Source organism: Gasterosteus aculeatus, chromosome 4 (genome assembly GCF_964276395.1).
Source record: "Gasterosteus aculeatus chromosome 4, fGasAcu3.hap1.1, whole genome shotgun sequence".
Lineage (NCBI taxonomy): Eukaryota > Metazoa > Chordata > Actinopteri > Perciformes > Gasterosteidae > Gasterosteus > Gasterosteus aculeatus.
The window spans coordinates 26,857,673-26,929,761 of record NC_135691.1 but is presented as its reverse complement, the minus strand read 5'-3'; the positions used below and the strand labels follow the sequence as shown (position 1 = coordinate 26,929,761).

The window sequence follows — 72,089 nt, the reverse complement described above, 5'->3', positions numbered from 1 at the left end:
TTGCTGTCATCTGTCTCACACACGCGCACACACACGGACACACACACACACACACACACACGCACAGACAGACAGACATAGACTCACCAAGAGAAGAGAAAAAGACTCCGAAATAAAGCAAAATCAAATCTACAAAGAAGCACGAGGCGGCGAACCAGCAGTCGGCCTCACTGGCACTGCGCATATCAAGTTGTTTACCCACCTGCCAAGTATGTCGGGTGTGTGCGTGAGGAAGGTTTTTATGTGAGCGCCGGTGTTTTTCACTACGTGCTCTCGCGCATCCTTGTATCCACGTGTAGGCGTGGAGTGAATGCGAGGCCGTGTGTAGTTTTCTCTGAGGAGATAAGAGCATTGCCTGAAGGCAGAAGGGCATCTTCTGTTATCTGCACCGCTACGCGGCAACAGGAACAATGGCAGACAGGCAAACGGGACAGCAGGCAGCCGGGCGTGCACCGCGTGCAGTGTCTGCCGCCGGTGTTGTGACCTAGGAAGCGGCGGTGGAGTCGTTTCTCCTTTCCCATTGCAAGGAAGAGGAACAAACGGTTTCACACCACGCTGTGCGGTGAAAATAAATCTTGAACTCTGACATTTGGACAAAGTGGCGCCAAACCGACGGGAACCATGACACAGAGCAGGTGTAGAGTTCAGGGGAAACGGACCCAGGCTGAAAGGGAGGAATTTGGAGCGAAAGCCTCTCTTTCTACGACCATCTTAAAACATGTATTTATAACATTTATTTGTATGTAAAGATTTTACAAAAATTAAAAAAACAGATGTCTCATGGATCACAACAAAGAAAAGCGCTTCACCACAGCATGAGGCGATGCAATATGTGTATTTGAAACTAAATATTGATAAAGAGTATGCAGGCAGCATGTGCCAGAAAACCTTTTGGGACACTGAGCAATGGCCCTCACTAACCTTTAGGTGACCCAATTGGAGCTTCGCTTTTGGACTTCACGAGGCGGCCATCAGCGTAAGGGTTGCTCTGGGAGGCGAACGAGACCTCTGGGCTGGTCACGTCTCCTTCCCCCAGCCTGCCCAGCTCCTCTTCTTCTTCTTCTTCGTCCTCCTCCTCATCCCCATCACCGTCCTCGCCCTCTGCCACCTCCTCCCGTGTGTCCTCTTCGGTCTGTTCCAGCTCTGTCGCGTCATCCTGCCTCTGTCTCTCCTGCTGCTTGCTGTGATTCTCGATGACCTGTTCAGTTGACCGAAGACAAGGTGTGGCACTGGTGAAGTTCAGGTTATGATGATGATGATGATGACGATGAGGGGGACAACTCCATCAACATGCCATAACAGGTAACAAAAGTGTGCAATAATCTGTCATTAGTAAACAAAGAGAGCAGTTTGAGAATAACGGGATTAATTAAAAGGGAGCTGCGGGATTTAGTCCTATAAGTGGAGGGAGACTAGACTTCAGCATTGTCAGCAATAGTTTTTTTTAATGGGATAAAATAAGGTTTCAGGTTAACCCAAGTTTAAGAGATTTTACTTGTGTGTACTTGTGTGAGTGTATTGACATTTGCTTATAGCCTAGGTGACAGCATTCAACATTTCAAACTTCTTGAAAAGACATTTGTCTGTGTTGCTTTGGTATTTCAATGCTTCAAACTGAATAAATGACATTTTCACAAGAAAAATTTGTTTTGCTAATGTTTGGGCTGAAATGCAGGAAATTCAGTCCTACAATTTGAAGCATTTTTTCTTTTCATGGCAACAATTCTGTAAAATATATTTAATATGAAATAGAAAGTAGTCTATCAAGTAGTTCAATGGGCAGCTGTCCAATGGGAACTTTCTAATGGATGAAGATGAATTTTGTTGCTATAGTGGATGGTAATCTATCCTTAGAACAAGGATTTGGGTTAAAAAAAACATGCATTTTGTTAAAAACACACTTCACCTTATTGGCTGTCTCCATGACAACCTCAATGTTGAGGTTCTTAGCAGCCATGGCCAGCAACTCGTCATCATCGTCCCCAACGTCCCAGGCGTCACTTGTGATGCTCTCGAACTCCTGGAAGGTGGTGGCCTTCTTGGGCTTGCCTGGCGTGGCTGGAGGAAGCCTGTTGCCCGCTTTGATCAGGCTGGAGGACAGAGACAAGAGAACAGAGTGGCGTAGTGAGGAAAGACCCTTAAAAAAAAGACAGACGCTCAATGATGAATTAATTTATCGGTCTAGAAAATATCAACATTTTACACACTGAGGTTAGCTTAATAGCCTGGAACGAATTCCCACCAACACTGATCAAACACAATGGAGTGAGACACACGTCTACACAAACACCATAAAATGTAAGCATTACAGTGAAATCAGACCTAAAGGGGCTGAATCTTGGCAATGTTCAAAAGAACAGAGTTGCTGTCTTTGTGATGCAAGGGCATCATTTCATTGAGTCGGAACAAGGAGTGGAACAGAAAAAGAGATTTCAATTAGGCTCAACCTTTGCTTATCATGCAATGATGAAAGAGGAAGGTGGAAGAAGGGTAGGTGCTCTTATATCTAACAAAGACGGGGATTACAATAATAAAGGGAGAGACTTGTGCATATTAGTGTACTTTCATCACAACTTATGCACAGATAAAAAAACAAGAAAATTTGACCCACCCCCCTATGGAAAAGTGCATGATTAGAAATCAGTCAAAGGATTTTTTTTTTTATGAAAGTGTTTTTCTATTATTGGGTGTCTGTGAATAAAATCTGTGTACTGATTGATTGATTGATTACAAGTACTGTAGTCCAGGATTATACTTTAATTATTTGAATCAAAATCAATGGCATACAATTTGAATTATGAGATTACATTATCACTTTTTATGCAACATGATCACAAAGTTACATGACCACAAACTGACTGAAAGCATTTTTTGACCTTAAAGTTGTCAAACTAGACTGTCAAGTCGGTGGACTTCCTTGGACACTGCAGAACATTACAAGTCATACAGTGCAAACAGAAGGTTTTCGGAATCATACTACAAGACGCGAGGTATGCAGTTTCAAACAGTTAAGCGCATTGTAATTCTAGCCGCATCCTGGTGCATGGTCTCACAGCTGGTGCATTTGTCAAATGAGCAGAGAAAACACCCCGACACTCCTCTGCATGAGACTATAAGCATGACACGTTCACAGCATCGACAGACCATCCAGAACAGAAGTTTTCTGTTTCCTCTGAGTGAATGGGTAGCTACTCTTTAAGATGTCTCTCCTGTTTTCTTGTCTCCTGCCAAATACTCATCCTCTACTGGTAACGGTAGGATGGAATTAACTTTTAAAAACTAAAACAAGAAGATTAAGTCATAGCTTGTTCAGATGATTCTCTGAATTGTAACAACGGACAGACGGTTCAATAAAGGTGTTGTGTAATCTTCCATAAAATAGCTGCTGCTGATCATGCAGGAAGTCTTTCTCTTGAGTGAAGAAACAACAACAACCATTTAATCTAATAATGATCAGATACACCGTTTTGTTTCGTTTAGTAAAAACTGGTCTTTCATGTTATTCATACCCCGCTTCATGCAGAATAATCACACTATTTCATCTTTTGAAAGCTATTGTTGATCAAACGCGTGGAAACTTCAGCTGAAGTATCATGTAGTTTAGCCACTGAGGAAAGCGCGGAGCATCAGCAAAGGAACCTTAAACACCGGCAGAAAGCAAAAGTCCACGAACAGCAAACGACTCAAATAACATCATAGTGCTTATAACTTACTTAGCATGGAGGAGCGGGTCGAAAGGCGGATGTTGTGCGCCGTACACATGCTGAATGCTGAGGAAGTGAAGAACAGAGAATGTAAATGAATGAGCTAATCCATAACCTGCTGTCAAGCTAGCCACGTTAGCTATTTCCCCAAACAATGCCAGTTAAAGTTACAATTCCGCGGGTATTGGGACGAAAACAACGACTTGGGATAAAACCGTGGCTTCTTTCGTATTATGAAATGCGATTATATACCAAGTTAGAACTCTGTGAAAGCGGTGAGGGTAAATTGGTTAACAGTTGGCCGCTGTTAGCAACTCAGCTAACTGAAAGCAGAAAGGCGTAACCTGCGATTGGAGATACTAATTTACCACGAACCATAGTACGTTACCGGGGATTTAAGTCGAAAACGTTGGGCGATATCAGAGGACCATTTGTGAATATTCAAGTTCCGTTAGAAGCTCAACAGTGCAGCGTCAGTTCAGTAAGGCTAGCTACGCTAAGATAGCCAACAAGAGGGAACACGTCACTCACCTGCCAGGAACCTTCGCGTTTCTTTTCCAGAATTGTTTCTTATTTCCTTCATTCGACATGTTCCCTATATGGTCGAACCAGTCCTAAACACAAATACGCGACCACTGTCGTTAGCTTTAAAACGTGAAATCTGTGTTTATTTACACCATGTAGCCTCCTCCAAAACTCAGAGAGCTGCCATGTTGATACTTCCTAATCGGCAAGCAAAAGCTCATGGGATTGGCTGGACCGACACTTCCTCGATGTGAGCCAATCACAAGTGAGATCTGCTGTTAGGTGGCACGACAAGCTACCGACGTCACGCTCAGGATTTGCTTTGTTGAAGGAAACTACAAGCGATGTGTCACTCAAAAAAGGGACCATCAGCATCAGGACCAGAAGCAGGGAGAAAAAAAATACTCAACATTTAAAATGGCTATTTCTACATCGGTTTCTTATGTAAGGCATGTATATGTGTACTTCAGTGAGCTTGTTTATTATTCACCAGTCTAGAAAATCTATTTAAAGTAATGTCAGCACCACGCACTGCTCAAAGTGCCTCTGCCTCTCTTTGTCGGGAAGGGTTGTTACAAGGTCACATTTATTAGGTTAAAGTGAGCCTCATTATGAATGAGGACAATTAATGTTAACGTTTTTACCCACACTATGATTCATCTTGGGACAAGTGTATGAAGGGGGCACATTTGGCCGAAACATTAAAATGCACAGTCAATTAAATATTGGAAGTTAAATAGGCACCTAGACAGCACCTCTTTGTATTCCCTTTGTATTCTCTCTATTAGTCCCCACGCTTAACATATTGTGGAGATCATACCCACATGAACACGGTTAAGTCATCATTTTGGTAAATGCTGGTGTTAAGGTGTCTAAAGGTTGCGGGAGTTTACAGAAATTATTAGATTCTCTGTCTGCGACAGGCTGGAGGCCCCTCTCTGCTTTGAGTCATGAACCACAGGGCTCGCGTGTTGAGGGAACACACTTATGCAGTGTTTGGTCCAAGGTGTTGAGGAAGACAGCAGGCTCTCCCTCCTTTATTATTTTGCAGTCCTGCAAGGCAAGTTTAGCTGCGTAGCACATTTCAACAACACATTCAAAGTGGTTCACATAAAACCTTTAAACCAACCAGTTGGAAAAGAAAACGGAAAACAACTAGAAAAGGCATTTCCTGCTGAAAATGCGTTGGAATGCAAAAAGCTGAAAGCTGCACTGAATATTTGAAAATAGCTGAAAATACAGAAAGTTGAAGGGAATTTGAATACATTTGCTGAAATGACAGATATTTGAAAAGCTGAAATGAATTTGAAATTGCTGAAAATACAGAAATGGGAGAAGCGGAAAGGAATTTCAATAGATTTGCTGAAAAAGCAGAAATGAAAACAGCTGAAATAAATTTGAAATGTTGCAAAAAAATACAGAAATGAATATTAAAAAATTGCTGTTGATAGAGGCATAAGAATAGCTGAAATTATTTTAAAGAACTGCTGAAAATACAGGAAGTGGGGAAGCTGAATTTCAATAGATTTTCTAAAAACAGAAGTTGCAGGAGCTTAAATTTGTTTAAAATTGTTTGTAGTAATATTAGTAATAGTATTAGTTATAATTGTGGTATTAGTAGTACTAGCAGTATAAGCAGTAATAGTAGGTTTAGTATCAATAGCAGTAGAAACAGCTGGAATACTATTAGCCATAGTAGTATTTGTAATAACATTAGTAGTAGTTGTAGTATTAATAGCAGTAGAAATACTAGTAGTATGGTAGTAGAAGTATCAGTTGTAGTACTAGAAGTACGAGTAATATTCGTAGTGGGAGACAGAATGTTTGTTATTCACACGTAAAAGTTTTTAATTAATAGGCCTCATCACAAACATTACAGTAAAAATTCCCTCCATGGGGCTTTTATTTTGAAATTATTGGATTGGGTGGGGTGGGGGGTGTAGATAGAGGGAGGGAGGGTGAGAGGGTGAGGAAGGGAATGGTGGTGAGGAAGAGAGAGAGGGAGAGGGGAGGAGAATTAGACAGACTGACTGACTGAGAGTGATTAACAGTGAGAAGAGGTCAGGGTGGAGGGGGGAGGGGGGCGAGTGTCTTTATCATATTGGTCTGTTGACAGAAACCATAGCTGCGTCATGTGACTCCACTAATCAGCTCATAGGAGCAGCTGTGAGCCACAGACAGATCCTGCAGCGTGTGAGTGCTCGTAACCACGACAACGGCGCACCTGTGCGGCTGCAAAAGGGGAGACATGGCAGCAAGTTACACAGAATCCACACCTCAGACAAATGGGAACCAGCGCAAAACTATAACAGCTATCTAAAAAATACGGCGTTTGTATGAGACCCAAGACTCTACCGAACGCGTGGATGTGTTTTTATGTCTGTCCGGTAATAAATACGGCTCCTATGGCCGTTCACAAAACGTGTACCTTGTGGATTTTTGTGAGAAATATGTCGGCAGATTTGTATTGGAGCCTATGGGGCTTTTGGCAGAGGTTGTGTCACTCAAACACTCCTTGCGCCAAAACTAAAGAACTCTGGGATTCCATGAACACATTAATCCAATCAGCACAACCATACCCTCATTAATCTGAAGAAATGAAGCCTCTAGAGTGTATACTTTGGCTGCAAGGACAGAAGTTCCATCTTTTTTTAACCAGATTCCTGCGATGCCCCACACTCTAGCCGTCGAGCTCTCCACTCTAGCAGACGCAATACACACTCATGTAAAAGTCAGAAACGGAGCGAAGAACTAGTGAAACATAATCAGTGATTATGAAAAAAGTACAATAGATATCAAGAAGCAGTTTTTTTCATAAAATAGTTAAGACTTGTGTCAACATTTGAAAGTTTAAATGGTGTCTGTAGCTGAAAGATTTGCGAAGCTGAAAAATCTGAAAGTTGAAGAAGTTTAGGAGGATTTGAATACAAACTCCATTTGAAAACCATGTTAAAATATTAATGATTATTGATTTATATAAATTCAAGCATAAGAGGTAGAAAGCTGAAAAGTCATAGCCCTCAAGCCAGAAAGGAGCTGAACATTTTAATATTTGAACGGTTTTAATAGCTGAAAGTGTGAAGGAGTTGAAAGGTGCCGCGGAAGAAATAGAAGAAGTTGAAATAAAGATTCGAAGAACAATACTTGGAATGCATCGTTAATGCATTCCAACAACTAGAAAAAGCATTTCCTGCTGAAAATGCGTTGGAATGCAAAAAGCTGAAAGCTGCACTGAATATTTAAAAATAGCTGAAAATACAGAAAGTTGAAGGGAATTTGAATACATTTGCTGAAAATATTAGAAAAGCTGAAATTAATTTGAACTAGAAAAAGCATTTCCTGCTGAAAATGCGTTGGAATGCAAAAAGCTGAAAGCTGCACTGAATATTTAAAAATAGCTGAAAATACAGAAAGTTGAAGGGAATTTGAATACATTTGCTGAATATTTAAAAATAGCTGAAAATACAGAAAGTTGAAGGGAATTTGAGTACATTTGCTGAATATTTGAAAATAGCTGAAAATACAGAAAGTTGAAGGGAATTTGAATACATTTGCTGAAATAAAAGATATTAGAAAAGCTGAAATTAATTTGAAATAGCTGAAAATACAGAAATGGGAGAAGTTGAAAGGAATTTCAATAGATTTGCTGAAAAAGCAGAAATGAAAACAGCTGAAATAAATGTGAAATATTGCAAAACAGAAGTTGCAGGAGCTTAAATGAATTTTAAAAAGTACAGAAATAACAAAAGCTGAGATGAATAAAAAGAGGTTTAAAATTGTTTGTAGTAATGTTAGTTGTAATTTGGGTATTAGTACTAGCAGTAGAAGTCGGTTTAGTATCAATAGCAGTAGAAACAGCTGGAATACTGATACTATTAGCCACAGTAGTATTTTTAATAACATTAGTAGTAGTTGTATTAATAGCAGTAGAAATACTAGTAGTATGGTAGTAGAAGTATCAGTTGTAGTTCTACTAGAAGTACTAGTAATATTCGTAGTGGTTATAGTAGTATTTGAAAGAGCAATGCGTATTTCAACGAAACCGCTTCATGGTTAAGGTACAGATAATCATTGAGGCTTTTAGTTTGTAATGATGGAATTGGGTGAGGGGGGGTTGGGAGACAGAATGTTTGTTATTCAAACTAAGAAGTTTTTAATTAATAGGCCTCATCACTAACATTACAGTAAAAATTCCCTCCATGGGGCTTTTATTTTGAAATTATTGGATTGGGTGGGGTGGGGGGGTGTAGATAGAGGGAGGGAGGGTGAGAGGGTGAGGAAGGGAGGGGTGGTGAGAAAGAGATAGAAGGAGAGAGAGAGAGGAGAAATAGACAGACATACTGACTGACTGAGTGATAAACAGTGAGAAGAGGTCAGGGTGGAGGGGGGAGGGGGGCGAGTGTCTTTATCATATTGGTCTGTTGACAGAAAGCATAGCTGCGTCATGTGACTCCACTAATCAGGTCATAGGAGCAGCTTTGAGCCACAGACAGAGATCCTGCAGCGTGTGAGCGAGTAACCACGACAACGGCGCACCTATTGGATTGGGTGGGTTGGGGGGGTGTAGATAGAGGGAGGGAGGGTGAGAGGGTGAGGAAGGGAGGGGTGGTGAGGAAGAGATAGAGGGAGAGAGAGAGGAGGAGAAATAGACAGACATACTGACTGACTGAGTGATTAACAGTGAGAAGAGGTCAGGGTGGAGGGGGGAGGGGGGGCGAGTGTCTTTATCATATTGGTCTGTTGACAGAAAGCATAGCTGCGTCATGTGACTCCACTAATCACGTCATTGGAGCAGCTGTGAGTCACACACAGAGATACTGCAGCGTGTTTACGAGTAACCACGGCAACGGCGCACCTATTGGATTGGGTGGGGTGGGGGGGTGTAGATAGAGGGAGGGAGGGTGAGAGGGTGAGGAATGGAGGGGTGGTGAGGAAGAGATAGAGAGGGAGAGGGGAGGAGAATTAGACAGACTGACTGACTGAGAGTGATTAACAGTGAGAAGAGGTCAGGGTGGAGGGGGGAGGGGGGCGAGTGTCTTTATCATATTGGCCTGTTGACAGAAAGCATAGCTGCGTCATGTGACTCCACTAATCAGGTCATATAAGCAGCTGTGAGCCACAGACAGATCCTGCAGCATGTGAGTGCTCGTAACCACGACAACGGCGCACCTGTGATCATTAACGAGCGGCTGCAAAAGGCAGAGACATGGCAGCGAGTTACACAGAATCCACACCTCAAACAAATGAGAACCAGCGCAAAACTATAACAGCTATCTAAAAAATACGGCGTTTGTATGAGACCCAAGACTCTACCGAACGCGTGGATGTGTTTTTATGTCTGTCCGGTAATAAATACGGCTCCTATGGCCGTTTACAAAACGTGTACCTTGTGGATTTTTGTGAGAAATATGTCAGCAGATTTGTATTGGAGCCTATGGGGCTTTTGGCAGAGGTTGTGTCACTCAAACACTCCTTGCGCCAAAACTAAAGAACTCTGGGATTCCATGAACACATTAATCCAATCAGCACAACCATGCCCTCATTAATCTGAAGAAATGAAGCCTCTAGAGTGTATACTTTGGCTGCAAGGACAGAAGTTCCATATTTTTTTTACCAGATTCCTGCGATGCCCCACACTCTAGCCGTCGAGGTCCCCCTCTAGCAGACGCAATACACACTCATGTAAAAGTCAGAAACGGAGCGAAGAACTAGTGAAACATAATCAGTGATTATGAAAAAAGTACAATAGATATCAAGAAGCAGTTTTTTTCATAAAATAGTTAAGACTTGTGTCAACATTTGAAAGTTGAAATGGTGTCTGTAGCTGAAAGATTTGCGAAGCTGAAAAATCTGAAAGTTGAAGAAGTTTAGGAGGATTTGAAAGCAAACTCCATTTGAAAACCATGTTAAAATATTAATGATTATTGATTTATATAAATTCAAGCATAAGATGTAGAAAGCTGAAAAGTCATAGCCCTCAAGCCAGAAAGGAGCTGAACATTTTAATATTTGAAGGATTTTAATAGCTGAAAATGTGAAGGAGTTGAAAGGTGCCGCGGAAGAAATAGAAGAAGAAGATGAAGATGAAGAATAAAGATTCGAAGAACAATACTTGGAATGCATCTAATGCATTCCAACAAATAGCTGAAAATACAGAAATGGGAGAAGCTGAAAGGAATTTCAATAGATTTGCTGAAAAAGCAGAAATGAAAACAGCTGAAATAAATGTGAAATATTGCCAAACAGAATACAGAAATTAATATTAAAACATTGCTGTTAATAGAGGCATAAGAAAAGCAAATTGATTTAAAGAACTGCTGAAAATACAGGAAGTGGGGAAGCTGAAGTTCAATGGATTTTCTAAAAACAAAACTTGCAGGAGCTTAAATTTGTTTGAAATTGTTTGTAGTAATATTAGTAGTAGTATTAGTTATAGTTGTAATTGTGGTATTAGTAGTACTGGCAGTATAAGCAGTAATAGTAGGTTTAGTATCAACAGCAGTAGAAACAGCTGTAATACTATTAGCCATAGTAGTATTTGTAATAACATTAGTAGTAGTATTAATAGCAATAGAAATCCTAGTAGTATGGTAGTAGAAGTATCAGTTTTAGTGTAGAAGTACTAGTAATATTCGTAGTGCTTCTAGTAGTATTTGAAAGAGCAATACGTATTTCAACGAAACCGCTTCATGGTTAAGGTACAGATAATCATTGAGGCTTTTAGTTTGTAATGATGGAATTGGGTGAGGGGGGGTTGGGAGACAGAATGTTTGTTATTCAAACTAAGAAGTTTTTAATTGATAGGCCTCATCACAAACATTACAGTAAAAATTCCCTCCATGGGGCTTTTATTTTGAAATTATTGGATTGGGTGGGGTGGGGGGGTGTAGATAGAGGGAGGGAGGGTGAGAGGGTGAGGAAGGGAGGGGTGGTGAGGAAGAGATAGAGGGAGAGAGAGAGGAGGAGAAATGGACAGACATACTGACTGACTGAGTGATTAACAGTGAGAAGAGGTCAGGGTGGAGGGGGGAGGGGGGGCCAGTGTCTTTATCATATTGGTCTGTTGACAGAAAGCATAGCTGCGTCATGTGACTCCACTAATCACGTCATATAAGCAGCTGTGAGTCACAGACAGATCCTGCAGCATGTGAGTGCTCGTAACCACGACAACGCCGCACCTGTGCGGCTGCAAAGGGGCAGACACAGGACAGCAAGTTACACAGAATCCACACCTCAAACAAATGAGAACCAGCGCAAAACTATAACAGCTATCTAAAAAATACGGCGTTTGTATGAGACCCAAGACTCTACCGAACGCGTGGATGTGCTTTTATGTCTGTCCGGTAATAAATACGGCTCCTATGGCCGTTGACAAAACGTGTACCTTGTGGATTTTTGTGAGAAATATGTCGGCAGATTTGTATTGGAGCCTATGGGGCTTTTGCCAGAGGTTGTGTCACTCAAACACTCCTTGCGCCCAAACTAAAAAACTCTGGGATTCCATGAACACATTAATCCAATCAGCACAACCATACCCTCATTAATCTGAAGAAATGAAGCCTCTAGAGTGTATACTTTGGCTGCAAGGACAGAAGTTCCATATTTTTTTAACCAGATTCCTGGGCTGCTTCACCCTCTAGCCCCCGAGGTCCCCCTCTAGCAGACGCAATACACACTCATGTAAAAGTCAGAAACGGAGCGAAGAACTAGTGAAACATAATCAGTGATTATGAAAAAAGTACAATAGATATCAAGAAGCAGTTTTTTTCATAAAATAGTTGAGACTTGTGTGAACATTTGAGAGTTGAAATGGTGTCTGTAGCTGAAAGATTTGCAAAGCTGAAAAATCTGAAAGTTGAAGAAGTTTAGGAGGATTTGAAAGCAAACTCCATTTGAAAACCATGTTAAAATATTAATGATTATTGATTTATATAAATTCAAGCATAAGAGGTAGAAAGCTGAAAAGTCATAGCCCTCAAGCCAGAAAGGAGCTGAACATTTTAATATTTGAACGGTTTTAATAGCTGAAAGTGTGAAGGAGTTGAAAGGTGCCGCGGAAGAAATAGAAGAAGAAGATGAAGTTGAAGAATAAAGATTCGAAGAACAATACTTGGAATGCATCTCAATGCATTCCAACTAATTAAGAACATTGAATGATACATTAACAACAGATATATAAATCATAAACAATCTTAAAAAAGACTAGAAAATGCATTTCCTGCTGAAAATGCGTTGGAATGCAAAAAGCTGAAAGCTGAAATGAATATTTAAAAATAGCTGAAAATACAGAAAGTTGAAGGGAATTTGAATACATCTGAACTTACAGATATTAGAAAAGCTGAAATTAATTTGAAATTGCTGAAAATACAGAAATGGGAGAAGCTGAAAGGAATTTCAATAGATTTGCTGAAAAAGCAGAAATGAAAACAGCTGAAATAAATTTGAAATATTGCAAAAAAATACAGAAATGAATATTAAAAAATTGCTGTTGATAGAGGCATAAGAATAGCTGAAATTATTTTAAAGAACTGCTGAAAATACAGGAAGTGGGGAAGCTGAATTTCAATAGATTTTCTAAAAACAGAAGTTGCAGGAGCTTAAATTTGTTTAAAATTGTTTGTAGTAATATTAGTAGTAGTATTAGTTAAAATTGTGGTATTAGTAGTACTAGCAGTATAAGCAGTAATAGTAGGTTTAGTATCAATAGCAGTAGAAACAGCTGGAATACTATTAGCCATAGTAGTATTTGTAATAACATTAGTAGTAGTTGTAGTATTAATAGCAGTAGAAATACTAGTAGTATGGTAGTAGAAGTATCAGTTGTAGTACTAGAAGTACGAGTAATATTCGTAGTGGGAGACAGAATGTTTGTTATTCACACTTAAAAGTTTTTAATTAATAGGCCTCATCACAGACATTACAGTAAAAATTCCCTCCATGGGGCTTTTATTTTGAAATTATTGGATTGGGTGGGGTGGGGGGGAGTAGATAGAGGGAGGGAGGGTGAGAGGGTGAGGAAGGGAGGGGTGGTGAGGAAGAGATAGAGGGAGAGAGAGAGAGAGGAGAAATAGACAGACATACTGACTGAGAGTGATTAACAGTGAGCAGAGGTCAGGGTGGAGGGGGGAGGGGGGGCCAGTGTCTTTATCATATTGGTCTGTTGACAGAAAGCATAGCTGCGTCATGTGACTCCACTAATCAGGTCACAAGGAGCAGCTGAGTCACAGACAGATCCTGCAGCGTGTGAGTGCTCGTAACCACGACAACGGCGCACCTGTGATCATTAACGAGCGGCTGCAAAAGACAGAGACATGGCAGCAAGTTACACAGAATCCACACCTCAAACAAATGGGAACCAGCGCAAAACTATAACAGCTATCTAAAAAATACGGCGTTTGTATGAGACCCAAGACTCTACCGAACGCGTGGATGTGTTTTTATGTCTGTCCGGTAATAAATACGGCTCCTATGGCCGTTGACAAAACGTGTACCTTGTGGATTTTTGTGAGAAATATGTCGGCAGATTTGTATTGGAGCCTATGGGGCTTTTGCCAGAGGTTGTGTCACTCAAACACTCCTTGCGCCAAAACTAAAAAACTCTGGGATTCCATGAACACATTAATCCAATCAGCACAACCATACCCTCATTAATCTGAAGAAATTAAGCCTCTAGAGTGTATACTTTGGCTGCAAGGACAGAAGTTCCATACTTTTTTAACCAGATTTCTGCGCTGCCCCACACTCTAGCCTCGAGCTCTCCACTCTAGCAGACGCAATACACACTCATGTAAAAGTCAGAAACGGAGCGAAGAACTAGTGAAACATAATCAGTGATTATGAAAAAAGTACAATAGATATCAAGAAGCAGTTTTTTTCATAAAATAGTTGAGACTTGTGTGAACATTTGAGAGTTGAAAGGGTGTCTGTAGCTGAAAGATTTGCAAAGCTGAAAAATCTGAAAGTTGAAGAAGTTTAGGAGGATTTGAAAGCAAACTCCATTTGAAAACCATGTTAAAATATTAATGATTATTGATTTATATAAATTCAAGCATAAGAGGTAGAAAGCTGAAAAGTCATAGCCCTCAAGCCAGAAAGGAGCTGAACATTTTAATATTTGAACGGTTTAAATAGCTGAAAGTGTGAAGGAGTTGAAAGGTGCCGCGGAAGAAATAGAAGAAGCTGAAGAATAAAGATTCGAAGAACAATACTTGGAATGCATCGTTAATGCATTCCAACAATTATAATACGGAAATCCATCGTTCTGATTGGTTGAGAGTGAGTCACGAGGGTTACATTATTGAGCGATAATGTACAGTTGCTGTCCACATTGACCCGAGCGTTCCGTATCACTGCGCACTCAAAGTAACAGGTTAGATTTTGCGCGACCGTCGGTGGCCATCGCCGAAACAAGACCCGGAAATCACACAAATGTTCGGTTTCAGGCAATACGAGCTTCCGCAACCGGACCATTAAGGTGGACTTCATCAGCGATGTGAATGAATGAGGTCCGTATGGTGCGGGAGCCGATGCTGTTTGCATGTACGGGGACTATTTTTTCTCTAGACTACCGAGATGCGATATAACGTTTGGTGGCTAATACTATTTTGTGCTGAAAGGCAGCTATTTACTTACTATTTATAATTTCGCTGGTAACCGTATTGTAAAAAGCAATAAGGTACTTGAGGCAGTACTTTATCTTCAATAGTTAACTGTTCGAGGGTTGCCGGGCCTCCGCTGTGCGTCGGGCCTAACAACGCCTCCGAACCGTTACATTATTGGACGATAAAGTACAGCCTCTCGTACCTTATTGCTTTATTGTTGGAATGCATTAAGCATTCCAAGTATTGTTCTTCGAATCTTTATTTCAACTTATTCTTCCGTGGCACCTTTCAACTCCTTCACACTTTCAGCTATTAAAACCGTTCAAATGTTAAAATATTCAGCTGAATAACTCAACGGTGCTTCTCCATGTTTGGTCATGACTCTGTATTCATGCTTGCTGTTAGTGTGTTGGTGTTCATGTAAAAGTTATTGAAGTTGGCATACCTAAAAGATTCTTTAAATTACAAACATTTGTGTAATGTGGTTGTGACGGGGCCCAAGTTTCACTACAAAGCAAACAAACACTGCTGATCAATGAATCGACTTTTAAACAACTGTGTTGTGTTTTATGAAACATATACTTATTGGTTGGAGTTGGAGTTTACCTAGTTCAAGACACCATACTCAAATCCAATTATAATTACCTGAGGCAGGTTATGTAATGTATTATCTTATCCCTGGGGTATTATTGTTGCAAGACAGCAACGTAGCATGTGGGTAAAAAAAGTCCAGTTTCCTTTCTCACGCAAGAGTGACTCATCTTTCTCCCATACGATCTTTGTTATGAATCCCCTTTTTCCTCCCGGCAGCAGCGCGAGGCCAACGCCGGCTCAGCGCGCTCCAGACGCCGCGCGCAGGGTGACGTGTGGGCCGTGATGACGATCAACCGACGGCAGCGCAACTAACGGGAAGCCCGAGTGACGTTATGGATCAACAAGCCCGATTACTGTCTTCGCAGCTCGTTCACAAGCGCAGGCAGGTGGAAGTCGCTCTAACCTGCGGTGTCTTGGCGTGGAGGGAAATCGAGAGGAGCGCAAGACGCAGCTGTGGTTTCCTCAACAACGGCCCTAAAACAGGTACGTCCAACACGAAATAATTGACTGTTGGTTTCAGATTTTTTAAAAAGGAGAAAAAATGTAGTTACCGAACGGCTAAACTGTTGAAGATTTTGAATAATAAATATTGAAACAAAATATGAAAATGACAAAACACAAAAGGTCATAAACAGCCAAGGAAATTACCAATGCTGTTTAGTCTTTTAATACGAGCCTTTATTTCCCTACAATAAATTATCTCACTACCATGTCACCCATGCAAAAAAAGGTCACTGAGCTCCTCATCAGCATCATGCACATGTTGAGGGGGCAACCAGTCGGGTCATGTTGTGACTGTAGATGGGGTCCGTATCCCGACAAGAGCAGGTCACACACGTGGGTTGTCAGATGGAGATAATTATGAGGGGGGGTCTTGTTGATTTCCAGCAAACACTACAAGAGAGCTTTTTTTAAAGTCATGTTATTACGATGTAAACAATGAACATGACCTTTGTTCACAGCTGTAAAGCTTGCACCATGTGGAGGACTTTTCTTTTGTCGAGACATTTGAGTCATTTAGCCGGCAAGGTAAAAAAAGAAATGAAAAAATGAAACAAACATTTGTAGTTAGTTTGTACCAAATCTAACAACCAGAGCACTCAAACTCTATTTTGTGAGCGTAAAGTCTGGCGCTGCTCCACGGATGACAAATTGAATTTGTAGATGGCTTTCTGTCTTTTGCATCAGACAACTTTCACTTAATCCTGTCGTTCTCATAACCTCCTGAGGCTAATGTTTGTTCATCTAGATGAGTTCCCCCGGTCTGCAATTACTGTTCCACATCGAGTGGAGTTATTACAGCTGGCACTGCGCACTCCAGTGTAAACCTGGTCATTGACCTTCCTCAAAGTGGTATCAAGCGCCCTATAATAACCTGCCATAAAGACCTCCATTTATTGAGTCAATGTTCAACACGACTTCACCAAAATCTCCCCCAGTGATCACTGCGACACAACAGCTTATTCTGGAGTTGGCCGGGATGTTGTTTTCAGGAACGCAGCCCTTTATCAGCGGCCGCGACAGCCGAAATAACTCGAAAGAATAGTTATTAAAGAGAAGGTTAGATAATTGTTGTCACATACACTATAAATTTACATTATAGGTGGTTTGAAACAGAGAAAAAAAAGCAGAAAAGAACGAAAAAAGCAACGATATTTGGTAAAAGATTAGTTAGTACAGATTTAACATTTTCTGTCAAGTAACATTTTAAAAGTCAAGATAAAACTGTGAATCAACTGCAGCACTGAGAAGACAGAACAAGTTAATCCCATTTGATGGCAGAAATTCCTGCAGCGTGACTCAAATTTGACAGGTCTTCTTCGGCTCATATTTTTCTTCCCAAAAATGACAATTTCCCACCGAACACCCAACTGACACACAAGTGCCATGAATGCCAAGAGGGACTGATACGAGCGGTAAACACCACTCTGGTCCTAATGCTTTGGTTTAGACAACATTAGCGGATATTACCTCTTAACACTTCAGTGGATTTGGTCGAATCATGAGCTTCAGTCAAGTCTGATGTGCTGAGTAGAGCTCACACAAAGATACACACAGAACCGAATCCATTCACTGAGATAGCCACCGAACTCGGAGTAAATCCTACATAAACATAATCCCAGAGTCACTATTATTATAAAATGCATGCTCCCATTTTGGAGAAAAATCCTCTTTAAATTATGCCAAATGCTTGGAGAGCATCTCCCCTTTCCGACAAATCACCATTCGAGTAATACTTCCTCGGGCCCTCTAAGCCTGGATATCGCTCATGGCCAGGGGGGGTAGATATTTCCTTTTCCATATTGCAGAGCTGGATAGTGAACTAAGGTGTCAGGGATTCACGTGCAGCAATACAGGACGTTTGGAAATCAGGGCTAAATAGGGTATCCGCTTCACAGAATTTCCTCTAACATAACAAATCCTAAATATGTAACCCTGTCCCACATATAACAAGTAAAGAAGAAAAACAAAGCTGCGGGATTTTGTGCATCATTAACCCATAGAACTACAATAAGTCTCAAAAGTTATGAAAGAAGGAGAAATAAGGCTCGAACCATGCTACAAGCACTGTGTCTTGGTCTGTGTGAGTCTGCACTTGCTATTTTGTATAAGTGGATGCACATGAATGTGTGTACATAATATTGGGCCAATACATCCAGTTGATGTGGAACTATTTGACTGGATAAGTGAGCTGCCAGAAGATCAACACCATCGTCAGCCGTCATGCTCTCAACCTCGCTCTGGCACTGCGGGTGAAGTCAGTAATCGGCTTCATCCTCTTAAGGAACACAACCCTCTGTAATACATTGTATGGCCATTTCTGGACTATTTGCATGGTGGACTAACAAGGACCATCCCAATGATCTAAACAAAGCAAATGAAAATTAATTTTGAGTCATGTATTATTGACCTCCTTTTGGCACATGTAGCGATCTAGCAGCGCTGCTGCATCCCCATTGACAGTTCTGCTGTTATATCTTCCACCTTCGCTGGTCTTCCTTCTCCATCTGTTTGCCTAAGCCCTGACTCGACAAACCCAGTGTGCCTGGGAGAAATCCACATGTCTTGTTTGACAGCTCACTGCCATGTGTACCCAGGCAGATCTGTGCTTTGTAATCTAAAGCGGGGGCGCCCAATGCACAGACCTGTCTGTATGCTGGGAGACGGCAGCAGAGGGGGGTGAGCGAGACGCCGAGAAATAAACAGAGCCAGAGAACAACAGCTGGAGGTCGGGTAAACTGTATTACGGTGTGTACTGCGTGGCTGGCCCGCCATACAGGCCCCTTCATTACATCGATTTGTGTTTATTTACCTGCTGCTTGCGTCTGTGGGAGCAAACAGGAGGACCTCTAAAGCTAATTACACAAGAGTGAATGACCTGGAAAAGGACGTGAGGGTGTGATTCAGTGACAAAGTGCTTTCGTCTCCCTGGTAGGACATCCACCTAAGGTCATAAACTCATATTTTTTGTGTATATTGCAGTGCACCTGTATCTAATATGTAGCATGGCGCCAAAATTAAGCTAAATTATTAGGTTTTATCACCCGACAAAATGGAAATCTCGGAAATGCAATGTACGAGCAAAGCAGGAACGGTAGAGCAGCTTCATGACTAGTGTGGGGACACCTGCAAATGCAACCCTTTCCTTAAGCTTGCACTCGCACATTTTCAGTGCCAAAACCTCAGTAACAATAAAGGGATTACAAACTGATCCACTGTGTAGAGGGAGGGGTGCAGGGAACAACAGGAGAATATGAATATGATGACAGCTTGTTGTTGTCTGAGGACAAAGAGAAGGTGAGGCCAGGCTCTGGGTTGGCACAGATATCATATACACAAAATCTCTTGTTCACACACACACATGGGATGTCCCGCGTCGAGATAATCGCTTGTAATATCATCGCCAATTATATCAAATACTCATTTTTGCCCGATTGGAGAATTTCAACCCACGTTTTCAGTGAGATGCCACACGGTCTTTGGATTGCAAGAGGGGCGGGTTCATGGTCCACTGAAGTACCACAGCACAGGTACTTGATCCACTATAAAAGTACTGAAATTGAACCAATTTAGTCTAAACTTGCTGCTACTAAAGTACGTTAAGGTCCCTCTTCAGTCGTCACAAGGGAAAAATACTAACCCGCCTGGGCAGAGCTGCTTCCTGCTTGAAACCCATCAAAGGCCCAGGATGCACCGGCATCCTGAAGGGGACAATTTATTTCAATGGAATCGCTGCAATCAAAGAGCTGCATTAAACTGACACCCAAAGCACCATTACCTTAACCCTGTGAGATCCTTTATTTTGTATCTTTAGGATATAATTGTTCCCAAGAACAGATTTTTAGCCGTCCAGGTAGTTTAAAGGCCACGTCCCTGATTTTCAACTCTTCGCCTTCTCCTGTCCATGTCCTTCTTAAAAATTGTTATATTTTGGCAATTTACTAGGGTTGTCCGAGGGAGTAATGAATGCCTGGTTAAACTGATAAAAAATATGCCACCTGTGATGAGCATCATTTAAAAAAATCAAGTCGAAAGGCTTTGGCGCCACTGATGCATACAGTCATTTAAAATACAAATTCACAGATTGTCTAAGAATCTGCGGGTCCTGAGCATTTAGTTCCTTAAAAAAAGTCACTAACGATGTACGAGTTGGGAATTACATTCATGATCTCGGCAAAGCAACACACGGCCATTACCAGAATTTGGGGTCTATTTCCTGAGGCTGCACATCAGTAACATGCCAGGGGTTGTTCTCACGGGTGCTCCTTGTTCTCTTCTTCTTTGAACTTGGCCCGATTTCCATGGCGGTCAACTAAAACCTCATGCGGGGAACATGAAGCCTGAGCTAAAACTTCACAAGTTGTTTGACGACACTGCTGCTGCTGCTGTTGATGTTTTCATGAAAAACAATTGTTGGATTTCTGCGCACAGCAAAAGTAATGTAATTGTCCTGCTGTTATCAGTTAATCAACTCAATACTCCAGTTAGATTCAAGCCAATATTAATGCAGTACTTATTGGGCCTAAGCAGTAAGTACTGTATTTTGTCCATGCTTCATTTAGATATCACAGCATTTTAAATCATAACCATGAATCTTGTAAATGATCTGCACCCTACTTCTTTACCAAATACTTTTTGCAAGTCAAAAAGAGTAAATAGTTATTCTTTTCATGACCCACTTAGCTAAAAATCTACAACTTTATACAAAAACATTGGATATCAATATTGTGTGGCAGCCTCAAGTGTTTACTGTATTCTCTGAGTGGGAATCGGGAGGAACACAAAGCGTCACACTCCAGGCCAGAGTCATTTAATCACTACTTCTCTGAATATTGTAGAAATTACATTAATAATGTCTGTGTTTTCATTTCAAGCGAAATATAATTGCATTGGGCTGCTTGTGACATGAATTTCTTGAGGTTTGTTTTTCTTGGAGATGTTAGGCCTCGTCCTCTTGCATCCAGGGATCTTATTTGGTAGCTGAAGAAGGATTGAAGCAGCGGCTTGGCTGCCACAACTTTTTCCCCCATAGGTATCATCTTAGCTTTGCAGAGACAAAACATTTGAAAGCTTCCTTCCAAATGCAAAACAAGTTCCAGGCGTTAGAAAATAAACCCTCGCAGGTAGTCAAGGCCCTCAGCTGACATTAACGCAGCCCTGTGGTATGAATAGGCAGCACATACCTTCTGACTGCCTATGCTCAGATTCTTTACAAGCACAAAGTATGTCATAGCAGAGAGGCTCTGCCTCGTATGGCCGAGGGCTTAGCATGTAGCTTAGCGACCGCACTGAGCTAGAGAAAGTGGGGAATAGGTTGCGTGGGTGGGTGTGCGTGTGGCTATGTCTTCTGTGTGTGTGGTGGTGGCGGCATTATTGTGTAGTTGAGTGTGTGCGTGGTTATGCCTCCAGTGTGTGTGTGTGTGTGTGTGTCTGTGTGGAAGTGCTATTGGAGCAGTGATGGAATGTTGGAATGTCACGAGTTGATTTCCAGTTCCTTCCCTAACACGGTTTACTGTGGTTTTTGGGCTTTCTGCTCGTTTGTTGGTTTAATTTGACTCATTCAAAAGACTGGCCTGACGAGTGAGGGAGAGAAATGTCGCCTGCACTGACTCGGTGATTAATGTCGGCTTTTTGTCTTGGACAGATGATTTGCCCAGGATTTCATACATTTTTCATCTTTCGGATTTCACCGTAAGCCAGGAAGCGTATCATAACAAACATGTAAATGTGTAAAACTGGAGATAAGATATTCCTATGTTTTCCCATGATTTTTTTTGCACAAATCGGGTACTAGGGGGGTCTTAGAATATGTAACAAAAAGTAAAGGCAAGATTTTGTGTTGAATTCTCTCCTCTATATCTAATACAGTGGTGTAATTTTGGCTTCCTTCCAACCACACATGCAACATATTACCAAAGATTTTGCTCATCTGCGTACGTTTGCATCATCCTCGATACGCCTAATCTATTTCCTCAAGACAACGGAGTGATTAACCAGTCTAATATGTTGCTCAACAGGAGTAAAAAAAGATGACGTTTTTTCTCACATTCTCATGCACGTTTTCAGATGGACGGTTTAGATCAGCTGCTCAAAAAATGATCTATTTGTATAATATACTCCTTAAAGTGTGACACACTGACCTGAATGCATAGACTGTATCCTAAATGTCATTGTCAATACTGAGCCGTTTTTTCACAGATGTCATGTTAGGAAAAGCACAAGTGTAAATAATTAAACGCATATGGTTGCCTTCCAGTTAGACTTTGGCTTCAGGGTTCTTGCACCAGTTATGCTGACTCACTATTACACTCAGAATCAGGAACATTTATTGGACTTTGGAAATTGTCATGGTGGGTGGTGAATACGTGGAACAAAAGAGAATAATAATAATAGAGTATGAAATAAAAGCCATTAGCTTTGTCTCCGTGAAGCACAAAACGGAGGACGACAAAAACGCTCTGTCTCTCCCCGCCAGCAGCTGGAGTTTTGTTCAGTTTGTTAGACAGTGAGCTCACATTGGAAATAAACATGCCTGGCAGAGGCGTGCGAGAACCACGTTTGCCTCGGCCCATTTTTCTCTCCGGATTTCCACTGCGCGAGTAAAACTGAGCGCACCTTTCACCAAGATGTCGAGTAATTCCACTGAAGTCAGCAGAGAAGTGTCCTGGAGTTGTTACACAGATGTTCATGAGCTCGTCTCTGGTAAAAGAGCTTCAAGAATCCCAGCAGAAAACAGAATTAACAACAAAAACAACAAAAAAGAATGAGCACCGACAGCCCAAAGCAGTCATTTGAGGCTGCAGCTCATGTTTTTGGTTGACTTTTCTTAATATGAAAAACCTGGCTTCTTTGCTTGAGAAGAAAATAGTACGTAAGAAAAGACTTTAAGGCACACTTACACATCTTTTTCCTGACCTGCAGCCACAGGTGTGAATAAATGGTACGCGCTTAAACATGTATGAATGTGTAAGCCAGTAACTTTCTATATTCGGTTATATATGTAAAGTCAACACCAAAAAATCTCATTGGCAGAACATTTAGGGGCCATATTTCAAATGACTAGAATGAAACTGCTGGTTATTTATTTATTTTACCTAAATAAAGCTGTTATAAACATGGCCATATCTCTTTCTGTCAAAGTGTGAATATCGATAGCTATAAAAGTATTCATGCCGGCATGGCGCATCATCTTTATTTGAGAAAGAAATGAAATCCCATTTCCTCAGAGTCCTGGGAGAGAAATAATATGTTGTGCCTCCCTCCGATCCATTTCACCATATCGGCTGAATACATTTGTAGGAGAGACTGGAATGCCTGTATGTGATGCAGTTGAAGAGGTCAGTTAAAGTCATTGCAAGGAATAATGCTCCTTCTGAGCACAAAAGTGCATTTCTGAAGTTGTTCCGTTAGGAGCGCAGCAATCATTTGTACTTGAACACTCAATTTCATACATTAAATCTTCTTAAAATATAGAAATGGTTCACAAGGAAAATCATACATAATTCTTTCATCTAAATTCCCCCTCTGTTGTCCAATCTGTTTCATACTCGGACCATCTTGTCCTTACTTACCAGCATGGTACCAGTAACTCCCTTTGTTTTCCTAATCTCTGCCTTTTTTAATACCCCTTAAATCATTTGATGTGACTCAGCAGCCCTTTAAGGCAACTGAACCCCTCCCATCTCTCCACTGCCGAGGCTGTACCAGATCCCGCCATACTCCACTAATTCTGTAAACCATTCAAACACTGCCAAAGTCTTTCATCCCAGATCCTTCTAAACTAGCAGACTGAATCCTGCTCCCTGTGGGGGAAAAAATGGAACAAGACGACGCAGTTTGTTCCCAAACACACACCAGCTCTCTTGGGATATGGCTGTTACTGCTTTTGTGAAAACTAAAGCTAAGCCATTCTTAGGTCATAAGTTGTGGATGAAGCTGTCTTCATTCTAAATGGGAAAACTAAACTTAATTAAACCTAATTTCCTTGTTTGTGAGCAAAAGTTTGCACATTCACACATGCAGCATTATTTGCATTCATTTGATGAATGTTAGTCCCAACAGTCTACCTTTTTGTCTACAGCTCTTAAGCTGCTAAATGTTCAATTCCTCAAGCAGTCGCTAACTTTGGTTCCTGGTAGGAAGCATATAGCAAGCTTGTATGTGAGCCTTTCCAATAAAACAGCTGCCTGGTGTCCCCCAACACCTGGTACATCTGGAAACGAGGCTGATCAGTTCGAGAGACAATTTGAAAAAAAAAAGGTTGTGGGCCATTAAAACAATAATCTGGAATGAATGAGGGGATCTACGGAGGTGGTGGTACTTAGTGGTTTTGTTTCTATAAGTAACCCTTTACCCATGGTAATGTGATCCATTGCTATCCAAAATGGATTTTTGCAGCTTTTATGCTCTTTACAAAAAGTATGAATGATGTCTGGCAATACGTCTTATAGTCACTTCCATGATTGCTTTGGTTTGTCGTATACAACCTATGAGAATGTATTGTACAGACTAACAGTGCTGATTATTGTTTTGTAATGCAGTTGAGTAAAATACTAATGTATGCATGCTTCTCCAGCCTCCAGCCATGCTGTTCAGGTGGGTGAAATAGTGGCTGTCCTAAAGACCAAAAACGCTGACGAAGACTACGCCGAGACCGGGAGGAGTCCGAAAAAGGCAAAGCAGCACTCCCCCCTGTACCCCTTTGCTTTCACAGGTACAAATCCTACACTGATATTCACACTCGAAGGGACATTACTCCACCAATGCAACCGTTGAGTCAAGGCAGTTCATTTGGCGAGTACATTAATCACCTTCTGAAAAAAAACGTTTGGATTATGTTTTGCGAAGTTTAGAATGCACTGCTTTTATTACGGAGGAGGGGGGGTGTATGAAATAAAAGCCATTAGCTGGGCCGCTGCTGGAAGAAATACAGTACGTTCTTTGTTCTGTCCAACAAAGGTTGCCCGAAGAGAGTTTTTGATCCCCGTCACTTTCATTTTACTAGAATAGCTCAATGCCACATCACAGTCACATTTTGAGCAAGTGGGCCAGAAGCTTGAGTTCAGCTCCACCAATCATAAGTGATCTGACACTGGAAATAAGCCTGTAGACAGCTCCGCAGTCTGAATGTAATGCATTAACAAGAGAGTCCCTCACAGCTCAGCCGGCTGGGTCGAAGATGGCAGCCTGCCAGTGACTTATGGGCTAATGCTTGATTTAGAGTCATTCGATTAAATCCAAACAAGATCGGATTTACATTATTTATCACAGCCAAATGTTAAAAATTACCGCGCTAATGTGAGCTTTTACTGGCATTAGAGTGCGTCGAGCCAGACACAACTGCATTCCCACGACCTTTGGGAGCTTGGCTTCAAAGACGCATTCCCGTCAGCTTTCACCTGACTATGTAACTTATTAGAGGATGATTTTTTTTAGACACACACCCCTGAATGTCACCACAAGCACGAGGTACCGTGCTTGCCTGAAAAGTTAACTTTCCTATCTGATGAAAAGAATGCTTAGTGTGATCATTTCACTGTGGAGTGCTTAGTGAGTGAATTCTGCTGTCAAAGTGCTTAGTGAGGGATTTTATTTTCTTCTTTTTTCTCTGTAACGTAAATATTTCAGGATTGTTCAGAGCATTCAGATATTATGACTCTTCTTTTTCTCTGCACAAATAAATACATAAATGCATATGAGAGTTATGTAAAACTGGTCTGTGCTGATACACAGACCAGTTTTACATCAACTCTCATATGCATTTATTTGTTCCTTATACACACTCACACATCTGATTGACTTATGGATTAAGCCAGGGTTCATTCTCAGATCCTGTCTGCAACATAAGGGTTTAGTGAGGAAAGTGAAGACCTTATTTATCACAGATTCTCTTGATTTAATGATTTCTTTTGCAGGTGCTCTTTTACCATTTGCGGCCTGACGTCCAGGTGTCGGTTTATTAAGGGTTGGATTGCTGCAAATTCCTGTGTGCCCTGACCTAGAAGGTTGACCATTACTGCTAAAAAAGCTTTGGTAAATATAAACAAGCATAATGCAGCAAACACTTTGTTCCTTCTGTTTTGTTCCTCTTCAGTTTCCTACATCAGAAGAAGGCGGCAGCACCAGTGGCGGTGCAGAGATGTCACATTCCACTCTGCTAACGAGGGGCTCTGCGACCAGTGGATCCAAGTTATCAATGAGCAGTTATCAATACTCAGTATGTACTATTTAATGATGTTCCCTAACCGAAGTGGTGATTTACCTTGAACTTACTCAGAGGTTTCCAACATTATCAGAATTGGTTCAATGACAGTGTGGCATAAAAATTCCACGCATTGCTATCTGGCTTGGTGAGCATGAGGATAAATCAAAGTGGGGATCGCAAATCATTGAGCCGCTCCGCACAGAGCCGAAGGGTTAATGTGGCAGCAGGAAGAGTCTAGTAAGTAGCACACTACTTTGTGTGAAAGTCACAGTTTTTGGGAGCTAGTTGACTAGTACTGTTTGGTCCAACCCTAAAAAATCTTTCAGCATCACTGGAGTCCACATTTTCAATTAGATGCCACTAAATTCTACACACACACACATACACACACACAGAACTCCCGTTTTGAAGTTTGTCAGGTTGAAAGACGTTTGAAAGAGTTTGATGCAAAAACGTCCAATGGGAATTATTCCTGTTGCTGTGATCCATTTCCATTGCAAAAAATTCTTATTGTATCTAGTTTTTATGTCCACTCAACACAACAAAAACCTAACCAGAGTGTTTGGTTAAGTACACAATACATCAACTGTACCCTAAATGTGATTCTACTGCCAGCTGTCATTGATAAAACGTTATCCTAGTCTTTGGCAGCAGGCTCCCCGAAGCTGGAGCTGGAGATATGACATGACTTGGAAAAGATATCTCTGGCTATTTTGTCTCTCACACAGATGACCCGGAAGGACACGCAAACATTTAAAAGAACCCATAAATTCAGTTTTTCTGAATTTCCGTGCTATGTTTATGACAATCTGTCCTTTGTCTGAAACAACATTAAGATTGGACCATAAGATGAACTGCATCACAGTTCATTCTGCAGGGAGGAAGCGAGTCATCCATGAAGATCAGGCTTTTTATCTCTCAAGCAATTTCAATAGCTGTCAGCAACGGGCACAAGGGGATATCCAATTCAGTCTTTTTTTATTTTTGAGAGGTTTATGGACTGCTTCATTGGAACACCACTTTACAGTATATTAGATAAGTCACTGTAACGCTTGAGGAAAACGTTTGAAGCACCGAGATTCTTCAAAGGATGCTTTTATTGCGAGGAATATTGATGGTGTTTGAGGCAAACAAAAGGGAAAGGACAATGCCTTTACACATTTATATCCCAAAGACCCGGCAACTCTTACAATAAATATTAGGTTATCATTCCACAGTGCATATTGAGTTCCTATTTCTATTTAGGAGGAAACAGTAGATCATTAGCGTTCAAAACAAGACATGTTTCTATGAGCTTTTCTACGTGTAAAGCAGACTGTAAGTGTGCATCATTGTCTATTAAAAAAAAGAAAAACCTCCTCTTATAGATAGTACCTCACAGGTACAGACTTAAAGGATGGAGCAAGCAAAACCCAATAGTCTGATGAAACATACAAATGGTGCTTTAACAAACATTAAGGAGCATACTTAAAATGCAATTATTATTGTTTGCATCCAGCCTAATGTCCAGATGTGCTCTATGGAATCTTCATTTCTGTGTCCTACCTTTCAACATGCTTTTTATTTATTTAAATAGGAAACTCATGACTCATGAAAATGTACATAACGGCGCGTCATCCATCCAAATCTTGACATCATGCGGAATAGGTTTTCCAATGATGAATTAACATATTACATGACCATATAAAGGTTATTATTTCACCATCAGTCACTACACATTGAGCTTTATTACTTGTTTGACCTAGTTAAGTGCAAAATATAACGCTTTACACTTATAAAGTGATCGCAAAGTAATTCCACGTTTGAGATCTTCAGGATTTAGTGTGTAACCAGCATGTGAAAATCAAAGTGTAAGATGGGTTTAGCACATTTGAAATGGCCTAGTCGGCTCCACTTGGCAGGATGAATCAATTCTAGAAGATAAACTACATTCATTGTGAAGATGAAGCTCTTGTGTGTTCAAGAGGGTTAGTCTCCTCCACAGTACACCTTTACATTCCCCATTGACAATTCATTCATGTGATCTAATGGAAACTTTTGTCTTATTGCCAAACAAATATACCCCCCTATTTTTCATTGTGCTCATTTAACTCCCGATCGCAATCCATTAATTTCCAACTGGAGCAGCTGCTGTATCTCAGTTTGTTGTCCTAAACGCAGTCTTACACAACAGCCATAAACAAGCCATTTTGTATTCTCCACCGCAGCACTCTGTGGCTTTATCACCGAATGATGCAGCGCCTTTGAATTGCTTCACACTCCTCCCATAGTCCGTAGAAACACCATTTATTTCTTCAGAGGCGTGTTTTGGCAACCAGTCACTTTGAGTGAGCGTTTTGCGAAAAGTCTCTGCTTAATGAAAACGTCATCAAGCTGCTTGTCAGCGACACAGTTGTAGACAAAAGAAAAAAAAACCGTATATACTGAACCTTTTCAATGACTATCTCACACCTCTCCCTCTCTTTGCAGCCGACCGACCTAAGAGCCTCCTGGTGTACATCAATCCCTGCGCGGGAAAGCAGCGGGGGAAGCGCATTTACGAGCGGAAGGTGGCTCCACTGTTTGGCCGCGCCTGTATCTCAGCTGACGTGATCGGTGTGTCCCTCTCAGTGGCTTTCCTCAACATTTAAATAAAAAACGAGTCTCGCTGGCCGCTGTATAGATCTCCACTGCCGATGTGGCCTCTCCAAAGGGGCCGAAGAGCCTTGCAAGGATATGATTTGGCTGATGGCATCATTAATCTCACCACCACCTTAATCGAAGCTGTGATAGTGGATAAGCTTGGGTATCCAAAACACATATATTATTCAATAAGTGTTTGCAACTGCTACACATCGCCTGCGGTATTGATGGTGCATCTGTGTGAATGCTATTCACTCTGGGCATCCTGCAGCTTCAGGATTCTAGTGATTCTAGGGTCTAGTGCTCATTATGCAGCCCAATATATACAAAAGCTGAAATAGGTTGTCATGTGCCAAGGTGCCTTTTCCTCTCTCTGAGCATTAATGAACACGGCATGTTCCACGGAGTCTGCCGAACTTTTCCTTGTCTCGTTCTTCAAAATGCTAGTGCTAGTCCGCCTGCAAAGAGTCAATTGTTTTGTCAGTACATTCCCTTGAATTGACGTTGCATTAAAACTCGCCATTTGATTTGTTCCCATAGTTACAGAGCGGGTCAATCATGCCAGGGACCACTTGAACACGGAGGCCAATCTTGACAAATATGACGGGTGAGTGCTCAAGCCAGGTAGCTGAAGCTTTTAGGCGTTCAGCGCTCGCTCTTCTTCACTGTGACACAAGTTTATTCTGTTGACGTTGTCGGATAGACTTTGGAGAGACTCCCCCAAGAGCTGTGCATCAATGATTGCACATTAGGAGTTTGTTATGAGGCCACGTTGTGCAATAACCTTTGTTATGTTAAATTGTATTCACAAATTGTTTCTCACACGTTCACTTCTCACACACACGCACTCAAACATACACACACAAACACACACACACACACGCACACAATCACAAATGAAGACTTCATTATCTGCTTTTGTAACCATTAGTCCACTGTATTTTCACATAACAAATAGCTATTTGATGCAATATTAATGCTCTGAGCAAACAGTGTATTTCTAATGATCTCAGGTGGCATTTCCTGGGAGTTGGATATCTGTAACACGGCCTGACTTTTGATCACCGCTATATTCTTCTGATACGGATTTCCTTTCAGCAGGCAGGCAAATATTATTAAGAATGGTGGTAATGTAACAAAGAGACACTGTTCATCCTTCCTGTCATGACTTCATCCTTCAACCTCAAAGTGTGTGATACGTAAACATTCTGACCTGATAAGGGTGTTAACGAAAAAACAGATCCCCAAAATTCACGGTATTCTGTTCTGGGATTGTGCATTCCCCCATTTTGTCAACATTGTGGAAATGCCGCCAATTATGTTGTCCAAAACCACTTCCAATAACTAATACAATCAATGTACAAAACAGTCACATAGCTTTATGTTTTAAACAGTTCATAATGCAACTCGCTACCGCGGACAAAGACTCAAATGCAGTTTAAAGCCCAACATACAGGTCATGACTCTCCAGCCTCTATTCATCAGATATTCCATCCAGAAAATCATGGTTGGAGTCCATTATGCTTTTCCTCTGGAGTTTATATAATTCAAAAGTCCATTTCTGCAATTCTTTGAATGGATTTTACAAAAGAGTCATCCTGGGAGGCACAGGATGATACCATTTAGCGAATGTCGTCAAGGTCTTGTGGCTGTATGTAATTATCTTCATGAATCCGCACATGTAATGAAACTCTTTCACATCCATGTAAGCCACTTGTTATTTGTTGAACCATCTGAAGTTCAACAGATGCGAAACTTGTGTACTGTACATTATTTATATGCCTTGTCCAGGATCGTGTGTGTGGGGGGAGATGGGATGTTCAGTGAGATCCTGCACGGCCTGGTCACCAGGATCCAAACCGACAACGGCGTGGACCAGAACCAACAGGATGCCAAACTGCTGCCGTGTGGTCTACGCATTGGGATCATCCCTGCTGGTGAACTTTGGATTTTATATCCCATAAAAACGTGTCCAGGGTTTGCATGAAGTTCCTGAAGCCAAAAATAATTTAGCCCGGCAATGACTATCCCAGGGACTCCGGCGTGTTGGCCTCTAGCACAGCGTGTGCTAGGGACGGCCCTTAGACATTGAGCATGTAATTATCTACCTACTTTACCAGCTCTGTTTTTAATGACCAGCACCAACAGAACAGACAGCATTGCGCAGACAACTGCCTTCGGCGACGTGTCCTTAATGGGTCGTCTGTGAACTGTTAAGCTGAGGGAGCTATATTCTTCACGGTAAGAAAACGAGAATGATTTGCGAGGGGCGGTCGATTGTGGTAACATGAGGGGGCGGGGCCACAGTACAGTACGACCTGTCTGTCACTGACAGACGTGGTGAGCGATTCCCACAGTGAAACACCGAACAAAGTTAGAAAAAGAACTTCCAATGTCGTATGAAAAGAATTTTACTTTAGTGTTTATATAGTAAATAACACAACATATTTCTTTCGACAAGGAGAGAGATCACATTATGGTTAACTAAAAGCATGGAGTCTGATTAAAAAAGAAAATCATAGATTAATACCACTCTTTTTTAGCAACTCAGTCGAGCACATGTCTGTATGTGAAGGACAATTAATGAAATATAAAAACGAATATTGTTTACTTAAAACTAAGCAATTGAACATCATCTCGGGCTAACATTACAACTACATAAGGCCAAGATGCTTTTGACACAAACAATAATATAGTCACAACGTACTTTTATCAATACACATGACAATTAACAATAATTAATTAACACATATTACTGTCACGGTTTGGGTTTGTTTCCGGTTTTATTTTGTAGTTTCCTGCCGCTCGTGTCCCTGGTTTAGCTTCACTTCCTGCCCTGCCGTGTCGTGTCCCTGATTGTTTCCACCTGTGTCACCTGGACCAGTTTTGCCCCTAGGCAATTTTTTGATTCTGGAATAAAGTCTTTATTATTTGGAAATCTGCGGTTGAGTCCTGCTCCTGCCTTACCCGACGTCACAATTAGACCTAATGCTCTTGGAAATCTTATGACAAACAGTTTCAAGACATGAATGTTGGTTAATTACAGCCCCCTTGTGGTCTTCACAGGGTTTCTATGTCCATATTCGCCCTGTGCTGTTAATAATCACTATTATTGATTGCCATGGCATATTGTGAAAACTGGTGCGCAAGAAAATTCAGGAAAATGAAAATTATGGCATGCGAAAGAGTAAAGTATTGAAGTTCCAAAACGATTGCCCCCCTTTGAGGGGGATACTTTAATGGATAGTGTTTATTTGTTTTGTCCTTTGGAGGGTCAATCATTCCAAGGGCCATGAATAAAAACGTGCTGTGAGACATTTTGAGATCACTGTAATTTTCACGAGGATAGAAACACAGTGCATGGAGACCAATGAAGCTATTTGGTGCACAGCTTGATGTTACAAACTGGTTTAAAAATTAGCTCAGGACACAGCAAATTATTTTAAGGCCAATTACAATCAATTTGCATGTGTTCATTTACCCATTCACAATTACAGATGAAAGAAAATGTTATATGTGTAACGTCTAATATTATCACTTCACTACAGCTCAATAAGGTGAAGTTGTTAGTAAAAATGAAGGGCTTCAGAGACCAAAGCTCTCAAGTAGATGTAGTGGTTCAAAAGCGGTTTTGAAATGTTATCGGTATGCTATTCATGCAAGGACAGCAGGACTTAAGTGGCTAATTGTGCTCTGGTTTGCTTTCACGTCAAGAGTTGAACAAGGCCTAAAGTGACCACGGCAATTCTCTCAATTTCTTAATTAAAAGCAGGTTTTTGCCATTGCTCCCAAAGTATTGTTAAAGTAAGGGCAAGCTGATGAGCTCTACAGCTTAAATGAAGAAAAAAAGAGTTTCTGCCGTAGGCTTTCACTGACAGAAATGACTGCGGACAATTAGTCAGGAAAAGACTTTTTGTAAGAATAGCAGCAGCAGAAAACATCTACAATCTTAAAATGACATGAAAGCATCCAAATATACCATGAATTGATCCCAATAAAAATGATAATTTGTGTAATTTCTGGGAAGGTACTAGACAAGTTTGAATCCTACTTTTGTCTCTCTTGCTAATCTCCCATGAGGACGGAATAAAATGACAAGTGGTGTTCACCGATGATTATAATACATAATATATATTATGTGTGTGTGTGTGTGTGTGTGTGTGTGGAGGCTAAGCCAACGCTTTAAGCCACTGAGGCATTTTGTCCGGAAAACCTAATTGACGCGCCGCTGTTGTACCATGAAGGATGAATGAGAGTCCTGTAACCTTTGTGTTACGTTGAAAACGAGTCCATTTATTTGCCAACTTTTTCTTGTCACGCGTTGATCCACACATCCACCCGATTATATATATATATATAATCTAGCCACAATATTACACTGACAGAGAGGTTCCATGACTAAAATGATAATGGCTATTATAGTCTTTGAACTATTTCCTCCCATACACTGTTCTGTTGAAATAACTTACAGAGCACCAATGTGTGGTATCCGCAGCTGAAAGTAGTCCCCAATAAATACAGTCTGTTTCTGTTTGTGGGACATCTGCCAAAATAGTGCTTACTCTTATAGTAAGTTGTTTTCCCTTTTCTACTAGTTGAAGCATTTATAATTTAGATACGATGAGGGACGAGAGCTAAAGCAAAAGGTAGGGATGTCGGAAAAATTGATGTTGCTCATCGGGACGCGGCAGAATTTCTTTTTATTATTTTTATCAGTATCGCTGTCAAATTGATGTAAAGAGTAAGATATTAAAACCCTCAATGCCGAAATTCAAATTAAGAGTTGCGATCTCATTTATGGCCTTGTCATCGTGCTGTCATATCCACAAATTGCTTGTTTTGTTGGATGTTTTCTCAAATGCTGCCGTACCACTGGCACTGCCTGCAACCTTGCAAGGGGCTTTTTTTTATTACAGAAATAGACCTTGTGTTATTCATAGGTCCTCTTGTCTGGTTCAAAAGGGTTCACTCTTGTCGTTAAGAGACACAGCCGTACATGCAGCTATAAATACATGAATGTACCGAGGATGAGAACGGTAAACATACCCTTTGTGGGGCGGCACCAACAGCCACGACTCCATTGTTGTTGCTGAGATGAAGATGATTTCACTGCTACAATGTTACATGGCAAGACAATGTTGGGGGAACTGCAGATAAAAAGTGGAACTTCTCAACGGAGGATAGGCTTTGTGTTTTATGATCTCACCTCTGAATATGCCAACAGGCTCCGGTTGAGTGACTCGAGGGGGATAAGACATTGTGCAGCTGAGGGCTGAACATCATTGAACATCCGGGTGATCCACTTGTACCTTTAAGTTGGCTTTAAATAAGTCAAAATGCCACCACTGTTTTTGCACTGTGAAACACATCCGGCATTGTAGCGCTGTCACGATGTGACAAAGCTCGGGGGGGGATTCAAAAGCCAGATAAGTGATATTCATTGATCGTGCAGGAGAACGTCAGAGGTAGAGGGAGCTCATCCTCATACTCATCTGTGTTTCCACCACTGAATGACGGAGCTCATCTCTGTCATGCTTCTTTGAGCCAGCTCAAAACGCCACTTGTTAGATTTCACTCGCTACTCTCCTCCTTCCTTCCTTCCTTCCTTCCTTCCTTCCTTCCTTCCTTCCCTCCATTTCAACGATTGAAGATAATCAAAGTTGGGCAGATAGGTCTGAAATTACACCATTTGGCACGGGAAAAAAAGATGGAGCCTTATTACCTCTCCAGTTGAAAGATTTAATATCAGGCTCAACATTTCTCTCAAGCAGGGGATGAGTGTTATCCGTCATTTGTTGGCTGAAGAGCATTGGTGATTGCCCAATGGCCTGCAGCTTTCCTATTAGTTCACTTGCCTAAGACATCTCCTTACTTCTGCCTAATAGAATCCTACTACTGGATTCTTCGGACTAGGTTGCAGCTTTGAAAGACGGTCGCTCTACCAAACGGCAATCTATTTTAGACCAGTATACGTGTGAAATTAATTAGTTCCAGGTTTACCAACCGGTAGGGTCTCCCAACAAGCCTGTATTCTATGGACCCCGCAGAGTCCTTTAATATCAACATCAATTTGATATTGTGATGAAAGTCGGCCTCAAAGACTATAGAGTCTGATCAATTTGAGCAACTATTGACCAAATAATCTGAAGGACACCCATCTGATTTCTCAAATTTTTTGGTTTATCGCTAATGACATTTTTTACTTTGTATTCAGTCCTTTTAGCAAATGTCAGCCAGCTAACAGGCAAAACTAAGATGGTAGACTCAGTAAGTGTTGTCATTTGTTGAAAGGTGTGCTCGGTAGGTGTGTTAAGATATGTAATACATATATTTTTACATAAGCATGCGTGTGTGTGTAGGTGTGTGTGTGTGGGTGGATAAATGTGGAGTACGATTAAGGATCACAGTTTGCGTGCTCCTGTTCATGTTTCCGTATGCATCCCAGTAGATATTTGCAATTCAATCCAGGAAGTGTCAACTAACCAACCATGCCAACAGGGAAAGCTAACCTACATTTTTGCGTTTTCAAAAAACAGAGATAATCTGTTGGGATGATGCCTAAAGCGAGGGAACGTTTCTAAACATATTGCCTTTGAATAGTTAAGGTTTGCTATTAGCTGATATTTATTTATTAATTTTTTGCGGGTGATTTCTTCTTCCTTTTTTAAATCAGGGTCTTCAGCCTGCCCATACAGGAGCTATAATGGCTCACCACCGACCTGTGTGTCTCTTATCCAACAGGCTCCACTGATTGCATCTGCTTTGCCACAGTGGGAACCAACGATCCAGTTACTTCTGCTTTACACGTCATAGTGGGTGAGTGAAATTATGAAAGGACTCGTAGAAGACTTGGCATGATGTTTATATTTTCTGCGATCGTTGTTGTGTGTGTGTGTGTGTGTGTGTGTGTGTGTGTGTGTGTGTGTGTGTGTGTGTGTGTGTGTGTGTGTGTGTGTGTGCGTGTGTGTGTGTGTGTAAAAATACAAACAACCCGAGAGCCTTTTAGTACAGCGGCTGGTTTTAGTTTCCTGTTCATGTGCATGCTGCGGCAACAAAGTATGGAGTTGGCTTTCTATGACCCTTGGTGTATCTTAAAAGGAGATTCCCAACCGATGGACGTGTGTTCAGTTCACCACGAAGACGTCTTCCTCAGATACTCAGTCTCGTTGCTTGGCTACGGGTTCTATGGTGATGTACTGACAGACAGCCAGAAAAAGCGATATCTGGGACCTGCTAGATATGACCTGTCAGGTATGAGGGCCATTCTTTCCTAAACTTGAGTGACTCTTCAGGCTAAGCCTACCTACACACGTTAACCTTTTTCCAAAAACTCTTTGCTCACTGACCTTACACAGGCTATTTTTAATGTGAGGTAACCTTGAGCTTATCCCTGAGTTTTCTGTTCGTGCTCCCGGTCCAGACTTTTGAGGATTAAGACATAAATCTAACACACAGCCCGAAAGCTTGTGGGTTTCAGTGAAAGCATTTGTGTGGCTCAGTAGTGGGACTCAAGAAAGGCTCACCAAGATGTTTCTTGCCATGGAAGCTAAACGCTCACACACTGTAAGGAGCCTTCAATAAATGCATCAACATTGAAATCTGAGTTGTACAACGGAGATAAATTAACTGGTGCCACTGATGACATTAACTATTAACCAAAAAACCTGAGAAGTACAGGGTCATTTGTGAATGAAAATGTCCCCAGTGTGAGATATGTAAGACTTATCCATTGTGATGGCATAGTTTACTAAATCCAGATCTAATTAGCAGCAACACCAGCAGCTCTGTGATGCTGTATGGAGGCACAGCAGTGCTTTGAAAGAGAAACTAACATCACAATGACGGGGCTAAAAAACTAATGTTAAGTAGTTATCATTTAATTCATTTTTTATTAATCAGGCCCCTGGGCTAACAAACACAAGTCTTTTAAATAAAAGCGTTTGTTATTTGCGCTACAGCATTATCAGCAAACTTCTGAATGTATTATTACATTTTTTTTTTTTACGACAGCCTTGAGAAAATAGGGGAATTAGAAGAGAAAGATAAGGAATAGTGGTTCAATTAGTTATGCAGATGTGTCACTTTAAGAACTTAAGCTAATAATTACGGTAAATTAAACACAGCAAGTAATACATATTGACATTCATTCTGTGGCCCCCAATCCGTTTGTCTTCTAGGCGTGAAAACCTTCCTAAGTCACAACTACTATGAAGGCACGATCTCTTTCCTCCCTGCTGAGAACAACATCGGGGACCCCAGGGACAAGCTTCAGTGTCGATCCGGGTAAATAAAAGCATGAGAGGTATCCGGTTCTGCAGCTTATCAGCACTGGCTTAATGTGCTAACTCATCTGATGCACTTCAATGGCGGCAGTGCACCTGCCAGAGCTTAAACGGGACAGTTTACGTTGTCAGGAGGCCAATCTGATTCATTGTAGACTGAGCCCAGACTGAGTCCATTCAAAAAGCGCTTAAGTTATAGAAGTGCTTTGTTTGTTTTTTAGACTCTTTGTGCCACCAATGTTTGCATTTGTTATGGGGTTTGAAAGAAGCTGAAAACCATTAAAATGTAAAATGCCATGTTTTCTGGCAACTTATTTTATCATAAAAAGAGATATGACCGTGCGTCAAAAGGCTTCTCTGGCTGTATACTATTCAAATTTCTCTATGCAAGTTTTTTTAAAGTGGACTGAATTTACTAATGTGTCATCTTAGCTTGTTAAGACCCTGAATGTCACAGCAACCGTGATGGCTTTGTGAATGTAAAACCAGGTTACACTGATAATTTTCAGGTGCCACGTCTGTCAGCACAAGCCCTCATCAAAAGACGTGCAGTGGGAGATGTCACAGGAGACGTCTGACAAAGGTACGAGTGTGGGGTTATTACTCGAAATGTGTCAAATTAATATCCCCGAAAACCCTTTTCTCATTGCGCTGCCTCGTTCTCTGCTTGTTTGTCTTTTTTTTGAAGCCCTTTCTAGACTGCTGGGATGTGGGAAATAAGTGTATCTCAAGGGTGCTGTGTGAGGGGAAAGACAAAAAAATTGATAACAATCCCACGCTGGTGCGCTTTTGCCTTGAAGTCACTTGCTCACAAATCAGGGGGAGATTTACATTCTGTGGTACCTGAGCTGGACTGAATGTAAAAACCACGATCATCTTTTTAACTATTTCGACTTTCAGTTGCGGCTGTTTTTCTCCAGCGGCACAGCAAAATGAGATTCTTGATGAGTTATCGACAACAAAATAAAAACTGATTTTAGCGGTGGCTAACAGTGGCTTTTTCACTTTTACTTTTTTTTTGTTTTCCTTAATTTCCAAATATCTGAGCTTCGCCGCATCCCTGCGTCGTCTTGATGAGATTCTAAGAAAGGGGGCTTAGCCCTACTGGGAGCCTTTTGGATATCCAAGGATATACATTGTTTTAGACATCCTGAAATATTCTAGTTTACGCTATGCCTTGTAGTAGCCTAGACAACAAATGCCTTTATATTTCTACCACAGATCTGTAGACCACTGACCTCCATCACACCGGAATCTTCAGCCCTGTCAGTCACATATAGTTTCAGCTAGCATTAAGTTAACTGATTATAAATAACAACATTCTATTAGGAATAATAGTATTCTTTCAAAACACTAGAGGGATACAGTGGGGAGAACAAGTATTTTATACACTGACGATTTTGCAGGTTTCCCCACTTACTCACTGTTGAAAACTCCTACATGCTTTGTAACGGATTCTAAAACAAATCCAGAACATCACATTGTATGATTTAAAAAATATATATTTTGCATTTTATTGCATGACATAAGTATTTGACTTATCAGAAAACCCAGACTTAAAATTTGGTACAGAAACCTTTGTTTCCACCTGCTTGCATGTGATGTGTAATAGAATCCGCACTAATCACAAAGAGGTTTGGTCCCTCCCCCGCTCTGACAGTTGGTTTGTCTCACGGCGTCCAGCCGGTTGTTTTGCGATTTTCTGTTTTTTAGTTTTCCTTTCTGTTTTTTTCCTTTTAAATCTCTCAAGACAACTGGTGAATCAACGAGGCAGGACACCCTCCCTTCTCTCGCTCGCTGCAAATGAGCCAACCTAACCCCCCGAAAGCAAATACTCATTTGGAAGTAATCCAGAGCCTACATTCCACGGTTGGATTCGTTGTTGTTTTTATTTCATTCAGCTTTAATCATTGCTATGCGAGTCAGATATCCTTATTTTGTGTGCGTAGGTGTGTGTGTAGACTCTGCAGGCCTGTTATCATCCTTTCAAGTTACCTCTAAATTTGGTTTTGCCAAATGAGGAGGGTGGAGGTAACGAATTGTTCTGCTTTCCGAGATCCCATCATTTTTCCTCTAAAGTTTGGATTTCTGCGATCATTTTATTTCCGGCTTACTCCAATGTATCTCACCCCTGCGGCGAGCACTCACAGCCCCGCCGGGTGACACAGTTGTCGTTTGATGCGCTAATCTCGGAGGAGCAGAGTGCAACCGTTGCGTCTGTCATCTGATATTCGGAGGCCACTTTTTCATTTAATCATAACAAGCAAACTTGAGGTTAATCCCATCCATCTTCTAGCTACATGAACTGCTCTTTAGAAGCCGTTGACCCCTTCCTCGGCCAAACCTGATTGCATTTTATTACCATGCGACGCTCAGCTGTCCTTCAAGGGTAACACGCATTACTTTCAGCAGCTTGCTCGATCATCAGCGTACCGCTGCTCTGAGAATTCCTACCAAGACATCTGGATTCCTAATGGACCCTCATCAGCATCACTGCTGCAGGGAACTCGCACTTTAGGACTGATTTAAAAAAAAAAAATGCCGGTCAAAAATCAGCACCTCTGGAAAATCCCAAATGAAGCCTGATGGTCAGTTTAAAAAACTGCACCACACTCTCCTCTACCCACTGATGGACACACTCAAACTCACCGCAAGAAAACGTGCGTGTCGCTGTTTCACTAAACGCACCGCAGGTCGTTCACCACACGGCACACCCAGGCAAGAGACCAAAAAAAAAAATGCTGCACAAGTTATGAATTTTACTTTGTATTTGATATTTTTTCACGGCACGTTCTGAGTTTGTATGTTTGACAGTTCATTATCTGAAACAACTGTCTATTAAATGGTAATATAAGAGGAGACCCCACGACTGCACTCACATTTGTGAATAAATGCTTTGGCATTTTAATAATGAATACTTTAAGACAAATTGAGCTTTAGTGACAATAATGGGTGACAAATTATTTTATTTCTATTTTTCATTTTTATCAAGTTTTTTTCACTGCACCCCAAAGGTTTGACTGGCTTTTCTGGGATCTCAAACTCAGAGAGCCCTGAAATTTTGATGACATTTTACTACAAGTTTACCGGTGGCTGCCCGCCTCCAAAACATTGGTGCTCACGTAACATGCTGTGAATGGATTGGGTCCAGTCTACATGCAGGACATGGTCAAACCCTCCATGCCGACCCGCACTCTCCACTCTGCATCTGCTTGTCCCTCCCTCACTGAGAGCAAAACACTCGACGAGAGCACGACTCTTTGCTGTCTTTGCTCCGAAATGCTGGAATGAGCTCTCTGATGACATCAGGACCGCAGAGAGCCTTCACATCTTCCGCCGCAAACTAAAGACAAACCTCTTCAGACTCTACCTAATGAATTGTAGCACTTAAAATTGTACTTATAATGGCTTTTATCTATCGCAAGTTGTAAATCGGCTTATTTAATGAAACTGCACTTTCTTGTTCCTTTGAGTTTGTATCCTTATGGTTGAAATGCACTTATTTGAAGTCGCTTTGGATAAAAGCGTCAGCTAAATGGCATCTAATGTAATGTAGTTTATAGCTGGCAGAATATGCAAACTAAATTGAATGTGGCAGGTTTTCAAATGCTACAGCCCTGCTTTGCATTGTAGATTGATTACAGAACAGTGTATTCACTGCAGCTCGAGGTCTGTTCGTTTTAAATATCCGAGGGACGGGATTTGACACGGTTAAGCAAACTTGCCTCTTGACTCCTCCGTTTCAGATGGGAGAGTTGGTTGGAGTGTGATCCGCGGAAAGTTTATTGCCATCAATGCGGCCAGTATGAGCTGCGCGTGTCCCCGCAGTCCGAAGGGCCTCTCGCCCTCCGCTCACCTCGCTGATGGCACCACGGACCTCATCCTCGTCAGGAAATGCTCCCGCCTGGACTTCCTCCGACACCTGGTCCGACACACAAACAAAGAAGACCAGGTAAGAGGAGTGAAGACGTTGGATGAGCGATCAATTTCATACCCCTAAAGTAATTGACCATACATAGATTATATTTCCAAATGATATGATCTGCAATCTGCCCAGATAAGAAGATAGAAAAACTATCAGAGAGGGATCCTAAAAAAAAAAAAAAAATGGCATCCTTCCTTAAAAAAAAAAAACCTATGCCCTCAATCACTTTGCTGCAGAATCAAGTTCTCATCATCAGGAGTTGCTTGAATGTGTGCAAAGATGAATTCAGTGCTTTAGGACTGTAAACGAGCAGTAGGAAGGCAGGAGTTTGCCCACTTGCTGTGCTAGCACCTCCATTTGCTGACTGGGCTCAATTTCCAAACTCTGGTTCACTTAAGTTCAAAAGTCTTAGCCCTTGTTTCTTCCCACGTATCATAAATAACCTCCACCTTGGTCCAGAGAGGCACCGGTTATGGCTGCGTCAGGTATACGCTGTAAGGGAGAACAGACCTAATGCTTTCAGGAAGTGCCAGGGGAAGTCTGGTGATTAGTAATTATTACCTCAACAAGGACCTCGGGAGGTTTATCCCATCTAGAAGGAACCTGTATGTAATTTCAACACCTTGGTAAACAGTGTTTTAAGAGACTGACATGCTGGTGTCAACATTTTGCCTTGCTTTTTTTATTACAAGGAAGCAAATCAATGAGAGATGATTATATATTTATTCACAGCTTTAGAATGAATAAAGTGCCGCACTAGAAAACCGTTAGACCAACTAAAGGGTAGACACAAAACTGCTGCTTTGACAGTGAAAACATAGTAAATTGAAGAAATGACTACGTTGGAGTGTGTCCTTGGAATACCGCGATTGCAATGAAAAGGTCATTACATCGAGATGACTGAATGAAATAACCAACGTGTTCAGGCAAAATGAAATCAAAGATGAAGTAAGTAAACATTTCCATACCGCACAAAGTGCTTTACAGGGACCCAACAAGAAACAAAAACGATGGAAAAGATTAAATGAGCACAACAGCCACATAAGAAACTAGAAAGAAAAAACATAGTGATGCTAATGCAGAAGCAAATTTTCGCCACAGTTTACTCGCCTGACTAGCTGTAGTTAATTCGCCTTCATTCGCTTCGTCCGCGTCTGTGCATTGACTTTGCATCTATACTCACAGGCATTATCACGCCCCTCAGGATATCTGAAAAAAACCTGCTGATTTAGTTTAAAAATGTAATTTTCAGCCAGCAGCATTATCAGGTCAAATGGGCCCACAAAATACTTTTCACCCCCAAAGACACGATAAGAAAGAGGCACCTGTCAGAGGCATCTCGGCGGACTTTTAGGTGGCTCGACTTAATACAACCAGTTGAAAAACCCTTATTTGTATCATAATGTTGGAGAGTAGTAAAATGTACCTTTTTTTACGTTATTTTTGAAAAGTCAAACTTATAAAAACCTTTATAGAAATGAATTAACCTGTAGGTTTTTTCCAACAAATCACTAGTTTCCGGAGGATTTTTGTTCTCAATTCCGAAAACAAAAATATTTCTAACTCTATGCAGCATACTGTATGTTGCATGTGTCCCATATTGGTCCCACTTCACACAATGCCTTCACAAAAGATTGGCTTAGTTCCCATCCAAAATGAATTAAGATGAACTTTCATCATGGAGATATCTGATCACTGTAATTGAGAAAACCAAATGATATTATCATTAACCGTCTAATGAGCACAGATTACAGTGTGGTGTTTAAAAGACACGACGCGTCTGTGGCTCAAGGCTGTCTTTGCCGCTTCACTTGTAACACAGAAAGAGACAAGTAGTCATAAAAGTACGGTGAGTGGGACTATGCATCTGAGTTCACTTAATATCAGCATCACTGTCCAGCCAAGCGGGGAGATACAAGGAGTGAGAAGCCACTAAGCGTATTCATGGCCTTGTCAGAAAGGCTTTCAGGCAGACAGTCCAGCATGAATGCAAAGCGGCTCCAGTCATAAAGTGGGCCTGATGTGAAGTAAATGGCTGTCACTCCGCTTTTGGGATGAGAGAAGGCGAGAAAAGGGGGAGGGGAGAGAGGAAGAAGAGGTGAAGAAGAGGGGCCGACAATAGAGAGTAAGTGGCGCCCCGTGAAGTAGAAGAAACTGCGCTGGACAGAACTGAACCTTTCTACCACACTGAGTGAGATGAAAGGGGACAAAATTATTTATTATATCTCGGTGCGTCTTTTCTACACTCCTGCTGAGTATATCGTTTTTATACTCTTCCGCTTCATCCGACTTCTTCTTGTTCTTTCACTCCCTCCATTTTCGTTTTAACTCCTGTTGAGGTTTTTCTTTATTGTCAATGGGGAGCATAGAATAAATTGACGTGTAGTTCCACTTTCAAAACATGTTGTTACCCCACCCCCAGGGAGCCTGTAAACTAGAGAAGAATTACCGGTACATGGCAAGGCTTGTTTAGCAGTCCAATACGATCTTCATATTTCCAAGAAAACGTTGGGAATGAGCAAACGCATCTCTTACAGTTTTCAGTTTCATTGCTTGATTACAATTAGAATAGTTTATGGTCAATTTGATACATTTAAATCTCTGAATTCAACATGAGTTTTGAATCGATTTATCTTCCAGACAAATCATTTATATCATAAATTCACTTTTTAGTTTGAGCTTAATCCATTAAATTGTAGCTCAGGCACTGAAGTAATCTTTTCTTAAAAGGCTTCCATCTTCACCATCACTTCAATGCAATTGTGTTCTGCCTGGGTTTTTTAATTCCCTCTGATTGAAGCACCCCTATGGAAACAACAAAAATTGAGTAATTATGAAAAAGATACTGGAAAAGATTCAAAATGCATTCGGCAGCTTTTACAGTTTTTTTCTCTCCTTTTTTGTTCTCTCTCAGCCTCCAGCAGTTTGACCTAAAACTCTTCCAAGTGCTTCTGGAGAGTGGCGTTCCCCTTCCACCACCTGTGGACACATCTGTTCGTCCATCCATCGAGTCAACTCTCCTCCTCTGTGTCATCTCTTTCAGTTTGACCACTCCTTCGTTGAGGTCCACCGGGTGAGGAGGTTTTGTTTCCAGCCGCAGCGCCAGGAGGTGGTCTCATTAGAGGACCCGATTGAGAGCCCAATGAAAACCGGCTTCAGACCCGTCTGTTCGGCCCAAACTACCTGCGACTACGGCACCAGCTGCAGCAGCTGGAATTGTGACGGGGAGATCCTGCCTCGCGCTGCCATCCAAGTCAGGTGACTAATCACACAATCGCCTTTGAACGCAATAGTCGCCATTTAAAGCGCCCTCTTTTCCACATTTCAAAGAAAGTAAAGCGGAGCAATCATTTCGACTCAGCACCTGGAGAAACAACACCATGAATAGTCATCCGCCAGTCAGTCGTGACAGCTGGAGACAGGCATGGTTCAATCACTTTTTCACTGTGCCAGCTTATTTTGCCTTTCATGAAGCCTGTGACCAAGAAATTAACTTTCTGGGGCTATAAGACAGGCACGGTCTCTCTCTCTCAGCAGAAATGAGGACGGGCAAATTTTGAATTGGTTTACATTATATTGTAGAAGAGGTATAATGAAAAAAGCAATGAAATACTTGCCGGGCTCCTGCCGATGGCATCAGACAAAGGCTCTTCTTTTTCTGGGTATTGCAGGTGTAATCTCCGGTTTAAATTTAAAGTACCATGACTTAAAGTCTAAGCAGAAATAGTCAACGTTCTGTATGCTTGAAAGATATTAGTTCACAGTGCACTCAAGTAGCGTAATTGACGCAGTGCTGGCAAAGCACCATTTGGAAGCAGGGAACCATAAACGAAGATACAAAATGACAAAGTATAATATATATGGCATTGATTACTCGGTTTCTATAATCAGCCGCAGCAGATGGTGTTCTCATAAATGCATAGAGAACATCTAGCCTGACCAGGCAACCAGTACAGACGCAGGCACAAACAAAACATTGATTGGTTAGCGTTAAGAGGTTCTACTTTCCCAGACAGTCCAGCAGTCTGTGGTGGGGAGACTCCATCATTGTTCGGTGCTGGCCGATCTTGGCACCCACTTATTATTCTGGTCCTGTCAACACTCCAGCTTCCTCCCATGTCAGATCTCTATAACGCCAGTGTGGCGCTGCAGAACGCATAATTTATTTCATGCTCCATTGTACTTTGCCAATGATGCATGGTGCTGTAATGTTGCTAATTTAACGGCCCTTCCCGTGTTAAAAGGCTACTCCCCTTTAATTAAAGCAGAAGTCGCCCCTTTTACTGCCTCTTCCGCCGCGCTAATCGCTCTTAGAGTGAGCCAGCCAGAGTGCTGCTCGGATAATTAACGGTAATATCCCAGGCGAAACGGAGTGAAAGGAAGAGTTTTACATTGGAAGAGAGAAATACTGCCATAATGATCGATCCAAATGAACAAATATAGGTTTTGTATTTAACTTTTGGTATTTTTATTAATTTTGTGAATGGCATTCTGAAAAAAAAATTCTTCACATTAGGTTGAACATGTTAAGTTTAACTACTGCGATTGATGAAGCCTGCAAGTAAACAACAGGTGTTGCTGTAGAAATACAGGCGTCATTCAGCAGACACGGGCAGTAATTGAGACAACACTGTACGATAATAGCCACCTATCCTTTTCTCAGCTCCTTTCAAGCTTGTACGCTTCTACTTTCACTGTATACATCAGGTCAGCCCAATCTGTATTCTAACATCTGTTAAAGGATTCTCTCTTTACAGATCTTCTTCCTCATACTTAACACAACTACAAAGATTGTGTGCAGACAAGTTTGCTTGTCAAGTCTGCACAGAAGCATGTCGTTCCATTGCTTTTACATCTGCCACATTGAAAGTAAAGCCTCATCAAATTGTGTGTGTCATTAAGTTGATGGTTTGTTATTCAGGCTAATTGAGGCCTGGTGTGCTTCTCTTTTATGTGTGTGTGTGTGTGTGTGTGTGTGTGTGTGTGTGTGTGTGTGTGTGTGTGTGTGTGTGTGTGTGCGTACTCTCTGTTCCCCCCTGCAGTGTCCACTGCCAGTTGATCAGGCTGTTTGCCCGGGGTATTGAGCAGCAGCAGCAGCCGCCGTGTTTGTTAGAAGACCAGTGTACACTGGCGGCGCTCGAGCCGAGCAGACGCCGATCGGTGGACTGAGAGCTGGACGGGACGACTGGCTGCTGCAAAAGTAAAAAGCGATTTGCTCTTGGAACGACTTTCCTGGAAATCACATCACTGTAAATCCCAAATGCTGAGGTCCCATCCCTCCTCATTGTGTTCTGGTCAAACAAAACTTACTGGATGTCCTCTCAGTGCACAGGAAGGGGTGTTAGAAAAAGCTGGGAAGGCTCCCATCAGCAGCCATTAAGAGGCAAAAAGGCCAAGGAGAAGATACAGCTATATTGCATGGTGTAATGTTAATGAATAGATAGTTAGCTCTCTCTGTGCAACATTGCCTGATGCAGCTTTTACAAATCCATATCATGACATGCCAATGCTGCCGTGTAAAACCCACTTTTCTATGCATACTCTTTTTGAAAATAGAAGATTTTGAAGCCCAACGGATCTCAAGGCGCCAGATCAAACGGATGAACCGGACTGAGCCGCAACAATCAGTACTGCCATGAGTGAGAAGACAAATAGGATTTCTCCCTGTGTGAGAGACAGCGGAGGAGATACTGCTGGATGGGACCAAGAAGAAAGTAGACGCTGGAGTGCACCAAGAAACTGAGAAAATGCCAAAAGAAGAAAAGGAAAAGAGAATCTTTTTGGGTAACCCGCCCCCTGTTTCATCGTTGACCCAGGTGGAAGAAAATATGAGCCAGGAGCACTAATATGAAACGAGCAGAACACCCCGCTAATACACTAACAGGACCCCAGTGGATTCTGGGTAATGGGGCAAAGTGGTTGCTAAGTGATGTGGTGCGTCTCAGCGCTGCTGTGGTGCACCTGTGGCTCCGAGCTCTGCTCCTCCATGGCCAAAAACTACCGACAGATCTACACACGGTTAACTGTATTAAAGATGATCTATTGCGGGGCTCCTGAATTAGACCCATTATCTGTCTGTAAAGTCAGACCATTAGAGAATGCTTCCTCTGCAGTGATAAAAAAAGTGTTTTAACACAGTAACAATACGTAGGGCGTGTGTGTGTGTGTGTGTGTGTGTGTGTTATCCACCATCCCTTTAGGTGCGTGTGATCATTGGAGTGTGTGAGCGTTAATGTGGTTGTGAAGGTGCCAGCGTGATGACTTAGCAATTAACCTCATGATAACCGTTTTGAAGATGGGTTCTCTGCATTAAATACCAAAAGAGGAGCAAAGGCACACGCACACACACACACACACACACACTGACGGTGGATTTCTATTATGTTTCACTGCCAGTGGTGATTTTTGTCGATTAAATATAATGTTATTTATTTCTAATAGTTGGATGCTTTAAAATCCTCTACACACACACACACACACACTGACATGTACCCAGTGTAACTGTAGACGCTTTCAGGTCTGACCGCAAGAATTTAGCAATCCATGAAAATGCAAACAAAATCAAATCGAAAGCTCCCACTGACTTCTGTGTCGATACTGCCGTTGTTGGACGCTAGCCGGCTGTGAAAAGCTTTCACCCGCAGCTTCCACTTGTAAAGCTCACGCTAGTTAGTGGGAAAAACAAAAAAGTGTTTTTGTTATTTCAGGAGATGCAGGATACCCATTGTCATACAGATGTGTGTTTCCTTTTACTCATGTAGTTGCTTCTTCAGTTGTATGTGCATTCTGGCTCCTCTCCATTATAGAGTCAACACATAAACAAGCCGTCATATTACTTTTAATAAAAATGCTCAATAGTGGGCTCTTGAAATTAGTTGTTTTTTTATCTCTTCTGCTCTATTTTAACGGTGTGCTCGACACATGTGATGTTGGGTCCATTGTTTGCTCTCTCTCATGCACACGTAGGTCAGCGCTCCTTTGCTCCGGCTTTCTCAATCTCGCTCTTTCTGTCTTCCTGTACGAGTCGCATTTAATAGGGTTCTGTGATGTGGGTGAGATGTTTCATTTAAGAACATCACACATCAACGGTCTCTGTTGAAATGGAGTGGTATTTCATGCTGGGCTCATTCTACAAACAGTATGATTCTTGTTTCTTTTTCGATCCGGCAAGGCGCTTTCAAAAGTACTGAAAAGCTTTATTCGGAAGCTCGGATCACAGTCTAACCGCTAATAATCACACAGACCTTGGAGTTACAGAGAAGACACAAGGTCCTAGTTAGCTACGACCCAAAAGCTGTGTACATTTATTGTCCTTTACCAAGTGATAATAACCGCCTACATGAGAACATTTTAAAAGAAGTTTGAAAAATACGGCTTTCCTTTAATTTAGTATCTCTTTGGAGATAAAATGTGGACATTAGATAAGTGTTCCACTCTGTTGACAAATTAGAGTCATTGAGCTCAGGCTCTGAATGATGTATGAACAAAACCCTCAGTAGAAACGTTCAGAGTATAAATAGGAATGAAACTTGGTGTATGTTATCATTAGTGAAGTGGAGATCTCTGGCTCGGTGTGAGAAAAAAACTCATTTTGAGAAAACAGCTGTAATGTAATGTTCCACATTTTAAAGACACTGCAAGTAGATCTCACCATGATATTCTCCAGATTCTTACTCACGCTAAGTTAGAAGTGATCAAGACATAGAAACAGTAATTCTAAAGCATTATCCACATTACACAAATGTATTCCATTATTACAGGGAATCCATAAAGGGCTCCATTCCAGACAAGAAATGGAGTTGTTTTTTAAACAGAAATTGGTGGAGCATATTCCTGCCTTTCAGGTTCATTCTCTCTCCCTGATCGTATTGCAATGTTTGTTGCAAATTTGTTGTCTTACTAATATGTTGAGTTATACAGGTTTTGTTTTTGGCATTACAGAATTAAAAAAAAAAAGGTATGAGATTTGTTTTACTTAACCACTTTTCTCTGCCTACTAGTGATGGCGCTGATCTGCTGCCCTGAACAGGTATCTAGAACTGAGAGTGACCGTCCTCAGAATGGCCGCGCATTACTCTGCTACCAGGCACATTACTGCAAAAAGCAGAAGCATCGCAGTGTCTCTCTTCTCCTCGGTGGGAACCAAATTGTCCTGTTTTTCTACTTCCTTATTGATTGATTCTTCCGCCATCTGCTGCTCTGCAGCGCCCCTGAGAGCCGCAATCGCATTCCCGCGTCCCACCTGAGATGCAAGGTGAGACGAAGCAGGGGTAAACACCCTCCACTGCGCACACCGCTGTCCCCAAGACTGATCTCTTTACTCAAATAAAGCAGCCCTAAGAGGAGACGAGTGCGCCGCTGCGTCCCCTCGACGCTCTCCTTGACTCTCTGTCCGTCTCCCACCACTCACACACGCACACACACGCGCACACACACACACACACGCAGGCAGGCAAACACGCTTTCATGAAGATACAGCTCTTTGCTCTACCACATAAAGAATAAAACAGTTGTCATCCTGTAATTTTATTTTTCTCCCTTGTTACTGGCCTATAAAGCACAAGTGCGCACATTATTATTGGCCTGATTTGGCCCAATCATTGGTTGCGTGTGACACATTTACCGACATGTTTCCTTTACTTCGCTTTGTTATGGAACACAAAGAAAAAAAACAACCGGTCTTTGCACAGAAACTACAATCGTGGTGGGGAAAAAGGTGAGGTCAGGTGACGTTGCCGCGGTGGCCGGTGGTGTTACATCGGGGGAATGTTGAATGAAACCGACAATTACAGCTGCCCAACGTGGAAAATCACTGTTTTCCCCACAGCAGGCCAGCTAATAGGAGCCAGAAATATTTGCTTGTTTTTAGAGGCTACGGGGAATCGAGTGGGCGGTGTGAACACAGTGAGAGACGGAGGGCGGTGGTCCAAAGAGCAGCTGTGCTGTTGCCTACTTCTCCCTGCATCGATCGGAATGGGCTCCCTGCGAGAGATTCAGATCAATGAGCCCATAACAGTCCATCTTCTTAGTAAGGAGTCACTACCGGCCTCTTATCGCTCACTCTCCGTCTCTCGCCCATGCACACCTTCACTCACACATTTCAACTCACTAATGCACTCACACACGCCGGAGGTCAGACCTCAAAGTAGGAACCACACAATGCTCATCTCCACGCTCTTCCAATGAAATATTCAGGTCGTCGGGTTATATGTGTTGCATTGGAGATCTCACATAGAAAGACGGCCTGCAATCTTATCTCACGATGCCTTTTGGTACCATTTTCTAACAATGCACTCGTAAAGGGAAAGGAGCTAATTGATTAGTTAACTAATCACAGGTGTAATTTAACAAGCAAGGGTTGTATGATAGAAAACTATGTTTCTCTTAATTTTCGGCTGTCTATAGGGAAAAAATAAGTTCTAAGGTTATTCTGAGTAATATCCGCAGCCGGACCAGCACAGACTGCTGCGTTCGTATTGATTGTCACTGTCCGTGGTGCTGAAGTAGCAGACGCTTCTGCCATAGCAATTTTCTTCTCCCAGCTTCTTCTATTTTTGACTTGGATTTATATGCTCAAAACCATGTTACTATTTGTTCTCTGAAGAATAAATAATGAATAGTATCATCAATGGAGCGTCTCACCATTTGATGATGAAGAAAACAGACCTCCATATTAAAAATGTACAAATTGAAAACAGCTGTAATGTAATGTTCCACATTTTAAAGACACTGCAAGTAGATCTCACCATGATATTCTCCAGATTCTTACTCACGCTAAGTTAGAAGTGATCAAGACATAGAAACAGTAATTCTAAAGCATTATCCACATTACACAAATGTATTCCATTATTACAGGGAATCCATAAAGGGCTCCATTCCAGACAAGAAATGGAGTTGTTTTTTAAACAGAAATTGGTGGAGCATATTCCTGCCTTTCAGGTTCATTCTCTCTCCCTGATCGTATTGCAATGTTTGTTGCAAATTTGTTGTCTTACTAATATGTTGAGTTATACAGGTTTTGTTTTTGGCATTACAGAATTAAAAAAAAAAAGGTATGAGATTTGTTTTACTTAACCACTTTTCTCTGCCTACTAGTGATGGCGCTGATCTGCTGCCCTGAACAGGTATCTAGAACTGAGAGTGACCGTCCTCAGAATGGCCGCGCATTACTCTGCTACCAGGCACATTACTGCAAAAAGCAGAAGCATCGCAGTGTCTCTCTTCTCCTCGGTGGGAACCAAATTGTCCTGTTTTTCTACTTCCTTATTGATTGATTCTTCCGCCATCTGCTGCTCTGCAGCGCCCCTGAGAGCCGCAATCGCATTCCCGCGTCCCACCTGAGATGCAAGGTGAGACGAAGCAGGGGTAAACACCCTCCACTGCGCACACCGCTGTCCCCAAGACTGATCTCTTTACTCAAATAAAGCAGCCCTAAGAGGAGACGAGTGCGCCGCTGCGTCCCCTCGACGCTCTCCTTGACTCTCTGTCCGTCTCCCACCACTCACACACGCACACACACGCGCACACACACACACACACGCAGGCAGGCAAACACGCTTTCATGAAGATACAGCTCTTTGCTCTACCACATAAAGAATAAAACAGTTGTCATCCTGTAATTTTATTTTTCTCCCTTGTTACTGGCCTATAAAGCACAAGTGCGCACATTATTATTGGCCTGATTTGGCCCAATCATTGGTTGCGTGTGACACATTTACCGACATGTTTCCTTTACTTCGCTTTGTTATGGAACACAAAGAAAAAAAACAACCGGTCTTTGCACAGAAACTACAATCGTGGTGGGGAAAAAGGTGAGGTCAGGTGACGTTGCCGCGGTGGCCGGTGGTGTTACATCGGGGGAATGTTGAATGAAACCGACAATTACAGCTGCCCAACGTGGAAAATCACTGTTTTCCCCACAGCAGGCCAGCTAATAGGAGCCAGAAATATTTGCTTGTTTTTAGAGGCTACGGGGAATCGAGTGGGCGGTGTGAACACAGTGAGAGACGGAGGGCGGTGGTCCAAAGAGCAGCTGTGCTGTTGCCTACTTCTCCCTGCATCGATCGGAATGGGCTCCCTGCGAGAGATTCAGATCAATGAGCCCATAACAGTCCATCTTCTTAGTAAGGAGTCACTACCGGCCTCTTATCGCTCACTCTCCGTCTCTCGCCCATGCACACCTTCACTCACACATTTCAACTCACTAATGCACTCACACACGCCGGAGGTCAGACCTCAAAGTAGGAACCACACAATGCTCATCTCCACGCTCTTCCAATGAAATATTCAGGTCGTCGGGTTATATGTGTTGCATTGGAGATCTCACATAGAAAGACGGCCTGCAATCTTATCTCACGATGCCTTTTGGTACCATTTTCTAACAATGCACTCGTAAAGGGAAAGGAGCTAATTGATTAGTTAACTAATCACAGGTGTAATTTAACAAGCAAGGGTTGTATGATAGAAAACTATGTTTCTCTTAATTTTCGGCTGTCTATAGGGAAAAAATAAGTTCTAAGGTTATTCTGAGTAATATCCGCAGCCGGACCAGCACAGACTGCTGCGTTCGTATTGATTGTCACTGTCCGTGGTGCTGAAGTAGCAGACGCTTCTGCCATAGCAATTTTCTTCTCCCAGCTTCTTCTATTTTTGACTTGGATTTATATGCTCAAAACCATGTTACTATTTGTTCTCTGAAGAATAAATAATGAATAGTATCATCAATGGAGCGTCTCACCATTTGATGATGAAGAAAACAGACCTCCATATTAAAAATGTACAAATTGTCTACTGGTTATAAGCAGAAAAATATACTAACTATTCCTCTGCGGTTTGGAGTTACGCTCCTATTTCCCACTTTAGGGGAATAAAAACATGGAATCAGGTTTTGAAAAGCGGATTTTCTTGAAATTTGAATTTCTCTTAAAACACATAACAGTGTAAAACGTAATGCTAATTCAACAGTTCTGATCCAAAACCCGCTGCGTTCAGGCTGACTTTATAAATTAGTTAAGCACTCATCACCAATTTATCATGAATACTCCGTTAGCCGTTCCAGCACGAGACCATTCGTCCTTAATGTGGTAATTCCGAGCAAAGCCAACACTCAAAAGGAGAGGCCCTTGAAACAGCATTAATACAGCAATTAGCAAAGCTATACACTCAGCTTCTTCTTAATCTTGCAACTCCTAGTAATGGTCTAGAAGCGTTGCTGGGATTTGTGATCTACCGCAGTCCTCTGAGGGTAAGTTTATTCTAATGTGCACCAGGGTACAAGCGTCCTTCTGAGTGAGTTGGTTTTTTACGCTGCCAGTCCATTATTTATGTATTAAAAGATACAGGTTGCCACAATGTATTTTGCAACACTGCCATACCAGAGACCTGTCAGGATCTCAACACGCTGAAGGAGACATGATTACAAACCATAGTATGACACTGTTTTTCTCTCCTGTTTTTCAACTGAAAGACTGTGGGAGGATTCTTTGTAAAACTAAAAAGTTGGATGCATGTTGCCACGTGCAACCAATGATGGCATATGTCATGTTGGAATGAAAGTAACTTCATTTAACCCAAATAGTAGAAATGTTGGTTCATAATACTAGCATTAAAGTGATTAATCAAAAGATAATGAAGACCAAGCAATTACAAACTAATGACGAATTACTTTTGCAATCATTAGGAGACTCTCTTCCGACTCCGGCAATTCATTATTTATGTGTTGCGCTTCATTGGAATCACATGCACATGATAAATCGTGTCCATATTGTATGTCAAAATAAAGCAAAGCTATGAGCGAGTAGAGGCTCTAATAACATAATCAATATACATAGTGCAACATGTCAATTACAAAGAGGGTTAGTCCTTGTAGCAGACAAATAGTCAATAAGGAAGTCCTTCGAATCTGATGAGACATGAATATTTAAATATGTCTCCAGGCCCGGGCAGTAGAACTTGTGGAGCAACATAAACCTTCATCAATACTAGAGTACATACAACCAGCCTTTCCATTTATGCTTTTGTCCCAAAATGCAATTCCTTGAGTTTTCTTACAGGCATTTCTTCTGTTAGGTAGATTTTTTTCTCACTTTTAGTTATAGTTTGCTTTTTGTCCTTATTTGGAAGGTAGGTACCTTTCCAGATATGTACATTTCTACATTGTCTTTGTTCTTCTGGATTTTATGTGCACGCAAATTAAATAAAATGCGCAAAGGAAATCTGAGTGTTGAAACATCCATCTACATGGTTATCCTTAGCTGCTTGTTCCGGAGTCGATCCCAGCTGTCATTAAAAGAAGGTAGCGTACACCCTGGACCGGCATTCAGACTATCGCATGGCTGACACAGAGACAGACAACCATTCATGCTCCCATTCTCACCTACAGGCAAAGAATTCAATTAACCTAAGCTGCACGTGTTTGAACTGCGGCAGGAAGCCAGAGAACCCGGAGGGACACACTGGAGAACTTGCAAAATTCTCCCAGGCTGTTTTTGCTATGGAGGCGATAGTGCCATGACACCACCATGCATCCAAAATGCAATGAGGTATCCGAGCTCAAGGAAACAACTTTATTCTTATGAAATGGATTCTAGATTTATTACACTAACTGTTAAGACTATGATAACTATAATACAGTATCTTCTGTCATGTGTATTCAGTGAGAATTTGGACCGGTTTTAATCAAACTCATACAGAAGAAATATTGTGATCTACAGTTTGTCCCCATTTCAATAACGAATAACGATAACTCAAAACCGGGATGCAAATTAATCAAAAAATTGAATAACTTTAAGGAACAAGGAACACAGCATCCAACTCCAAATCTTCTTTGTGGAGTTGGGTTAGGGACCAAAGTGCCACTGCAGTGTAGCTTAGTCCACATCGGCCCCTTGGTCTCTGCTAGCGGGTTTCTGCAGAGGATTTTGTATAGTGACAAGCCATTACCTCATCTGGCATTTTGATGGCAAACAAGTCCTCCTATTCAAGTGATTAACAAGTAATGAGTAGATCGCTTCATGAACAGAGTCCCTGTATGTGCGCGTGCGCCTCGTTTTATGCATGTCTGCACAAACACATTCAGCGCGCATGCTGGACTACGTTTTGTGCTAAGCACAGATGTTATTGTGTTCCTAATGGTGCTTGAAGTAATTACACCCTGTAATGTTACTCGCCGTCTAGTCTTCTCCGGCAAGCCTCAGCATGGTGGCTCTGAAGTACCATCCACTGACTCCATTCTCCCCCATAAATGACTCCATTAGCCAGAATGCATCCGCAGTCGCTTCGTCTTGCGCGAGAATATGAGGCACGCTTCGCCGACGGCCTAACTGACTGCACACCAGTTGGTCAGTGGGAGCAAACACACAGACAATTTATTAGCAATTAGTGTTGTTAGCTGCCAACGTGTGCGTGAGAGAGACTTTGACAAAAGCTTCACTGAACTGAAGACGTGCATCCGGAATAAAGCGTGGTTGTTGTGAGCATGTCGGGGCAAAGAAACTGAATATGCCCCCCAATGAAAAATACATTTGAAACTTTTACTGAGAGTCCTTTGGTCAGCAAGGAAAAGCCAGTTGCGAGAAAAGTGAAGTAGAGCAGCTAAAAAGGACGTTTCAGAGAAGCATTTGTAGCAGTGATTCAATTTTAGGGTTACAAAAAGAGCACCAAGGACGAAAGGTTTCGGAGATTCAAATACATTTTCTACAGTTATAAACGTGTACTGATGTTAACGTGTGTCTTACATCAGCTTCTCCTTAAGAATGAACAGGGTTGTTGTCGAAGAACTTGCTCTTCTCACTAGATTTGAAACGAGTGAGGCTCAAAAAGGTAATGTCTCTCATTACCCTGCGTCAATAAGAGTTTAGAAAAGTCTCAATTAAGCAATGACTGTTGTGGGACTGTTTGTTAACTGTGCCAACAGAGTCAATCAATCCAATCCAATCTAATCAAACTCCGCCGAAGCAGATTGGCTGTTAAACTCTAAAAACTTGCCATTGACTTCCAACAGAAGACTAAATCAATCCCAGTATCTTCTTTTCATCCACTTCCGTTTGACCTCCAACCTTGCCCTTAAGGTATAACAAGTCCCATGTGGTTCTTGCAGCGCTGGATAGAAATGCTCCTTTTCCTCTGTGTCTTGGTCTCTGTCAAGCTGCAGCACAATCCAATATTAATGCACCTCAGCCAGTGAGACTGAAATGACTACTGCTGCAAGGCAGTTTGCCCTCCGGAAAATTCTAACAGATACCTCCTCTCTCCAGTCTCCAATCACCCTCACGACCCAAGTCTCCAAACCCCCCGAGGGGTATTTTGTTTAAGTCATTTTCCCCCCGCGTCGATGCCTCTCCTGCCTCCTCTCCGCCTCTTCTGCTTCCATTTGATGTTACACACTGTTCTTTTCTTTTATGACTGTGGAAGATTGAGGCACGTTGCTCCAGTGTCAGCCCTGCTCCAGGGGCGAACGCAGCGGGACATGGACAAACAAAAACTCTCTCTCTCTCTCTCCCTCTCTCTCTCTCTCTCTCTCTCGAAGAGAGAAGAGAGGGTCGACTGACATTGGAGGGGGGGGGGGGGGGGTAAAAGTGTCTTTGTGTGTGTGTGTGCAGCCGTCTCCCTGGGGGTAAACATGTCTCAGAGGCGTCAGGAAAGGAACAGGCCAATATGTCGGTGCAAAGATGTGCCGTGGGTGAGAACGGATACGAGACCTTCTGATCTACCCACGGCGACAGGACCATAGGGCGTCCCACTTTAATGTGCAACCAGCCAACGCTGTCCAACTCCGGGAGACGTGCAGAAAGAGGCAAAAGGGAGGGATGGAGGAAGGAAGGAAAGACGAGTTTGACATGTTTATCTGAGGGAAGTGTGTGAAACTTGGCTTTCATAGTTGGACAAATAAAAAAATAAAAATGGGCTTTCATGCCTTTCCAAAAGAAGTGGGCAGGTTGTGTCCGCTAAAAGTTGCATGTATGTATGTCAGCCAGCCAGAGTGGGAAAAACCTCTATAAGACTATAGTTTATGGGTCCTTAACGGTTTTTCATTTCATTTATTTAAAAAATTCGATTCCGCCTAGTGGCCTTTCTGTGTGGAGTCTGCATGTTCTCCCTGTGTCTGCGTGGGTTCTCTCCGGGTTCTCCGGCTTCCTCCCACAGTCCAAAGACATGCTTTGGGGATCAGGTTAATTGGGGACTTTAAATTGCCCGTAGATGTGTGAATGTGAGTGTGAATGGTTGTTTGTCTCTGTGTATCCCTGCGATTGGCTGGCGACCAATCCAGGGTGTACCCTGTCTATCGCCCGAAGTTGGCTGGGATGGACTCCAGCCCCCCCGCGACCCTGTGTGCAGGATAAGCGGTTTGACAATGGATGGATGGATGGAACTTTAACTTTATTCTCTTATTTTATACTAACCCATAGCCTTATTCTACTAACCCATTGCATTAGCATTTTATTTATTTATTTATGACATATTTTGGCAATAAATGTTTCCTGATTGCTGATCACTTCTCAAGCCAATGCGGAGTGTGGGATTTTCCTGTAACACAAAATATGGAGGGGTCAAAGGTCAAAAGATCTGAACCTGATTCAATGAAAAATGTTTGCATACATTTTTTGCAGTGGCGGGTCAGGATCATTTTTATATCTGAAATTCCTCTTTTGAAAGATGACAGCGTGGCACAAAGTTGCATACATTTCTCCCCCCAAAAAAGACTGTTCTGTTCTGTCAATTGAATTTGCTTTTCGCTTTTTGATTGGTAGTTGGATGTTGTCATCCAAGTTGTCTGGAACGCAGCACGACTTGTCAAAGCAGAGACAAATTGTTTGTACTTGGTCAGAATGGCTACCTTCAAAGACGAGGTGAAAACTCTCCCAAAGCTGTCGGAGAGAGGTGCAATGGGGATAATGGGCCGCACTTCTCGACAGTTGCTTCTTCAAATTGTACACACAAAAAGTGCCGTGTGAAGAACGAACAAAGGCAGCTCGAGAGGAAGAGATGTTCAAATCCCGCTTTCTTTTGACGGTTCGACAAGCGCTTTGTTTGAGGCGCACTGACAACTTAAGTCCTCGGTCCCACGGGAGGAATGACAGGGTGATGTGTTCCATGTCTCCAGCTGTGTACCTAGAACTCTGCTTGCAATTTTGCCGAGGCTTCATGCCCCAACGGCAGGATATTGGTTTATAGGGTGACCTGCCAAAACAACGTCCGTCCGTCCGTCAATCTGGCCGAGTCGAGCCGTAGCCAGGAAATGAACGGCGCATGACCCGAGAGCCCTTTTTTTTGCTACAAACTTTCTCCGTCTGGAGTTTTATTATTATCTTGTTTTGTCCCTGACCAAACTCGCTAGCCGCCGCCAATTGAAAGCTTTGGAAATCAGTTCTAATCTAAGAAACAGGCATGAAGGGACGAGTGCCGATCAACGAAACTAGTTTACAGTTATAGTTAGTCTTTCTAAAGTTAAAGACGATGTACCGTTAAACACGTACATGTTGAGTGCCTATAACCCACAAACTGGTAGAATGAGCCAGCATGTCCGGTTTTTGTAGGCAGCTTAGATCAGACAACGTGCGATTCAAGCACTTCCTGTGTCACGTTGCCATGTTGCAAAGGTGCACCTAATTCTTCCCTCAAGGAATGAGAGCAGATTGGATGTTCTTTTAGTGAAAGGGACTCTTTAGAAACTAAAACAGATTACTTCAGACAGAGGATGAATAAAAGGTATATTCAGACAGCGTGAGAAAAGTGTTTTTTGAACGCGTCATAGTCGAAATCCCAAAATACAAGCAACAACATGAAAATAGGCTGATTTGTCCCCTTCAAGATAACACAACAGGTCTGAGATAGGACAGGACAGAGCCATGACTTGAGGAATAGCTTCTGGAAGAGGAAGATAGGACTATCATCCTCTTGCAGAAGCACTTCCTGAAACTTGAGTCAAAATGGGACGAGCAGTCAGGATATTTAGAAGCCTCAAAACATAATCATTCTCGACAGAACCTCTGCTTCTACTCAAGGGAAAAAAAATGCAAATTATGTTTGTGCAATAACTTTGCTACTTGTACCTCTGCACTGCATGCATGTATCTGCCTACATACACACAATGTGGTTGGTAAACATGTCCTTTGCTCATCGTGTTAAGTAGCGTACTGAAACGTGAATGAAAGATCATAGAACAGATCCCACTTGAGGATTCCGTCTCTGATCTGCTAAGCTGCTTCGGGGGTTTTTACTCACATCCGTTTCATACAAGTGGTCATTGCTTCTGACAGCAAAATTGTGCATCTCAAGGGGGCAATCAACAACGAGCATCCGTAGAGCATCTCTGAGCTGTACCCAAGCCCCACAGCCCTCGCACATCGTTCTCCCCGGTAGGTGTTTATGAGGCCGACGCCATCGAGCCGCCGCCACGCCGGATGTGAGGAAGCTAGCAGTAGACTTAATTTGTGGTTTGCATAAAATCACGGATGGATGGATGGATCAGCGTGTTTGGTGGTGCAATGTCCTGTGCTTCCGATAGCTGGTGCTCTAGTAAAATATAGCAGGTCCTACAGTGCCCCCATCAGGATCTTACTTGTACCTCCAGCCCCCCCCTGTTAAGGCACAGCAAACAGTCATACCGGGTTTGCAAACACTGGTGTGCGTAGAGGTGCGGCAGAGCTAACAGACAGGAATCATTACATTGTTCCACTCAGAAAGCTGCTGTTCCACCGGGACCAAGCCTACGCACACAGACACACACACACACACACACACACACACACACACACACGGACGCAGGTGCAATCACACATGGTGCATGAGAGGGACATAAACATGTCAGTGCATCCGTACAGGTACGGGCAGGAAGTGAGTGAGTGTCAAAGACGATTATCACAGCTTTTTCTCGCGCTGCAGAGGAGAGGGAGAGGACAAGCCGCAAGGCACATAAAGCAAAGACCGGTCAGCGGAGAGAAAGGCAGGACAAACCTAAATCTCAACTTGTTATTGCACCTGAGGCCAGAGAGTCGGCTCGCTCCGCAGCCTGGCTAATGGCGCGACATTCGCCAGCATATTTCACCAGGCACATTTACATTTGCAGCCACTGCGACCTAGTCATAGCACATCTCTCCCTCATTTGTCCCCTACGTCTGTGTGTGTGTGTGTGTGTGTGTGTGTGTGAGAGCACGTCTGCAGCAAGGATAATGACTGCATTGATCAGAGACGTCCCCAAAGGGTGGTCTTGTTCCGTCAAGGCTGAGAGAAAACGAGAGAGAGAGAGAGAGAGCGAGCGAGAGAAAGAGAGCAGGGCCAGAACGGGGTGCCCTCTGTTGCTACCCGCCTCGTCGCATTAGCCAATCAAATATCCATCTTTGGCTGTCGCCTTGCCGCTCCATGCAGACCATCAAAATCTAATCTGCTGCCCTGTTTTTATCACCCGTCATGTCTCTGTTCCTCCCTTCCTTCATCATCCCTCGCTCCGGCCCCAGACTGCATCGTCTTTGGCTCACGCGAGTCAGCTCACCGGCTGATTTACAAACGTGGGGTGGTGTGTGTGTGTGTGTGTGTGTGTGTGTGGGAGGGGGGGTACTGCATCCACCTTGTTGGTTATTCAGCTGACTTAGCCAGAGTGAATTGAGCGGGATATTAAGAGCCTGCAGCTCCGGTTTCCATACTGATTTGCAAGATAAAAAAGGAAAAAAAAACTTGAGAATAAAAGAGTGAAGGAATAACAAGTGCATACGTGTCCACAGAGGGCATGAGGGGTCATGGAATGGTTCCCTGAAACTGATCTTAATTTATGAAAAAATAAGGGAAATGTCAGTTATTGTCACAAGGACCATTTCAAATCAATTTGTTCTCGTTTAGAGTTTTAAAGAGTAAAGTTTTAGAATTCTTGGTTCTCAATAAGGCCTCATTCCTTTACGTGCGGTGTTTGATGTGCACCTCCTCACATGCTTGGGGTTTTTTTTTCGACTAGTTTCTGTAGTTTGTTTGATATCGAACGCAACATGAGGCAAGTCGAGGAAATACTCGACAAACATCCACTTTCTATCAAGGCAAATAAACAATGAGAAACCTATGAAAAGCTAAACAGATGCAATGTTATAAAGAAACGTTTATAATAGAGAAGCTTCTGCCGCAGGGGAGCGTTTTACTTCCGGAAACGCACAATGGCACGTTGGTAAAGCTAGAATACGATTGGCTCGGCTTGGTAAGAGAACTACGAGACATTTTCTTTTAGAGGGCATTGGCATGTCATGCAACACACGTGCATTCCTTCTCATAAAAGGCAGAGAATTGAGTTGTATGTGGGGGATTTAAGCGTCTCTCTTATCATTTGGAAGAAAAATAATAAACTAAAAGCGCCACGCTTTGAGGTCTGACAGCCCTGCAGTTCCATTAAGAATTCCTCTAAATTTACAGAGAGAGCAAACCTCCACAGCTTAACGCCCACAGAAACAAGGCAATCACTCACCTCAGCCCCTCGCAGCCAGACAGCATTTACACTCTCACACACTGAGATTCTAAGACAAATGTTCGCACGCACATGCAGGAGCATTCAACAGTACACACACACACACACACACACACACACACAGAGTGCAGATGATGGTACTGATGATTTCTTGTTGCCGACAGTTTGCTTCTCCCCTAAGTCCTGTGTGTGTGTGCGCGCATATGCGTGGGTGGATAAGGATCCGTCATGGAAAAGGTTACGGCTGAGTGCAAACAAGAGGCGCAGGATCCGGCCACAAACCACCAGCCAATCTAGAAAACTTCTCACCCTTGAGAATTACACACATTAAGGAAAAAATACACACATTCGGCTTGTCGTACGCACACACACACACAATGGGCCGACTGATTAATCCAAACGCAGAGGAGCACACGCGAACAGAGGGATGGAATTCCGTCCCCCCCCCAGCACACACATTCAGTCCCATCATGCATGCGCGGCAGCATGAGCTCGGGTTGACACACATTCCTTTTGGGACGCTTAAAGGACTTTGCTAGTTAGTGCTGATGACATTCAGAAATATTAGACGTCCTTGGGTTTTCCAATCTCTTCCTCCGAAACTCCCAAAAGGAGCGGGGCGGGTCATTAAAATGTCAGGGCTCGTGTGCACAACGCTTGCAGGAGACGTGGAAGGACCAAGTCTCGGCATCAGCGGTGCATTTTTGTATTCCGCGGCTCCCGGAAATGGGATTGTGATTGTGAAACCGGCAATTGCGGCGTGGCGCTGTATTAAAATCCCCAAAGATGAGTGCAAACAGAGAAAGCCAATGAGAAAGCGGGATACTTGAGACGTGGAAGACAGACCCAGATAGACACAAACCAGAGATGCACACGCAGCCAATAGATCTCCGGATGTCTCTGGAGAGTTTGGCTAATGTCTCCCTGGCACGCATGAATATAAAATGGCCTGTTGTGACTCAAATAGTGGCGTGTTAGTGGCTGGGAACAGAATTAGATGGGTCTGGGAAGATAATAAATTGACTATTTTCACAGTCGATATGCCAAAAAGCTTCCACCAACGTGAAGAGATACGAGGAAAGTACTACAAGGGGAAAAGTGTTGGAGAGGCCTAATGGCTTCGATTTTTCTCCTTTCTACCTCCCTCCTGCCCACATCTCACTCTTTCCAACACAACACATACACATTACCTCAGTAAACATTGTAAATATGAATGTTTTGTCTCAATTGCTGGTTTCAATACAGCAAAATATGGTCCGTTTAGAATTGAAATAGACATTATGAGCGTGATTACCTTGTGATTGTACGATCGCTACCACAACGTTTTAAGTGTTTCCGGCTAATGAAATAGTTCTTGGAACATTTTTGTTACATCAAAATAAAGTGTTTGATGCTCCACCCTCTTGTGTCACTGATGGTTGTCAAAAAAACAAGATGGCGACAACCCCCCCCCAAAAGAAATGAGCTTGGCGCCTGAAAACAGACCACTGGCTGACATAGTGGTCACAGTCTATAGTGGCTACACGCCGGCCAGGATGTCCTTGAGTGGACATTAATTTCCGTGCGTCTGTGTGTCAATGCTTTGACATTCAGTGCAGAGAGGCAGCAACACCACAGACAGGAGAGGAAAAGATGGACATATGGCTCTTTGTGTGATTTGCTATGATTGTGTGCTTCACTTACCTTCCCTCAGATGCCGTCTTGGGTTGTAATGCAACTCGAGAGACAGAGGGGAGAGCAACAGACGCGAGGGGAGGGCGAGAGGGAGGTGATGCAGGTGAGAGAGAAAATCAACCACCTCTCACAGAGAGACAATCAATAAGCTCTCTTCTCAGTCTATTTCCTATGGGCTGGCCTGGATAATAGCATTGTGCCAGAGCCGCCAGCGTGTAGCCTGCGAATAGGCTCGGGGGTGACGGGATAGTAAAGTATGAAGCCAGCGCTGCTGTGGGACTTACACTAATTGTTACTTTTGTCATAAAGAGGGCAGAGGGGGGGGGGGGGGGGGTAACACTGAGAGGTGTTGCGGATTCACAGGTACAATGTCAAGGGAGTTTGGGCACAGGCAGATGAGGAAAGAAAAGGTGCTATTATTCACAGTGTGATTTTTCCGTTCAAACCGCAGTAAACCCAAAATGTTTCAGATGCGAGGACGTGAAGTGGAGGAGGTTTATCCAGTGACGGATACAAACAATTACTTGTTAATACGGGAAGTATAAAAACCTGAACTCATTTGTAGTTAGTTCGTTAAATTTAAGCAGCACGTCGCAATATTTTTATTTATTGCATAGGTCAAAATGAAGTGCTTGTTCCAAGGACAGAGAGTAGCCAAAGCTCTAACAAGCTCACAAGCATCCAGCTTCTCCAGTGGAAAGTGTGACCACTGCACAGAACCAAGTCAGCGGCTAACTAGCTGACAGCTAACAGCTAACATGGAGCCGAAAAGCAGAGAGAACGTTTTACTTTTATTCATCGGAGGGATAGACACATGACTCCAAATGAATGTTAATATTGTGCGTCGCGACTCGCACTATGAAACCCAGGTATGAGGTAACATTTTTGAACTTCCAATTCCCTTCGTCTCTAAATCAAAGGATATTTTTGAAGGATTTCTAGTCCTGCGACAGCGGCCTAGCTTTCAACTTTGAAAATCAAAAAATGGGTTTGCACAGAGCACATGTCCTTCAGTAATCAAAAAAACAAAACGGCCCATCGGCTTTGTTGACGAGGAGAGGCCAACCTCCCGGTTGTTAATCCATTTGTGCCCGATGTGTAAAGGTGCAAAGCAAGTATGCTAAATCAACTTTTTAATGTTGCCCTGTGTGGCCACATTTTTTGGGGGGGAATAATTAAATATGCTTTAAGATGTCGCTCAACTGTATGCTGTGCAGTTTTTTGCAGTGAGGGTTGATTTTCCACCCCCCCCAAGAGCGACAGAAGTTAAATGTCACCAGCTTTACGGTCTGCAGCCAGTCGAAATTGGCTGGGGTGGATAGATATAAGGGAACAGATGTTTTGATGGCGTACAAGAGAATCCTGTCGAAAGGGAGTCAAATAGACGGTATAACTGCTTTTTATGGATGATAAACTAAAAGGAACCAGTTACATTTCTTCAGAAACATGGAAAAATGAATCCTCATTAAATTAGATGAGCTAATGCAGTAGCTAGCAAGGTAAAGGTGCTGTGACTATATGCAAACTCCTTCAGGATATATGACGTTCTTCCAAAAACAAGTTTTAAACTTTGTTAATGCAACAACCCCTTTTCAGCAAGGGAATGATTCAAATCTCATCCCATCTTATACGTTCCATGCATCATGCGCCTTCCTGTCCCTCTGAATCTCCACCAGGAGCTCAAAATAAAACCCAGTGTGACACATGGGGGATGACGAAGGTGGAATTTCCACTTCGGTGCAGGTGAACCCAGTGATTCATTAAAAAGAACGAGCAAGTCAGCAGGAGTGCTGTGGCGAGGAGGGATACTTGGGTAGGTAGACGGAGGTAGCAGGGGAGGGAAGGAAGGGTGTGGGTGAGGGGGTGAGCGGGAGGGCAGAGACTGTAGCTCCCATCCATATGGTCGGCCAGTTGGTATGCGGGCCAGGAGTCAGGTCTCAGTGATCATGAGCTTCACTACGCATGATTGCATGATCATCACACAAACACACACACACATGCAAATGCTTCAGTGTGTGTACGAGTGTGTGCGGTGTTGGACAGGTGCACCAGATGTCCACTTTCCACTCCTGTGGTCATTGTTACTAACATACTCGGGATCAGGTGGTCGAACAGCAGAACCAGAAAACTGCCTCCGGGTCCAGCAGTGAATACAGAAAGGAGGCCGTCCGCATCTGCCTGGGGAGTGATAAAGCCCTCACATTGAGGCAAACTGGGAATATTTCATAATATTTGAAAAAAGCCAACCGGGAGTCCAACTCAATTGCTTCTTAATGTCAAGGACGTTATGTAGCGATGATCCGATTAGCTGTCAGAATCACACTTATCGGACAATGCAGTGCCAGTACCAAGCGTATACCGAGAACATCCACCACCATTGTCATTTAGCTCAGTTTATTTAAGTTAAGTTGTTTTATGTATCTGGTGGTGAGATCACTCTATAAGCTTCAGCTCAATATTCATTAAACAGAACAACAACTCCAGACATTAAAATGGCTTCTGGGTCATTAGAATTTTGGAAAATGTGTCTAACAAAAGGCCCAAGACTTCTCATCGTTACGGAGCCAAACATAATAACAGTAAAACAAAAGAAAAGAGCGTTATTCTCTGCCATGAAATGCACATGTTCTCGCTTCCTTGATTGTGACTTATGGTATTTGGACAGAGCACCCGGCTGGTGTTCAGGCAGTATGGGGCAGCACATCTGCTATGCCTCTCAACTTCAGCCTGACCTCTCCGAGGGGAGCAGACACACAAACACACTCACTCACACACACACACACACGCACACAAACACTCCTCGCAGGGGTCCGGCGTCCCACGCAGGGCGGCTGAGTGAACGAGCTAACCGTCTGTGACCGCGCTGTAATTAGGAGCCTCTGCTTTCATTTTCAACCTCTTTGGTGGTTTCTGCATCGACCACAGGAACTTTTATTTTACTTTGACTGCCCCCCAGGACCGATGATGAAAACCATGATGAAGGAGAATGAACGAAGCACGTGTGTGTGTGTGTGTGTGTGTGTAAATGAACCCAATGAAAAGTTAAGAAAGAAAAGAGTAGTGAAGACAGAGAGAAACAGCCGTTCCTCTGCTACAGTCTTCTCAGCAACGTTTTCCGTGGAGAAAAGTGCCAGCAGGCTGCCTGTAAAACAGGACCATTACACCGTTAACACCCAATCCATCTTCATCCGACCACGCCCTAATAAACTATACCAGTAAAGAAGCCATGGAGCTTCTCGAAGCGGACTGTGGAAATGGGGTGGAGCGAGGGCTAGGACCACTAAACGCCCCCCCAAACCCCAGAGCCAGAGCCTGGGCAGGCCCATCAGTGAAGGCTGCCTCTCCCTCTCTCTCCCCTCCTCTGTGGATCTGCGGTTGGGCGCAGCAATGAGAGGTGACTTGTGGCCGATTGTGATTTATGTGGCGCCGGGTTCGGGTGTGCGGGATGTGGCCCGGTGGAGGGGAGAAGATGGATCCCAGGCGTGACCGGAGGAGACAATCTGATTATAGCCTTCTACCTCCTTTCATCTTCATCTTCAACACTTGCCGGTTCACTCGCTCCTTCGCCTACGTCATGTCGCTATGGTAACCCGAATGCCGGTGATAAGCCGGGCGCCTGGAATGGCGACGTGATGGTCAAGGCAGAGGAGGGTGCTTATGATGATGTATCTTTGTAGAATCCTGACCTCAGAAGGAAACCCCCACTTGGAGGGTGAAAAGGAAGCCCCATGGAGGATATAGAGAGTGGAAAGCTGTCATTGCCGTTCGTCTAGAGACTGTGTATCTGGTTTAAATGATAGCAAAATTAGCTCAATTGTGAGCAGGTTTACAGATAATAAATAGCCTGCACAGTTTGGTCATAGGTCGGCTGTAATCTGCCAATAAACACAGAAAATGAAACAAAGGAGAAGAAGAAATATGTGACCCAGAAACACAACAAGTTGCCTGAGCTGATCTTCTTGAGGTCATGTGTGAGGGGTCTTTCGGGAATCCGTTTCAATTGGGTCACGCTTTCCACAAATGTAATGGCGATCACCCCACATGATTATTACATACTTGGATTAGCCCACACAAAAACAAACACACAGCTTTCACACAGGAGGGAGTGGTTTGTGTGAAACAGAAAGACATGTGTGGCATATTTTGGTTCGTCGGTCATGACACCCGATCATTAGTCTCGAGACCAACGTGACTCACGTGATTCATCAGTCAAGTTAATGTCCACCATGGCCCTCTCCTAACCCGGACCCTGGGAGGTGTTGTTGCCTAAAGCAAAATTATTTTGAATACTGAAGGATAATCACAATGTTTCACGTTGTCCAGAGACAAAGATGAGCTTTCACAGCTTTTTATTCTAGACGCCCGCGGCAGAAACAACTGATCAGTCGTACAAGTTTAATGTTTGCTTTGTCAGAATTCGATTGACAATGGCGTTTCCATAACCCAATTAAAACATCAACACTTTTTGGCAATGGCAAAAACTACTGATCTTGAGAGATTCCTCGAAGGAGCTAACTAGGAGCTAATTGGGAGCTGCAGCATGCCCAAATTTGCTTATATGCTCACTGAACAGCCCGAAATTGCATATTTATCCCAATTCTCTTTCAGATAATTATAGAAATCCATGAGCCCCTAGATCACTGTCAATTGCAGGGATTAGGCACGCAAACATGAATCCATGCAGGTTTGTACTCCCATGGAGGGCTTATACTCAACAAGCCATGCTGTGTTCTAAGACTGCCACCAAGAGGTGGAACGAGGTAATGGAAATCTTACTTACGCTGATTTTTGAATTTCAGAAGGACTATATTGATTGACAATAATTAAAATTATACTGAAATTAAAGTTGTTGGCGCATTTGACTGTCCTCCCTTAACTCTGCACAATCGTCTGAGGGTTTTGTGATACGAGGAGGAGGAGGGATGAAGGGAAGATGAGGACGGATTTTGCTGGAGAAAGAAGCAAAAAGGCAAGCAGACGCTAGCTAGCAGTGGCCTAATACACATATTTGCATTGGTGCAGACAAATGCTGACTACTAAACACAACCATAATAATAATAACGGAAAGCAGCTCTCGGCTCTCCACTAAATCATGATACAGACATAAATATGATGAGTTGATCATCTCATCTGCAGCCCGAGGGTCGAGAGGGGAAATGTTAGTCTTCTCTGGATTAGATCATTTATCACCGTCATCAGCATAACGTGTACTACAGGGATGCAGAGATGAAAGAAAAAAAATAGCTGACCACAGTGTGCAATCTACCCTGACTAAGGCTTTGTAGGAGACACAAAAGATCAAAACCCCTGATTAAAAGGTGCGGAGTATAGGAGTTTTTATGTCAATAAATCATTATCACAGTTATTTCAGACATAAGAGGCACTTTTAAAATGAGCATTTCAAAGTGCTTCACAATGAATGGTCAAACACTGTAGGCAAATTTTGCGATTGAAACAGAAGAAATCAGACCCAATGAGCAAATGATGAAAAAAGCACAGGGGGAAAAATAGAAATTAAAATAGCTGCGCTGTGTGAAGTTTAAAATAAATTCAGGGGCGAAGCAGATAGAGTGCGTGTAACTTATTGTACCAAAAAGGTAGAGAAAGCCTTGAGAAGTTGCTGGAACATAAGCGATAATCCGACTGATGTCGTGTCGGTCGGTCAAAAGTCAAAAGTCGGTCAAAAGTCCAACAAGCAAAGTTGTTTATGATGCTGATGTTAATTAAGGCTTGTGTCCAAAATGACTTGTTCGTCATTGGAGGCAGGGTGAACTGCCCGAGAAGACACTCAGCACTGTTCATTAGCACATCGCCTGCACAGGAGAGCACATCCAGATGACGTGGCCTGTGTGTAATTATGCGACCCGGATGAAGCGTGGAAGCTCAGCTTGGCCTTCGCGTAACATTTTGGCTTCAGAGCCAAACCGACGCAAACTCTGAGACAGCTGAAGAGAAAACATGGCGCAGTCTTCTTCCAGAGTAAGACGCTAAATACTGCACTTCTCTTTTGTTGAAAGGCGTCAACACAGGTGGCACGTGAGCAGTATGAACTGCAGCAGATAAAAGTATACTTCAGAAAGTAGAGCAGAAACAGCTGAAAGAGAATAATTCACACTTGACTGCAGAGACACCACAGGAAGCAAGGTTCAAGTTCGTTAGTGGTTCTAAATGGTTACAGTTATTATATAATATTATCCAGTATTCATTGAGCCAGTTGACAAGAAAAACGTTTGGTTTTTCTCAGCATCGTTCCTTTCTGCAAACCTCGGAGACGACGAATGTGGACGTATTTGCACTTGTTCACAGCAACCGTTGTATTGGAGCAAATAGTTGAACATTGAACTGGTATTTTTAACGCATGTAACTGTCACTTCATTTTGTAGTTTTCTGCTTCTTGTCTCCCTGGGTAACTTCACTTCCTGCCTTGGCCTGTCATCCCTTGTGATTGTCTGATTGTTTCTACCTTTGTCCAGTCACCTGCACCTACCTAGTGTATTTAAACCACATGTGTCTCTTGTCACTTGTTGCGTCATTGTTGACTGTAAAGCTGCAAAACCCGATGAAGTCTGCAAAGGGCAGTAGTTGTTTATTTACTGTAGTTTCCTTGCCCTCGTTAATATTATGCTACTTTTATAATGTTAGTATATGGACACAAACCTGGATTTTCTAGCCTACAATTCACAGCACTTCTTTTTGGTTCAGACATGTTGACATTCACTTATGTGCAGTTTGAGGATTCATGAGAGATTTCAACTGGTCTCCAATATGCAATTTACAAAATAAGTGCTGAGCAAAAACTAAGTCTGCAGCAAAACAAACAACAATATTTAAGTGTAATTGAGTCTTAAAAGATTTTTAACTTAATTTAGACTCTCCATATTTCAGAATTCATTCATCAACATTTCCAAAACGGACCGCACTAATTTATCAAATTTGAGCTTCAGATTTAATAAATACTCTCCAACTTTTAGTCAGAATGTCTGATGTTAGCAGCTCTGGCCGCTTTCAGAAGTATAGCACTGCTAAAGATAGCTAGTGTGTATGATCCAGTAAAGCATCCATACATCTACTTTATGTAGAAGAAAACAAATCATTTGCCTTATTTGACTTACTGTGCATTGATGTGAAGGCCGAGGATCAGGACAGCCAAAGGCCAGCGGACGGGGTTCTTATTGATGTTGAGGAATTATCAGCTAGGCCTGTTAATAGTATCGGATTTAATTAGCGAATGACTGCGAAGACCAATTATGTATTCTACAGCTCAGAACGCGTTTTAAACTACCGAACATGTTCTGTTGAATCGGGTCTCATCCAAGCTATCAACAAATATTTACAGAGCTTGAAAGACACGCGGCACACAAACACAAACCCGCACAAACACACCGCAACCCTCCTCATTACCCTCTAGCCTCGACAAAGGAGCCACGGATCAGCCGTGGACTCAATTACTTCAACCTCCCTTCCCTTCTCCTTCCGGATGTGACATGAATGAATAACCACATTATGATTACCAGCAGCTCCGTGGCGCATCACAACCCGCCAACTCAAAAAAGGACTCTGTGTAATTAAAACGGAGATAGCGAAAAGCCTGCGAAGTAACTCGTGAGTGTCAGGACGGAAGAGGGAAAATGAGAGAGAAGGGAGAGAATGGGAGGGGGGGTGAGGACTGGGAGAGGAGAAAGACAAAACTCAAGACAGACACGCAAAGATGGAGGCCAAAAGATGGGAGCGGGGACAACAGCTTTAATTTGGCTCTGGAACATCATGCTCATCGTCTTTCATGAAGACCGCTTAGATCCGCCATCTCAAGACGGCTTAGCGAGAGCACTGCGTGTTTCTGTTAAAGCTCGACACATTTCCATTGAAACGCTGATCATCGGATCATACTTCTTGCCGTTTGTTAGTTAGTTTGATGAATAAAAGTCCCCCTTTTCAATTCAAAATATGTATTCATTGACACTTTGCCACAGGTTGCCGTTTTGGTCATTATCGCCTGATTGAAAGAGAAGTATTGCGCGTCAAGATTTGAGTGATCTGCGGTAATCTGTTTTCTCACCTTCTGTGCACAGTGGTTTTCCTGCCTGTGGCCAAAACCAATATTTGAAGTGAATTAAAGGAAACAGTCAAAGGACTCAATTAGTGGGTGTGTGAGATTTGCCTCTTTGTTGCGGCTGTGTGATATGGGAGGTGCAAACCACTGCAATTTAACAAAGAAATGTCTGATGTGAATGTGACACTTATTTAAAAAAAAAATGTCAGTCATCTTTTAATAAAAGACAAATCTAAACAATAAATTGATAAGAATATTTAAACACTTCACTTTATAAAAGCAAATGGCAGTTTCACAAAGATTAGCAGCACAATTCCCATGTGTTGTATGTGAGCCAACAAAGAGCCAGAGCTTCTCACACAGGTGTTATTTTATAATTATCATGTGGCTTCGGCCAATAGCAACAAAGATGCTGAATTAGCTTTTGAAAGGAAACTGGTTTCTTCCCAGAAAAAAAGATTTATTGTGGTTTATTCTCCCTGAGAGACATTTAGAAATGAAAAGTGGGATTGTCGTGATAAAAAAAAAGTTCATCCTACAGCTTCATTTGGGTAATAGAATGACTGATTGTCTGTGTTTTGAAGACGTAATCAAAGACCCACAGTGAGTCTGAGACCGAGCTGTTAACTAATGAGCAATCCGCAACAAAAGGGATTCACCTGTGAGACGAGGCAATGTGATGCCACAACGGAAAAAAGACTCTTCTTAACGAAACCCATTGAAAAGGAAGAAATTAAACATTAAATAGTATGAAACATAATACAAACAAAATATCATTTGTTTCACTACAAAACCAAAAAAACCATTGTATTGATACATTTGTGTAAGTTGCTTAGTTTTGCCAATATTTGCCATACCGGCCGGGTGTCGGACTTCTTTCCAAAATAACAGGAATCCATGGCATGGGTAGGGGGGCCCAAAGCAATTTAAAAATGCATTTGAAAACCAAATCTCTGCTGAAATC

At 42.4% G+C, this 72,089-nt stretch overlaps 2 protein-coding genes across 11 annotated transcripts in view; one reads left to right on the top strand and one right to left on the bottom strand.

Moving 5' to 3' along the window:
- The window catches only part of tbc1d22a (TBC1 domain family, member 22a), an 81,154-nt gene extending 76,617 nt beyond the window's left edge, over positions 1-4,537 (bottom strand). For all 3 annotated transcript variants that reach the window (XM_040174521.2, XM_040174524.2, XM_040174523.2), the window contains exons 1-4: positions 4,236-4,537; positions 3,714-3,770; positions 1,907-2,090; positions 922-1,198 (exon numbers count right to left, since the gene is read on the bottom strand). In XM_040174521.2, the coding sequence (XP_040030455.2) occupies positions 922-1,198; positions 1,907-2,090; positions 3,714-3,770; positions 4,236-4,294 (577 nt within the window). In that variant the 5' untranslated portion in view covers positions 4,295-4,537. The remainder of the gene's footprint in view (positions 1-921; positions 1,199-1,906; positions 2,091-3,713; positions 3,771-4,235) is intronic.
- A 9,993-nt stretch (positions 4,538-14,530) lies between these two features.
- Positions 14,531-47,832, top strand: cerk (ceramide kinase). 8 transcript variants are annotated; one of them, XM_078101623.1, is made up of 15 exons: positions 14,531-14,734; positions 15,644-15,907; positions 24,501-24,638; positions 26,019-26,141; positions 28,599-28,724; positions 29,292-29,358; positions 30,543-30,688; positions 35,493-35,567; positions 35,850-36,002; positions 36,929-37,034; positions 37,543-37,616; positions 40,780-40,985; positions 44,002-44,216; positions 46,001-46,158; positions 46,515-47,832. In XM_078101623.1, exons 2-14 carry the CDS (start codon positions 15,757-15,759, stop codon positions 46,125-46,127), a joined length of 1,707 nt encoding a protein of 568 aa, XP_077957749.1. In that variant the 5' UTR covers positions 14,531-14,734; positions 15,644-15,756; the 3' UTR covers positions 46,128-46,158; positions 46,515-47,832. The 8 variants fall into 8 exon arrangements, with proteins under 8 accessions (XP_077957749.1, XP_040030637.2, XP_040030636.2 ...); XM_040174702.2 differs by having other exon boundaries at positions 14,539-14,734; positions 15,641-15,907; XM_078101624.1 differs by having other exon boundaries at positions 14,573-14,768; positions 15,641-15,907.
- The last annotated feature ends 24,257 nt before the right edge of the window (positions 47,833-72,089 follow it).

Excerpts from the sequence above, each read along its gene's own strand:
- cerk (XM_078101623.1), top strand. The coding sequence starts at position 15,757 with ATGGATCAACAAGCCCGATTACTGTCTTCGCAGCTCGTTCACAAGCGC. Across the intron at positions 36,003-36,928 it reads TGCTAGATATGACCTGTCAG|GCGTGAAAACCTTCCTAAGT; the intron begins GTATGAGGGCCA and ends TTTGTCTTCTAG. Across the intron at positions 40,986-44,001 it reads ACACAAACAAAGAAGACCAG|TTTGACCACTCCTTCGTTGA; the intron begins GTAAGAGGAGTG and ends CATCTCTTTCAG.